The sequence below is a fragment of the Cricetulus griseus genome, chromosome 5, assembly GCF_003668045.3.
Source record: "Cricetulus griseus strain 17A/GY chromosome 5, alternate assembly CriGri-PICRH-1.0, whole genome shotgun sequence".
NCBI lineage: Eukaryota > Metazoa > Chordata > Mammalia > Rodentia > Cricetidae > Cricetulus > Cricetulus griseus.
In genome coordinates, this window is record NC_048598.1 from 77929569 (window position 1) to 78001657 (window position 72089).

Sequence of the window (72089 nt, forward strand, 5' to 3'; positions counted from 1 at the left end):
TCTTGACCCCATTTTTATATTTTAAATAACAAAGAATATCAAGTAGTGATATTATCAGAAAATAGATTATGATTCATGTGCTTCATCTGTAGTTCTGAGATGTAGTGTGAAAGATAAAACCTCATACATTTTTTTGACCTAGAAATCTCATGCTGAAGAAGTATCATAAGGAAATAAGACGAAAGAGGAGAAAACTATATTTAAAAAGATGTTCACTTCATAATAAAGATGGGAAACTAATAAAAAATCGCCAGTAGGAAAACATTAGTTTAAAAATGTGCATATGTTCATTGAATTGCAAATACACTAAACGGAAAAATGTGAAAATGGTTACAATGCAGCCACACACATAAGACATCTGAAGTGAGTAGTGGTGAAGATGATGCATGTACACTGATGCACACATGCATGCACACACGGACATGCATACATATATGCATACACATGTGGGCGCACACACACATATACATGCACACATTTGCACACACACATGTAAGCACAAACACATATGCACATACACATAATGTATGTATAATATAAAGTACATTCTGAATTTGCAAGACCTGAAAGCACATGGGAAACAAAGACAATGAAGTTATGAAGATTGTAAGAAAAAGCTCTCATTTTCATCTTTCCATCTGTATGGTGAGTTAGAATTTGAAAATCAAATTTCTTTTATATCATCACATTCTTTATATTTTGTTTGAAGTGAAACAGTGAGTCAGTTAATTGGAAATATTGGCAAAATACGATAGTTTTATTGACACAAAATGGGTTTTTATTTTATTTTTGAATAAAAAGTTACCTCTTTTATTTTCTGAATAAAAGTTACCTGTTATGAAATTATGCAAGAGGATCTCTACTAAGGTTAAGGTTATTTGCAGTCTTAGTGTCTCAATTTCTGTCTGTAATCATACAGATTTCAATGTAGCATGAAAAGATTTTACAAGGTCAATATTATGAGCAATGGGTATGAGAGTCTTGGGAGGATACTCTGCAGTCTAAGACGCCTTTTGGCAAGAAAGTCCTTCAAGGAAGTCCTAAGATGGACCTTCTAGGCTGGGAATTCTTTCTGCAAATAGTTGCCTTGGTGAGAGTCACAAACCAGTCATAACAGAGAGGTGGATGATGGGACACCTGGGATGTGTCGTTTTGGTGCTAGTGTTTTCTGAAGTCAGGGAAATGTAGAAGGGAAGGTTATGACTGATGCCAGACCAAGTTGACTGATTTCCACACTACTGATAACTACACTTAACTTTTAGGATGTGGATTTCTAAACTTACAAGATTTTTTTTTGAGAATTAGAGACAATATTTACAGGGCATTGGGTACACTGTGTCTAAAATCTTAACGTCATTGTGGGTGAGGGTATTCTAGTTGCTTGAGCTGAGTGGATTTAGGGGAACTTTACTATTTTAAAAGATTATTTCAGGTTTGTTTGGGAATAGTGATGACTGGGGTAAAGCGTGTTCAAGTTTTTCAAGTTGCAGCTTAAGAGGCAGCTTGCACAAACAATCAATCATCTTTAGACTTAAGCAATCTCACTTTGAATAGTGACTATTTTCCACAGCAAAAGGGAAACACTTCCTCTTGGTGCTTGGAGAACACGCCCTGCTTGCATCTATAGCCTGTTTCACTGTGAGATATTGAATCTCAATTTTCCAACATTCTTCATTCTTGTACCAAACACAAACTGGCAATGTCTTAAATTAACTTCCATGTTCAATAATAAATTTACAATACCTTTTAAAATGAAACACATGAATATATATGTATATGTGTATATATATGTAAGCTATCTTTATATATAAATCCATATGAGTACATAACAGATATGTTTACCATGCAAGCAACACCTAGATCAGGAAAGAGAGCATGACCAGCTTCTAGAAGTCTCCTGGAACTTTCCATTCTTCCCAAACCTGAGTACAGTGATGTCCTGTTGGCAGTTTGAAGTTTATCATAGTGGGTGCATTTATACCACAGAAATTAGCAAACACTATAATTGTTCTGTTTGGCGGAATCAGTCTGTTAGATCACTAACATTTCTACCTGAGACTGACCACTGTTCCCCAAACCCACCCTCAAAAGTAACAATTCTCCTCACTTTTAAGATACTAGATTGGGTTTTTCAGAACTTTGTATATTCCGTCAATATTTCTCAAAGGCAGACATTACTTCTCTTTCAGTTCATCCTTTACAGTGCCTAACTTAGCACAAGAATTTTGTAAATATTTATTGAATAATTAGGTTATCTTTAAGTATGAGAACTGCATCCATAACAGACCAACCAACCAACCAACCAACCAACCAACCAACCAACCAACCAACCAACCAACCAACCGGCCTTGAGAAGCTAGATATTGCCGGGTGTTGGTGGTGCACACCTTTAATCCCAGCACTCCGGAGGCAGAGGCAGGCGGAGCTCTGTGAGTTTGAGGCCATCCTGGTCTCCAGAGTGAGTGCCAGGATAGGATCCAAAGCTACACAGAGAAACCCTGTCTTGAAAAAACCAAAAAAAAAAAAAAAAAAAGAAAGAAAGAAAGAAAGAAAGAAAGAGAAGTTAGATATTGGATGACATCTTAAGTTATTACATGTTCACTTTTCCCATATTCTAGACTTTTGTGTAATGACAGAAAGAACCTTCATATTATAGGCGTTTACATCTTGTTAGTGTTGTGACATTAACTCTGCTGTTTCATTTTTTCTGGTCATTTTCTATTGTAAATTCTTCCTTGAAAGAAAGTGCTAAAGCCACCCAGATTGCACTAGGGGATGAAAGTCAGTCTATGGCATTCTGAACTGTTCATACTCAGGAAATGAAGCTGGGGTGAGAGCAGTCAGTTCAACAGTATCACAACAAGTAGTCCATGAAACCTCTAGATGTTCTCTGAAGAGGTGGCAGAGAGAGTTTGAGGGTATTCAGTGCAAGTGAGACAGCATGAGCATTAGAAACAAGTGCAAAATATTGCTAATAAAACAAAGATGTCGCAACAGAGAGCAGGCCGGGGCATGGTGAAATCCGTAGCCTGGCTTGGCCCACACATGGTGCTGTGCAAGTCACTTCATTTCGTCTGTTCTCAGTTTATTTTTATTCTGACAAGAAGGGAGTTGCTCTACATGAGCAGTCATGTTCTTTCTAAAGCAGGGACACTTTGGTTCCCTCAGAGCTGTGTGCATAATGCTGGAATTGAACACCCCTCCTGGTCGCCAGAGGAGGTGTAGTGAGTGCATCAGTGGAGCAGATTCACCTGGTGTCCCCTCTGAGCCTTCTTTCTGCCACTACTATCTTCTTTTTTGAGTAGTGAGCAGCCAGAGTGGCCACTGTCTCCTCTACCCACACTGAAGATTCTGCCTATAGCAAATGCAGCAAGTCCAGGCTGTAGGGCATTAAGCTGTTTTTTCCTTTAAAAAACCTCCTTATGCTTAAATTGAATCAATGAAATCCTCTCAACTCAGGCTATTGGCGTCCGTTCTTTACTTCCTTAGTATACTTGCTACCAAATTGCTAATGGAAGCTGAATTTAAAGTAACTATAATGAATGCAAAGGTATTTCCCAGGAAGTGCAGTTTTTTAAAGTTGTTTAGGATCTTTTTGAGTTGTGTTTCATATGCATAATGAGCTTCTAACAAGCTGGGAAGATGTTAGAGGCAGCATGCACCATTGCCTTCAGTGCAGGAACTGTTCTCAATGCTGACCCTGTGTTCAATGTCTTACATTTGTGTGTTGGAAATATACAAGGTCTATGAGCAAAGAGAAGAAGAAAACTCATTTCAGTTTATAGGGAGGGTGAGATCTAAATACTATTCCGCTGGTATTACTAGACTAGATTGATGGTGAGGCAAGGAGTTGTTATTAGGGAAGTCACTTTCCTGGTTTAGTTCTGTTTTACCTCTGGTGTGGGTGTTGAAAGAATTAAAGTCAATGTCCCCTATACTGTGGCAGCTTTTGAGCTGTTACCTCTTAGACAATATTGATGAGTGGCTAAAGCATGCCAAATTAGACTGTATATAGGAGGAGTCAAAAGGTAGAGGTCATTAGCTGAGGACGTGCTACATAGCAATTTGCTGGACATTTTCTGTCACAGACCACTGAAGGAAGAAGAATAAGCAGAAGCAGGTACATTCCAGCAGAGGGGAGGTTGAGTGGAATCTTCTTGGCTGCTGACTTGACGGTAGCCTTTGCTTTCTTTGATCTGAATGAGGTGACAGGAGTTGAGTGGACTTGTTTTGATTTCAAACCTCTGCTTTTGTGAATGTGACCTCATTTGGACACAGTCTTTACAGATGCATTCAAGATAAGATGAGCTCATGCTGGTTCAGGGTCCTGAGTCAGTGGAAGAAGAAATGTGGACACATGTATACGCACAAACGTGTACAAGATATAAATGTCAGGTGAAGATGGGGGCAGAGATTAGAATGATACCTCTGTAAGCAAGGAAATATCAGAGATGACCGACAACACCAAAAAACAGGAGAGGTGTGGGGCACATTTTTTCAATGTGCTTCATTGAAAAAATGAAGCTTCAGGAGGAACGGCTTTGGTAGATACCTTGATTTTGGATTTTTGGCTTTCAGGGCTATGGGATAGTAAATTCCTGTTTATTAAGCCAACTGACTAGTGGTACTATTTTCTGTTTGTGCCTGTAAGAAAAAAAAACCCTTCCATCTATATTAATACAGATACCAATTCCATTATTTATATCCAAGGTTGAGAAGTTTAGTTTTCTAGTTCTTCCCTCCCCCCACACATACCTCTTCCCTCACCCACTCCCCTCTCTTCCTCTCCCTTTCCCCCTTTCTCTCTATTTCCCCCCTTTTCCATTTCTTCTCCTGGATCTTCTCTTTCTCTGTCTTTCTACATCCTCTCTTTTCTCCCTTCCTTTCTTCTCCCCTTTCTTTAACTTACATGTGCAAGTATTTTGCCACTGAGCTACCCTCCAAGTCAATTTTACAGTTCTTCACAAACCATAAACACATCAAATAATTATGTATTGTTATATCTTGGGCATTAAAAATAAGAATTGGTTGTTTATCCATTTTTTTCTCCATTCACTTTTTTTTCTTTTTCTTTTAGGCAGTAACCAGTTTTACAATGGACTCTCTAATTGCAGCAAATAGCAAATTTAGCTTCGATTTCTTCCAAGAAATTAGCAAAGATGATATTCGTAAGAATATCTTTGTCTGCCCTCTGAGTATCTCAGCTGCTTTTGGTATGGTCCGCCTGGGAGCCAGAGGTGACAGTGCACGTCAGATTGATGAGGTATGTATCCAGAAGGATGCTGAACAGGGCCCTGTATGCTGTCTGGGTCTGCATAGGAAGTTAATCTGACTCTCAGGTGAGCTGGAGTTGCTCACTGCTCTCAGGATTTGGGCTTGGAAGCCTCTACAGTTTCATTTCCATTTCCGTTCATCTTTCATAAGGAACTTCTCTAGCCTCCCTGCCTGATAGCTTTTCCTATTCATCTTTGCCTCTTCACATCTGTCTTTGTGCCTGTCACTTTCTCTCTACAGTTATTGACACAAATACTGTTGGTAGCTTTTGATATGAGTATGTTTCCTCTCTTTCTTCCCCTATTAGTCAGATGTGTATTAGAACTTAGATATTTAGACAGTAGTTTAAGATCCTCCTTAACTTTCTAATTTCATTTGTCAGAAAATCCCATTGGCTTTCCTTTTGATAAACCTCCCTGAGTTCTGAACTCTATTATCTCTTATGGCTTGCTTCTGTGATAGCATCCTATGTTGCTGCCATTGGCAATATGCTCCTAACCCCAGGAAAAGAAAGTGAGTCTTATTTTGAGGCCTTTGGGTTCCTTTTTCCTGTGTCTCTTCCCTCGGCATTTTAGTTACCTTTCTGTTGCTGTGTAAAAAATATTGTGACCTCAGCAATGTAAAAAAGAAACCATTTGATTGGGCTTACAGTTTCAGAGGATTACAGTCCATGATGGCAGAGCAAAGGCATGGTGGCAGAGACAGCAGATAGTATACAGAGGGAACACACTGGGAATGGTGCAAGTCTTGAAACCTCAGAGCCCACATCTGTGACACACCTCCTCCAAAAAGGCCACACGTGTTCATCCTTTCAAAACTGTTCCACTAATGAGGGATCAGGTATTCTAACGTATGAGCCTATGGGGGCCGCTTTGCTTCATTCTACCATACTCATATATCTAATCCTTTGGCTTACTTTCTTCTTCATCATCGTTTACTGTTTACCACCTTTGAAAGGCTCACTCTGATCTTCCAATCTAATGCTCCATCTGCTCCCAATCCCATAAATGAGCCTAGTCACGTTTACCCACACAGAACTTCTCATCATAGGCCATACAGCAAACAATTAATATGTATATTATTTTTATATCTTCTGCATTGCTGTGTAATCTCCAAAAGACTTTGTCCTACAATAGCACCAGGCCCAGAGTAGGCACCCATTTGATGCCTGTAGAGCGATGAGTACTCATGACAAAAGTGCTCCCTGCCCCCTCAGTAAGCTGTGAACTTCTGAGGCTGGTCTAGTATTTCCTTGGCACAAAGATTAGGCATCAATACATGGAGGAGTTAGATTCACAGATTAAGGCAGAATTATTTGGGGCCATTATGCTCTTGCACTTACTTTTACTCGCTTTTTACCATCATCTCCTGTTCCATAAGCAACACATAGATGTACAATGGGGTTTGCATCCTCCAGGACCAGCTGGCATTCTTTCTCCATGCAGCTCTATAACCTGAATCTGAGCATTGTGCGGTGTGCCTCTCCTTCCCCACTTCTGATGAGATCCTGGGCAGTTGTCTCATGTCACATTCACTCCCCCGACTGATGTGAAACTTCAGACCAGTGCTGTCCAATACAGATACGGCTAAAGCCACATATGAACTTAAAGCATTTTTAGTAGTCACATAAATATTTCCAAAAGATAAGGCTGAGTTTAATAAGAAAGTATAGATAATTCATCATTTTCACAATAATGTATCAATGTATAATCAATATATATTTAATGAGATATTTTACATTATTGTTTATTGTGTCCTCAAGACCTCATGTGCATTTTATATTTGCATCCGATTAAGACTTGGCATGGGCCAGGCGTTGGTGGCACACGCCTTTAATCCCAGCACTCGGGATTAAAGCAGAGGCAGGCGGATCTCTGTGAGTTCCAGGCCAGCCTGATCTCCTGAGTGAGTGGCAGGATAGGCTCCAAAGCCACACAGAGAAACCCTGTCTCGAAAAACAAAAAAAAAAAAAAAAAAAAAAGACTTGGCATGGAAAAGTGTAGGTTAGTAGTGGCCTATAGCTCGTGAATTCCTTCTGTTCCTTGGTTTGCCTGTATTGATTCTAGTTCTTTCCTTTTCTTTTCTTTTTTTTTGTGTTTGGAAAAGTTGTCTTGTAGCCTGGGCTAGCCTCAACTTTCTATGAAGTTAAGGATAATCTGTAACTTCTAATCTTCCTGCCTCCCCTGGATTAAAGGAGTGTGCCACCCTAGTTAGGTCACATGATGCTGGGGATAGAACTCTGGGCTCTGTGCATGCTAGGCAGCACTCTGTCAACTGGGGTCATTACTATTCTTAAGTGTAGTCAGAGGACGAGGGCAGTTTCAGTGACACCCACTTCTGTGAATGATTGTTGACTATTTTGTTGACTTCCTGTCCTTCATATTGTCTGAAAGACCCTATGTTATTGTCACACAGGTATTACACTTCAATGAACTTTCCAAGAATGAAAGCAAAGAACCCAATGATTCCTGTTCAAAAAGCAAAAGTAAAGTGTTGTCTGACAGCTCTCTGGAAGGGCAGAAACAGACGCCAGCATCTCAGGAGCAGCAGGTGAGACTGCCTGAAGACTTCTCTTCGCTTTTGCTCATTCTTCTGCCTGTGCGGTACTTGATGACAGATGTTTATTCTGTAGGTTAGGTGCAGGCTTCACACAGGCTGAAGTCCCTTTCTAAGGACACCTTTTCTATGTCCTTGGTTGTCCCATTCCTCTCTGCCTCCTAAACCTGGTGACACTGGACAATGGCATCTCCCTGGCCAGCTCTACTTTCCTCCTGTAAAAATAGTTTTTCTTTAGTGGTCCTTAACTTTGATTGTTAGGAAACCATTTGTTTTTCCTCTGTTAGGATGAATCTACAGATGAGAATGAACTGCTCGGCTGCTACTTTGGGAAACTTCTCTCCAGATTAGACAGAGCCAAAACTTATTACATTCTGAGTATGGCCAACAGACTCTATGGAGAGCAGGAATTCCCAATCTGCCCGGTGAGTTACAGGGACTGAGGTGTCCACAGAGCATGCTCCGCAAATTAGTGAGTAGGTGGATGGCCTACCTTTCACATAGTCCGTGGGACTACGGACTGGTGCATGACTGCAACCTGCTTCCTGAGGTCCCACACTTCTATCTCCTAGGAGTCCACTTATAAATGGCACAGCGTGGATAGAAAGGGTCACCTGATTCACAGCCCGTTGGTACACACATACGCTTAGTAAGGTACTCAGGGGACTATCTTTCCTAAACAATGCGCATGGTAGAGGCAGTTTGTGGCTTTCCTGCCTGTTGGCTGCCTTTAAGGCACTACTCTAAGATCCCTTATTGTGCCTCAATCAGGTAGTTCCCATGGGAACTGGGCTTAGCAGAATGTGCATGGTGCCGAGAAAGGTGACCCCATTGGGAGCCCAAAGCCACAGTCCTTGTTTCTGTGGGCAAGCAGCTCTTACCTGAAGCAGGACAAGCTCCAATTAAGATTCCAGTGTCAGGAAAGTGAGCCACATTGCCAAGTGTGATGTGTATGAGTAGAGGCAGATGTGATAAAGCTCGTGTGAGCTGGGCTACTCGAGGGTACAAAGATCCTACTTTTCTTCACGATAAATTATCTTACCAGGTTGCTATCTTAAAAATTTTGGGAGCTAAATTTACACACGCAATTCATTTATTAAAGAGTATACAAATCAATGTTTTTGGCAATGTATTTATTTAATACATAATTTAATTATAGTTTGTATATTAAATTATATTTTAAATATAATTTAACACATGATGTATTTATTTAAGACATAATGCATAATAAATAATTTAAATAAAACTTATTTATTTAAATTTTATACTAAATACAAATTAATACAGTTACCAATCTAAATTATTTTTAAAGTTTGTAAGTGGAATTAATTATATTCACAACTATTAGGCTTTTCATGAAACTTTGTCATCTTCAAACAGAAAGTCTGTGAACATTAAGGTGGCCTTGGTGGTAGGTGACCAGGAGTTTCTTTTTAGGGGGCTTTTTGTCACCATCTCATCCTAAGGAAGCAGCACCTCCATGTGATTTTGTCATGCTCTTTCCCATGTATTTGAATTGAACAGGAGTACTCCGATGGCGTAACTCAATTCTACCACACTACAATTGAAAGCGTAGATTTCCGGGGAGACACTGAGAAGTCGAGACAAGAGATTAACTTCTGGGTTGAAAGTCAATGTCAAGGTAAGAGAGGCCTAGCAGTGAGGCTGGTATTCCTTTCTTCTCAAAGCAGAGCCCACTTTGCAGGCGGCTCATCTTCTAGGACTGGTGTTTGCATGTGTGGTGTGTGTTCACAGCTCATTGCAGGCTGGTGTTTGCATGTGTGGGGTGTGTTCACAGCTCATTGCAGGCTGGTGTTTCTATGTGTGGTGTGTGTTCACATCTCATTGCAGGCTGGTGTTTGCATGTGTGGGGTGTGTTCACAGCTCATTGCAGGCTGGTGTTTGCATGTGTGGGGTGTGTTCACAGTTCACAGTTGTTGGACAGCATCAGACAAGACTGGGCACACTCTGGCTGGTAGCTTCTTAGGCACTTCTATTATTTGTTTCTGTTTTTTTTCCTCCTATGATTTCTGAGTTTTAAAGACTTTTGAAATGACAACTATTTATTTATTGTGCGTGTTCATGTACACATGTGCTTGGTGTGTGGATGTCAGAGGACAACTTGCAGGAGCCGGGTCTTTTTTCCTATGTGCATCCTATGATTTAGCTCAGATTGTCAGGGTTATGAGCAAGTGATTTTACCTCTGAGCCATTTTGCCAGCATGTGTCACGTGTCAGCACTCCCAGTGCTTTTATTATAGGCTTTCTTTTGAAGGGTATGAAGGAATCACTGTCTCTGTCGGAATCACACCAATGTTTGCAGCACTCAATGCATCTTTGTCCACAGGACTGAGGCTCATCTTTTCTACAAAATACCCATTTAAAAATTGGAATTCATCTGTCATAGTTGTGTTATTGAGGACTTTCCTTTTACTTGCAATATCTGTCATGTGACAAAATAATATAAAACATTAAGATTCCTTTTGGGCTGAGAAATTATAATGTGGAAAGCTACAGTAGCACTCATATTGCATTATATACTTAGAATTAATATAGAAATATGTTAACTTAATAAGAATCTACCCATGTATATATGCTTTCAGTATCATTTTACCTGATACATTAAGAATGAAGGGAAACTAGGGAGTCTAAGATGTACATTTATTTTTTCATTTGGTGTATAATGTATGTATGTGTATATAGCATTGCAGTTTGGTAGTATCTGTCCACCCACCTTCCCAGCCCCACCCCTCCTCTTTCTTGTTGGTGTCCTTCTCCTGAAATAATCAGTCCTTCTGCTTCCATATCCTTCATCTACATGACTTTGGATTCACTATCCAAGAGAAAGCATGCAGTATTTTATATTCTTTCCCCATCACCCACTCATTCCCCATCCATTATCCCTTTAGAGGCCCCTCATCCCTCACATGCCCATCTTTCATGTCTTATATACTCAAACCTAATAGGAGAGGAGAACTGGGCTAATTGTCTTTCTGAGCCTGGCTCATTTTGCCTACCTTGATGACACCCACTTCCACCCTATTTGTTGCAAATAACATAATTTCATTCTTCTTTATGGCTAAATAAAACTGTTGTGTATGTGTGTGGTCTAATAAATATGTTAGACAAGAGTTGGGCCTCTTCATTTATCAGTTGTTTATGAACTCAGCCAATAGGGGAGGAACCTAAACTGGTGTAAGTCATTTCTCCCATGTTTTGTTCACTTGCAGCTCACTTGCTCTTTATCCCTCTCGGCTTTCACCATCGTAGAGACTCCAACTAACTCAAGCCTCCATTTCACAGGCGAATTGACATGTGGTCTTGCCAGTCATTAATAATGAAGACAGGTTTCGGCAGGTGGTGGGGAGCCCCTCTTCTACCCGTGCATGCATACTTTACAAAAATGAGCTCTTCGTCCCAGGCCTGCCTGAGCATTAGAAAAGGGCAGCTAGTGGTTATGAGTGTGGAACTGGAGACATTCTTGTTCAATGAACTTTGGAGAATGAGAGGGAAAGGCGATATATCTAAAGTGAGACTTTGACTCAGGATGCATGTACATTTGAGTGACTGACAGACAGGGAACAACAGAGGTTGGTTTATTAGTTGCTCTTGGTACTTGGTACAATACTTTCTATTTCTTTGTTCCATTTGGAGTCTTATACTCCTTGTTTCCTTTGAACATGGAGTTGAGGTCAGCTTACTAATGGTGTTTACGTAGGGGAAACCTTTAAATCCCACATTTATTTTCCCTTCCTTTTCTATGTGCCACAAAATTCTTGCTCTTTCAAGGTTCCTTTCAGCTATCAAGATATTAGTATTTGGTAAAGAAATCTCGACTGAACCTTAATATATTTTTCCTCTCTAGTGAGTTAGCTTTCCTGATGTATTTTAAGTGTTGTTGATGTTGACATAGTGTACTATAGAATCTATGTACAGCCTTCCTCAATGTAAAATGATCTGCCTTCATTGAGATCTCAGCATGCATTAAAGTGGCTGGTGATTTCAAGTAGAAAAGGATGTGTCTTGAAATGGACTAGTGCTTGATTACAGGAAGGATCACTTCCTGTCATTTTTAGGGATGCTTCCCCTTCTCACTATTCTTTTGTAATGGAAGGTGCCTGACTGAGAGCTCTTCTGAGAGATGGAAGGCCCCAGGATCAATGCTGGCTCAACTTGTTCCTTTTTGACAATTTGATGGCTCCTGTTATTGCTTTCAGCAAATTAATCCATTAAGAAGGGACAGCCATCAGCACTTCTGGAAGGCTTAATTTCTATGCGGTGCTTAGAAGGTACTAACTTCTACAAGTGAATGTGTTTGTTTACAAAACTGAATGAATTCTTCCTTTGAGCTGAAATGAGGGTGTAGGAACCTCTACAAAGTAGGCTTTATATTATGTACGTGTGTGTGTGTGTGTGTGTGTGTGTGTGTTTATATGCATATCTATCTATCTATATGTCTGTCTGTCTACCATCTACCCATCTTTTTATATGTGGGAGCATATACTGAACTTCAATAAATGCTAGAGAAAGTAATCTCATACTGTAGTTATTCTATCCAGGAAACTATAAATGTTAGGTGATTAGATATATAATATGAAACATAAGCCATAGATGTCTAGTGGCTATTTGCAACCAAAAGTGGCAAAGAGGGTCAGAGAAGATGCTCTTGTTCTCAGTGCTCTGAATCAGGTCTTCCTCCAGGGGAGTGAGCATTCAATAACTTCTATCCTTCTTCAAGCCCCCAAATAGCCCTCTAGGTTTCTTGGGGAAGCTCTTGAGTGAAGCAATCTCCAATGTCTCCATGAATACTTTTCATGCAACACATGCTCAGGTTATTCTCTGGCACTTTTTCTCTAGGTAAAATCAAGGAGCTGTTCAACAAGGAGGCTATTAATAATGCAACTGTGCTGGTGCTAGTGAATGCTGTTTACTTCAAGGCCAAGTGGGAGAAAAACTTTGACTGTGAAAACACAGTTGATGCACCTTTCTGTCTAAGTGAGGTACTTACTGTATTAGCTTGCCGTTTCTAGGTAGTCCACTCCTAATTTCTTCTAATGTTGATCAGTAGTGTCTAGACTCAAACCTAATGCTTAGATGGGTGGCTTATAATTATAATAAACCATTCTGTGTTTTATAAAAGGCAAAAGAAATCAATTAAAATTTCATATAGACTGGTTCATGTCTAAAAGCCCAGCACTTACAAGGCAGAGGCAGGGGGATCACTACAAGTTCAAATTTATCTTTGTCTACATAAGGACTACCAGGAATCTAGAGCTACATATTGAGACCTTGTTATAAAATAAAACAAAACAAAACAAAATATAACAAAGCATAGCAAATGTATACACTTAAGAAAAGAGACAGGTCTCTTCATTTTGAATCTGCTTCCTACCTCAGATAGTTAACACATGAGACTACTCTACCTACCTCTAAATTTTCTGCCCCTATCCCCAAACATCTCCCCCTAGATTTATCCTCTATCCCCCTGTCAGAGATTGTAAACACTGAGTATATGTTTCCTGGGGAAAGTGGTCTGAGTGTTGTTGGCAGTCCAGGAAAGAGCATATCAGCCAATGAGTTCCTGAAGATTATCAAGATGTACATAGAAGACTGTGCTTTCTGGGATTGCTTTGGCTGAATTAGGGTGTGGGAGACATTTGGATTGAAAGTCTAGCAGTAAGTAGTCTCAAGAGCTAAGGAACTGATGAAGGACACAGGTGAATAAAGTATTGGTAAAGCTGGGGCTGCTTTATTGATTGGTATTCAGAGTGTTTCAGGTTGGGTCTGAATTTCTGGGGTAGGTCCTTTTCTTCTTGAAGCACCCTAGTTCTCAGGGATGTTGATGCCATGGGTGTTTGAGCTCTCTATGACCTTTTGTCCTCTGCAGAATGAGAAGAAGACGGTAAAGATGATGAATCAGAAGGGGAAGTTTAGACTTGGCTTTATCGAGGAGCTGCAGGCACAGATCCTGGAAATGAAATACACCATGGGGAAGCTCAGCATGTTGGTCCTGCTTCCATCTTGCTCAGAAGACAATGTGAAGAGTCTTCAAGAGGTACACTTCATTGACACGCCCATACCAATCCCAGATCACTGAGGAGTAGCATTAGCATCCATCATCTAAGAAGGATGCTATCTCAGCTTGTAGAGACATTGGATACATATGGAATCTGAATGAGATTGGATATTCATTTTTGTTTCTTTCAAACCAATGAGTGAAAACCAGATATATCAGAACAAGAGTTCCTCTACCCCCAAATCCACAGATTTCTTTAATCACTTTCCAGACCAAAGAATCTGGATGTCAAGTTGTTTAACAATTTTCACAAATGAAACAGTTCCTCTTTCTAAAATAGCTTGACCTTTGGCCTCTGCCATATCTGGCTGTTTAGCTGCAAGTGTTTTGTAAACATGCTATTTGATAGGAGTAGAAATACTGATACTATAAGAAAGGAATCAATAAATGTTGGGAGGCCCAGATACCTCTTTTCTGGGGAGAGGGATAAGGAGAGGATAAGGAGATAGATAAACAGATTGACAATAGATGGATAAAGATATCAATACTGTGCTTACAGTAACTACCATTGTTCAAAATATATGGCACACCAACATTACTTTAATGTATCTGACTACATTTCATACATTACTTTGGTTAGGCCTTAGAAGAGCCTTAGCATATTATCTCTGCTGTATGGAAAAGGAAATTTTACGTCATAGTAGTAGGGCTCATCTAAGCTTGCCCAACTGATTTTTTCTGGTCATTGAGCATGCACCTGCCAAATGCCAAACTGCAGAGGGATGCTGATTGTCCTACAATTCCAAGGGAGGGAATTTAAACAATGTCTAGAGAGAAAAGATTGAAATGAACCAATCTGAGGCTTAGAGAAAGTCCTTGCTGTACATATAACTGACTATTAAGACAGATTAACTCAGGAACTTTGAAGTAACTGAGATCCCTTTGCTGGTTTATAATTTGACCTTAAATATCATTTTCTTCTTTTTATAGCTTGAAAACAAAATAAGCCATGAAAAAATCATGGCTTGGAGTAGCTCAGAAAATATGCCAGAAGAATCAGTAGCCATTTCCTTCCCCCAGTTTGTCATGGAAGACAGCTATGATCTCAACTCTATTCTACAAGGCATGGGCATTACGGACATCTTTGATGAAATGAAGGCTGACCTGACTGGAATTTCCAAGAGTCCCAATCTGCATTTGTCCAAAATTATCCACAAGAGCTTTGTGGAGGTAGATGAGATGGGTACAGAGGCAGCTGCAGCCAGTGGGGCTGTTGCTTCGGAGAAGTCCCTTCCATCTTGGGTGGAGTTTAATGCCAATCACCCTTTTCTCTTTTTCATCCGACACAACCCAACCCACACAATCCTTTTCTGTGGCAGGGTCTACTCTCCTTGAACACCCTCTGGCTCTCAGGTGCCTGAGGTGAATGCAATACAGTTTTCCCTTTTGCAAAACATGGGCACTTGTGTTTTTGCTGACTGCTGGAAGCTGAATGCCTTCTGTCACAGTTCCACACTCAGTCCCTCAAGCCTCCAAGAGTTTTGTTCCGATAACCTCTGTCACCAGAAGCCAATTGTCCCCTGCCTGTTAATGAAGTAGCCTTGCTGTCTCCATAATCTTTACTGTCTTAAACTTTCAAGCATATAAACTCACCTTCTATGATTTGGAGGTCAACACAATGCAGACTGGTATTGCTTTTATTTAAGTTACCTCCCTCCTTATGGAGAAATACTGTAAGTTTGTCATTAGCCCATTGTGAGAGTTTGAAAAGTCAGAATGTGATTAAATGCATTTGGGAAACTTGGTTCTGCTTCTAGAGTAGTTATAATAATGGGTACCGAGTGGGCAAGACTCTTGACCCCTTTTCATATGTGTGGTACTGCTTGCTGTACTGCCTCCTGTGATACTCATTCACTCTAGAGAAGATACAAGCTAGAGACTTAAGTGATGGCTCAAGCACATGTCCCTTCCAGTACTCATTTTGACCCTGACCCAAAAAAGTGGTATGTCTGTTTTAAATGTTTGGTCTCAGTTTTCTACAAGGGATTCTCTTGTAATCATGATCCTTAGGCATCATTACCATGCGTTCCCCCCAGTCTCTTTGCTTTCCCTCAGCTTGCTGCTCCTAAGCACTAGGATGCTGAAACTGGGGAAGAAAGACCTTTTCCTCTGTGTATTCTTTATGATATGAACTTATTTAACCTTCTAGAGGCCTAATGCTGGGCATACAGTGAGGATAGTCCTTGACTGAATACAGGAAAACTATTGATTTAATGTGAAATTCCAGGTTACTAAAAGATGAATGAATGCATGTTCTTGGGCCCCAAGCTTTCAGAGTTCATGACCTCTGTTTTACCAGGATGCCCTGGAATGGCCAATGGCTTCCAACAAGGGGAATTAGTCAGGCTCTGCTCTAACAAGTACTCTTCTTGGTGTGGTCCAGCTTCCCTGCCCTGCACAGTGATGTCCTCCTTCAAGCTGTCATTGCACAGGAGAAGGGTGCCTGCAGCAGGTTTTTCAGGAAGCTGATCATCTCAGCTTGATATGATGTTGCTCTCCTCCTCCCTTCCTCGTGACTTCTCTCTGCTGTGAGAAACAAACCCTACATTCTTCATACAGACTTCTCATCTTTTAAGCTTATTTGTGGAACAAAACAATTTGTTCTTTTAATTATTATTATTATTTTTTTGCTGACTCTCTGGGAGTTTCACATCATGCACACCAATTCTGTTCACCTTCCAGTCTCCCATGACCCTCTCACCCCTGCCACACCCCACCCCACATAAAGAAACAAATTAAAGTAAGCAAGAAAGTGAACAGAAGCAAAAGCAAAAAACAAAAAACAAACAAAAAAATCAAAAACCAAAACCAAAAAAAAAAAACCAAAACAAAACAAAAACCACAACAGAATATCTTTGTTTCTTCCTTCTTTCCTGCTTCTTCAACACTTTTTCATTTGTCCTGGTTACAATGGAGGTTTTGGTGTGCCATATAGTATACCTCTTTGTCCCATCAGTTTTACTGGCAAATGTTCATTGCAATGAATCACTGATCTGATTCAAGACCTCTGGCTTCTGGTATATCATCATCATTGCATCCCCACCAGAACTCCTCTGGGATATCCTGTGGCTACCACGTGTCTTGGAGATCTTGCTGGTATCATTCCACAGGGCTAGTTCCTTCACCAGTTCCAGCAGGTCCTATATGGGATAGATGTTAGGGTGGGTCAACTCAAGGCCTGGCTGTGGGCCTGGATAGTAGTCAAGCTGGTCAGACAATACAAGCTGCAATGCTAGCATTTTGAGGAAGGAGAGAGTTCACTCTTTTTAAGGATTTAGTTTTTATGTATATGGGTCTTTTGTCTGCATGTGTGTCTGTGTACCATGTGTGCATAATGCCCATGGAGATCAGAAGAGGGCATTGGATCATTTGGAACTGGAGTTAGAGATGGTTGTTTGTTAACATGTGGATGGCAGGAACCAAACCCGGGTCCTCTGGAAGAACAAATGCTCTTAACTGTTGAGCCAACTCTCCAGGCTCAGGAAAGATTTGGCAAGATTCATTCCCTAGAAGCAGAAAGAACATTCAGGTCAGTGGGCTGTTTAACTGCCGGGAAACCAAGTAGGTCATGACAATCGTGATCATCAGCTCTTCCATTTTCCAGTGCACATATCCCTCCACCCAGCAGTATTGACAGGAAGAACAAATGGATTGATGCAGCTTCAAAAACAGTTGCTTCCTTTCTGACCATTAGGGTGTTTGGTAAGACATCTCTGGATATAGAGGCCTTAACAGACCCTCTAATATGTTTCAGATGCTCCGTGATCTTATTTTGACCCTCCTCCTCCTTCTGATTCCTATTTTGTCTACTACATCATTTCCCCATCAAACCTATCCTCATATTTTCTTCTTGACCTGGCTAAATAAGAACTTGTCACTTTCATGTAATTGCTGTTTATTTCTTGCATGTGTAGTACTTTGAAAACCACTCTATCATTAGCTCAAGGCTATTTTAGCCTGGGCAGCAGAGTGGGAAGGTATGCAGTTGGCTCAGGGCTTTCATATATTTGTAGTTGAGTGCCAATCCCAAACACAACAGAGCTCATAAAGATAAACCGTGTTAAGATATAAAATGCTAGAGAAATACAAATGTGATGTAAGACTAAATTTTAAAGGTGGGCAAGAGGCAGCATTGGTGGTTCAGTGGTAGAATTCTATGTAGGGGTTCCAGATTGGTTTCTTTCCCAATGCACTTCCAAATTTTCTAAAAGAAGGAAAGCAGGAAAGACAGACAGACAGACAGACAGAAAGAAGGGCAAGAAAAATTAACACACTGGAAAATATAATTAGTGAAATAAGTCAAATAAGAATGTTACTATTAGGATTTATGGGAAATAGTGGGAATTGTAGATATAAAAAGAGAATGAGGGTTATGGAGACGGCACCATGGGGTAAAACACTTGTCGTGTAAGAGTGAAGATCTCTGGAGTACAACCATCTGGACACACAGCATGTATATCTAGACAGACAGATGGACATATGGCAGGTGCATCTAGAGTTCAGTGCTTCTACTGCATGATGGGACATGGAAGAGTATCTGGAAGCTTTCAGGGTAGCTAGTCTGGTGTATGCAGTGGACACAGCACAAGACCCAGTCTCAGAACAATCAGGGAGAAGAGGACCAACACTTGAAATTGTCCTTTGATACACACACACACACACACACACACACACACACACACACACACACATACACACACACACTCACACACACATGAAAGAGAGACAGAGACAGACACCAGGAAATAAACCCAAGAATTACCATGTTCCTGAAAAGCAGACATGCCAAGAAACTTTACAAAGTTTGAGAAGTATATTAGGATGTGAACAGTGACCAAAATATTCTGCATGTGGGATAAAAATACATGGGTCTAAACATATTTTTTACATATTCTTTGAGAATTTCACACATGTTTAAAATAAAATTTGATAATACCCAGCCCATTTTCCCACTTCAATTTCTGACTACATCAACGTCTAAAACATTTATTTTGTGTTGGATTTTGGAGAAAAGTAAAACCTAGTCTGTAGTTTTGAAGGGGAAATACACATTTAAAACTTTTCACAGCTAGGTTGATGCTTGTGTACAAGCCAATAGAAAATTATTCTCTTATATTTTTGTATATGTAAATGTGGGTATGTTTAGCCCCAACACCTGACACTGTGCTGTAACTATCAGGGAAATTAGAATGCACTAAAAGACTAAAAAAGCCAGCTATGAAATTGATCCAGTAAAAATATATCCTCAGTTTATTACAAGAAGAAAAGAAAGTACTTATTTAGAATTTTTACCATCCCATAGCTGTTAGCAGATATGACTCTTCCCACTAGCACTCATGTGATTTTAGATGTTTCATCCATGTTTATGACGAGTTTCAAGTTTCAGAATAAGAATGCAGCCTTATTATGCTGCTCAGGCCACTGTCCACTGTCTGTTATGCTGGTGAAATTCATAGTAATAATGAATTTGTATCAAAGGACAAACTCTGAATTAGAACTGCAATAGGCCCAGTACTTCTTGTGTTACTTGTGTAGCTGTGTTGGTGACCCCATTTCATCAGACTATCTGCCATCCATCCCTTCCCCTCATTCAGAGATCTAGGTCACTCTTATTCACATCCAGCATTTGGTAAACTGAGATACAGAGATTCAGTGATTTGACCAAGGTCATGCAGGAAGTAAATGGTTGAATCTAAATTTGAACCAGGCTGGCTGTTTGTTACACAGTTGATAACTGCTTCTCTATGCATCCTTCCAAGCAAAAATCAAGGATACAAGGAGTCATTAGCTTCCATCTCTTTATTTTACCTGTTTGACCTATTAGAGATGAGAACTTACTCATCTGGAAGTTTTTGGGTATAGGAGTAGAATTTGGGTTTACAGTGCCAGTATTCTTGAAGTTCAGAGATGGAGCATTCAGGAAAATGCAGAGTACCATTTCAGTGGCTTGTTGGTTTCAGGACTGCAATGTGTCCAATAGTGAATGGCACAGGCCTTTATCCCAAGCCGGGTCAGTGTGTCAGCTGGAGTTGTGGTGGTACAGTGGTACCTGGCAATCTCAAGAGAGATGAGTTGTTCCCTAGAAAATGTGTGAGCCACTAATACACTTTCATGGAAGCACATACAGTCTCTCCCACTCTCAAATTTCTAAGGTAGGCTGAGGCTAAGCCCCAAAGGATAATCGTTCAGTTTGATGAGGGATTACACATGCAAAGACTACCCTATCCCCTGGACCTACCCAATATTAGAGGAAAATAATAATACAAGGAAATCGACTTCAACAGTGTTTATAGACCAAACAAAAGACTTAAAAAGTAGAAAAATAGTAGTCATAATATCCACTAATTAAGGATTCATTATTACTATGAATTTCACCAGCATAACAGACAGTGGACAGTGGCCTGAGCAGCATAATCGACTGGACTGAAGAGTTGGACAAATGAGTACTGCATGGACTTCTATAAAACACATAGCAGGAAGCTAAATAAATAGAAATGGAAAGGAATTAGAAATGGTAACCAGGCATTGTGGCTCATGCCTGTAATCCCAGTGTTGAAGGCTGAGGCAGGAGGATCTCTATAAGTTTGAGGCGAGTCTGAGCTACACAGTGAAACCCTGTCTCAAAAAATGTTGAGTTGTGTGCATGGTGGTTAAATAAGTATAACTATCTGTTATGAAGCATTTTAGGAATAAGGGGAAAAGGAATTGAGGTTAAGCATGATAAATATATCTGCATGACCAGGGGTTGAGCTCAATGGTAAGAATGACTGCCTAGAATGGCTTAGTAGGAACTAACACTTCCATACTGTGGCAAAATCACACAGATAAAAGAAAATGAAAAAAAAAAACATTCTAAAAGCATTGCTAGTTAAGAGAAATAATTCATAAAAGAGAATGAAAATCAGAATTTTTTTTTTGGTCCTACAAGACACAAACAGTATTTTTGAAGTTCATGTTCAGGGATGGAAAGAGGGCAGAGAGGTTGAGAGAACTGGCTGCTCTTCCAGAGGACTCCCGTCCAATCCCAGCATCCACATGACAGCCCATAACTATTTGTCAAAACTCCAGGCCCAAGGAATCCAGTGACCTCTTCTGGCCTCTGAGGGAACTACATGTACCTGATGTACAGATAAACATTCAGGCAAAACAACACACACACACACACACACACACACACACACACACACACACACACACACACACACACACACACAAACACACACACCCCAAAACAAAACAAAAGCCAAACCTGCAAACTAACATGTTTGCCATATAAGTTGTCATTCAAGGTTGAAGGCACCAAGGAAGGCCTTTGAGTTAACTATTTGCTAACCCTGACTTTCAAAAGTATCTAGTGGTTCTGTTCTAAAAATACAAAAGCTATGAAAAAAAGAAGAGATATGAGTAGTATGATGAAAAGAGCAACTATGATTTTAAGTTAAGTTACAATTAACAATTACAAGAGTTGAGTTAACAATTACAATTCTATGATCCTGACACGAGAAGTGGCATATGCAGTACTAGGGGTGTGAAGGAAATGAGAGAGCACAGAGAAGGAAGAAAAACCTTTGGGTATAGTGTTCTATTTTGAGAGGCAATGGGAAAACAATTTAACTCTAGACTTAATGGAAAAATATGTGCAGGATTTGCAGTGAACTGTGGATAACCATCAGAAGAACGGAGATAATTTGTGAACTCATTAGAAAAAGAATAATGAAAACCACTTGAAAGAGAAGGACATACAGGGACATGTGCATATAGCCATACAGTGGCCAGTGTCCGTTAAAAGACAAGCTGCATTACAAGGATGCAACAACAAACTACGCACAGGAGACAATGAGTTATTGGGTTTGTCCAGGGAAATAGGACCAAGAGGGTATGACATAGACACACAGATAGTTATAGAGAAAATGCCCTGTGAGGAATTGCTCTTGGAGAAGTTCCACGAACTGTGTGTGCACACAGAAGAGCTAGATAAGCACCTTTGTCATAGGCTTACAGTTACATGTTACTCTGGTTGCCACTCTTTTGCTGAAGTTCCTGCAATCAGTTTTTTGAAGTTCATCTGATAAATTCTGGTCAAAAAGTACATTCTCTAGATAGCTGATAGTTCAGCAGTCCTCTGTGGGCTTCTTCTTTAAAGGGTACTTTTTGGGATGCAGGATGCTTGGTTTAGAGTTTCTTTACATATATTGTTCCACTGAGGGGCTAGCATGTAATTCAATCAGTAGAAGGCTTGCCTAGCATGCATGAGTCCTGGACTCAATCCCCAGCATCCCATAAAGTGGGCCTGGTATATATATCTGAAGCCCCAACCCACACAGAGACTCTGTATAATATTCATAATATTCATGTATTCCATTGAGTTCCATTATTTCTAGGCAATTTCATTGTCTAGATTCAAGATTTATTTTCAAATATTTTCTTGGATCACAGGTTTAAATAAATTTCTACCCCACAATTTTGTTTTTGTTTTTCAGAGATGCAATTGCAAATTTTAAGGCTTTTTTTTTTTTGCTTTCTCTATGTCCGTTCTGTGACCTTTTAGCTCCATATTTTGTTTTGTTCTCTAGGCTATCTTTATACCTCTTCTATATGTCCCTTATGGCACTGCAACTCTGTAGCCAACTTACTCAGTCTTATTTCTGGGGAGAATTAGTATTTCCATAATTTTGTTTCCTGGTTTAAGATGACTATAATTACACACTTTTTATTGTTACTTTTGTTATTTACATCTATTCTAAACCATGGTTTGGTGTATCTTTCATGTCCTCAATCCCTGTTGGATGTTACTTAGCAGTGCTGGGCTGCAGGCTTCCCTCCTGTGATCATGCCTGATGTGCTAGCCAGGATTCCCAGCTGCTGGCAAGTGCTGACTTTGTTGCTTTCCTTCTACCAATTTTCAGGACTTGTTTCAGACTTCATTATTTATTGTCAAATTTTCACGTGTCCATATTCTCAGGATATTTCAATATCTAGATTTAGAATTTATTTTATTTTTGTTTTTTAATAGATTTTAAAGGTACCTTTGACTGTGTGTGCTAAACTGTGTAAACTATTCAGACTAAACGTGATTGATATTATGAAAGTGATGTATGGGTGCTGTATTTTGTTTTTCTTGTTTCAAGACTGCCCTCTTCTGTTTGTGTAGGTAAGTGCAGTTTTAGAAAGGACACCCAGGATTAGAAAGTTTTAGAAAGTTTTAGAAAGGACACCCAGGCTTAGTTCCTCCTGGGAAGTTAAGTACTAGCATATGTTAAGTACCCAGCATGTGTGAGGTTCAGAGTCCAATCATACACACACACACACACACACACACACACACACACACACACACACACACACACTGTTGCAGACAGAGACTAGGAGACCACCCAGCATGACCAAGCAGTTTAACAGAGGAAAACCCTTAGCTAGGGCATTCCTAACCTGAGATTCTAGAACAGGGTTGGGTATTTTTCCATCAGACTCTGTGCAGCGCAGCAGGGATGGAAAAGACTAGGGGGTCAGTTTCAGGTTACACGAAAGAAGGCTAGGCTGAGGTTCTTAGTCCAGCCTTCACATTTCTATAAACATGTGTGTGTGTGTGTGTGTGTGTGTGTGTGTGTGTGTGTGTGTGTGTGTGTGTGTGCATGTGTGTTCTCAGTACGGCTGTTGTTATCGAAGTTATGTTCACTGAGATTTGAAGTTAAGCGGCTTCAGTTCTATCACAGGAATAAATACTGGCAAAGGGTCACTAAGATGACAATTTGATAATTTTGTAAATGGTTTTTAGAAAAATTCTTATGAATAAGTTGTGAATTTAACAAGAGAGGATTATTGAACGTGGCTAGTGAGCTATCCCTTGCAAAAGATTAGTCACCAGCAATGCTTTTACAAATTTACTCCTTTAATTAATTGATAACAGTACAGTCTTTTAGAAACTGTCTTTTGGTACAGCATTGTACATATCTTGTCGTTAGATGAAAGACCCTTGATCAGATCCACTGCTGTACTTTAGTAGTACTTATTATGGATCTAATATAGAGTAGATGCTCGAAATTTGTTGAGTAAATCATGAACAGCTCCCAGTCTGACTCATAAGATGGAAAAAGCAAAACTGTGAAGTTCTTGCCAAAGAATCTGATTAAGTTTTTTTTATGAGTGTCTCAGTCAATGTACTATTGCTGGGAAGAAATATGATGACCAAGACAACTCTTATAAAGGAAACCATTTAATTGGGGCTTGCTTACTGTTTTAGAGGTTCAGTCTGTTATTAGCATGGTAGGAAGCATGGCAGCATTCCGGCAGATGTGGTGCTGGACAAGGGCTGAGATTTCTATGTCTGCATCCACAGGCAGCAGGAGGAGAGGAATTCTGGTTTGGGAATGATCTTTTTGAAACCTCAATACTTCCTGCCCCAATACACACTTCATCCAAAGGCCACACCTCCTAATCCTTACGAACAGTGCCACTCCCTAGGAGCCTATGGGAGCCATTTTCATTTAAACCACCACAGTGAGAAATAGCATTAATATGGAATCATTAAAATGTGCATGTGTAGTTGGACACGGTGGTGCATGCTGGAACCTCAATCAGCACTCAGGACGCTGAGGTAAGCAAATTGCAAAGTGGAGGACAGCCTGAGCTACATCGAGAGAGTTTGTTTTAAAATACAAAACCAAAAGTAAAATGAAAGAAATTTCAAGTATAGATTAAACACTGTCACAAAGTGTAGGTTTGTAGCTGCTACCCAAATAAAAAGACAAAACATTCCTTCAAAATGCCTGCCTCCTGCCCTTTTCTAGTTATGTCTTTCTTCCGAGACTTGTAGCATTCTAGTTTAGTTTTGCTGCCTTTGAATTTCACATAAATACAGTCACTTACTAGGATTCTTTTGTACTTAGCTACTTTAAAAAAATATTGTTTGTCTAGGATGAGAGAGTATCCCTCTGTGTGGAATGGGCTCACAAAGTCCATTCTTTTGCTAAGGACAAATACTGACCTATTACCAGAGGCCCCATAGATTGTCTAGGCCTCCTCATTGGCACCCAAGTTCAGGGAGTCTGGATCCAAATGATATGACAGACACCGAAGATCCCCCATGGAAGGCCTCACCCTCCCTGGGGAGCAGAAAGGGAATGGATAGGGGGTTAGTGGGGGCACGGGAGGAAGTGAAGGGGGAGGAACTGGGATTGACATGTAAAACAAGCTTGCTTCTAATTTAAATAAAAAATAAATCTCAAAAAGTTAAAAAATTGTTTGTGAATTAACCAATTTTACTTTTTGCAGTTTTCCACAGTGTGGGTAGACCACAATTAATTTTTAAAATGCTGTTGATGCACATTTGGTTTCCTGGTATCTGGGTATTTTGAATAAGGCTGCTGCAACCCTTGTGCATGTGACTCAAGGTGCCTTGCATGTGTTTAACTAGATGCATACTTGTGGTGGAATGACCAGGTCATAGGGTACATGTGTTCAATTTCAATAGTATCTTCAGATTAATGAAACTGTTTAAATATTATACAGTGCAGTCTGCTAATCTTGAGTATTATTGCCAGTGCTTTCGTATGTCTGACTGTAGCTCAGCAATCTATGGCATCTGGAAATTTGCATGTGGTGTCTGGGAGTGTAGTCAAGATTTCTTTGTCCCCGTGTGGATATCTGATGGACTCAGTATAATTTTTTGGAACATCCATTGCCCTGAAGTAAGAGCTTAAATTAAATGTGAGCATGCAACTGTTCCAGCCTCACCCCTTCCCACACCAGACAGGCTTAGTTATTTAATAACAGGTCTCCTGTCTGATAGGAGAGTTCATCTCTCCTCCTTCCTACCCTTGACAGGTGGTTTGGTTACTCTTGGCCCTTTTCTAGTTCCTATAAATTTGGTATCAGTTTGCCAGTGTTTTGAGAAATAAAACCCGGAATTGTGATGAGATTGCAGGGATGAGTTTGGAGAAAATGGACATCTTTAAGATACAGAATTTTCCAAACAATAAGTTGAACTTATGTTTCCACTTACTTAGTCTGCTTAACTCCTTTAAAATTACTTGTAGTTTTTCTTTTAAAGGTTTATACAGTTTTTTGCATAAACTTACTTAGTATATGCTGATTTTAAGTTTTGTTTTACAAGTTAAATAAATTTGTAAAAATGAAAATTTTATGTGTTGTGAACCTGTTTTGATGAGTGTGTATTGCAATGCTGCATCTAGCTACTTAGCTACACATTACTTCTTTCTTTCTTTCCTTTTTTTTGAAAGGTTCTTTCAGTATAGGCAAGCTAGCCTGGACTCCTCTTCCTGCCTCAGTTTTCTGAGTGTTGGGATTACAGGTATGTGCTATCATATACAGAATTCAACAGAATTTTGATGTTCTTTAAAGTATATATTAACATTTCCTAATATATATTGTCAGTATATTGATTTTTATATTGATCTTGTTTTAAGTAATCTTTTTAAACTTGCTCTTTAATTATATGTTTGTCTCAATTCTTTTGTGGGTATAATTGTAATTTTTCTTTGGAATAATTAGCTAGTTAATTGATCAGTCAATTAACATCCCCTCTGAGGGTCTTTGATACAATTGTGAATGGATGCATTGATGGTGTACACAGCCATTTCATTCCTTTTTATTGTGTATATAAATAATATTTATTGCCTCCTAGGATCAAAATTATTTCTTTTAGATTCTGTCTATCAATCCTAAGGTATTCAAAGAAAAACATTACAGTAATCAATGTTTTCATCATGATAACACTTAGTATAATTACAATGATATGCACAAAATCTTACATTTTAGAAATTCTTCAAGTCATATTTCACTTTAATTTCCTTGTTTTAATCGCAAAGAGAAAACTTTTATTTATATATGTTTCATGTCTCCCAAGAGACATGAAAGATAATAAACTCCTTGTACAATGTGTAAAAATGAAAATATATTAATTTAAAAGAATTCAAATCTATATCCAAAGAGAAAATTTTTATAGGTCTTAGTGAATTAAGAATTATTCAAAGGAAAATATATGTAAGAATTGCTGAAGAATTTGGTTAATTTTGCAAAAGCAATGGAGTGTTTGGGCTAGGCATAAAAAACATGTTTGTCTTTGGTCATGTACCTTAGAAACAAACTCAAAGATACTTACATTTGTTCTTGCAATTTTCCAGAGGGAGGAGTTGCTTTTAAAAAAGAAAGTTTGGGGTAAGGGGAAGCATTAATTATTAGTATGTTTCCACTAGAAATTTGATTCTTTGATACCACAGGAAAATTCTGGAACCAAGCCTACATAACAGTTAGTCCTGCCTGATTTGGGGTAGGGGGTGTTGGGCTCTTTCATTCCCATGTAAAAATCATTATACAGTTTCATACATGGGTATGGTGAGTGTTAGTCATTTTTACCCCCATTTCCTGTCTTTGTCCTTTCTCCCCTTCCACTAAACCCTTCTTTTTCACAAGTCTCTCCCTGCTTTCATGTTTTCTTTTTGTGTGTGACCACTGAGTTCAACTAGAATCACTTGTGTGAGCATGGGTGGGGGATTGCTTACTAGAGTGTGAGAACTAGTTACTGTGGCACTGAAGAACATGACAGCTAAATAGCAATGGTCTCTCAGGGAGGTCTCAGACTCCTCTCCTATTCACAGTGACATGTTGATGGGGCCAATCTTGTGAAGGTCTCATGCAGATAACCACAGCTACAGTAAGTACATGAGTGCAGCAACCATAGCAGGCCCAGAAGATCCCATTTGCTGTGTATCTCCTCATCCTCTGACTCTTACCTTGTTTCTGTCTTATCTTCCCCAGTGTTCCCTGCCCTTAGAAAGGGGTGACATAGACACCTCATTTAGGGCCACGCATGCCACAATCATTTATTCTTGGCACTTGACTGGTTGGTTATGAAGTTCTTGCATTAACCAGCACAAACTGAAATAAGAAGTATCTTAGATGAAGGCTGAATATCACTAGCCTTGGATGGTGATCAGGAATTGGGTGGGATCTATCTTTTATACCTGTTTTCTAGGGAGCCACAGCTGAGTTTCAAGTAGCTCCTGGATAGGTAGATTCCATTCAGATGAGAATCATTGACCTTAGTACAGGGCAGATGAGGGGGCAGATGTACAGGCTGGAAAAGGAATCTCATTGAGACACCAGCAGCATCTAGAACAATAAGTAAGTGTAAGTAATAGACAAGTAGACGTTGTAACAGAGCTGTGAGCTATGGGAGAAGACAGGGAATCCAGTGTAATCTGCTTCAGGACTTGTCTAGTTTATCTTTTTACTCACTGACACCAACATTTTCTTTCCTGAGGATGTTTGACACCAGAAAGAAGAGACTGGTAAAGTAGAAGAAATGGAAAGAATCTCTCATGATTGGGGATTATGACAATACTGGGAATATGTAATGGGAATGTAACCAGATGGAGTCATATCAGTGTCCACTAGTTTATAATAGGAACAGTTCCTATCGATGGGATGGTCAATGTATGACTGTGTGAGTGGGCCACTAAAGGAAAACAAAGGAGGTCAGGGAAATCACGATGCATAGACACCATGGAGTGGTGGGAGTAGTTAGAAAGGACAGAGAAACCGGGTGCACAGGACCAGAGGGACATACTATTTGGGAAAGGGTAGTACAAGCAAGATAATGAAAGTGTCCCAAGGGTTGCATTGACTTTAAATAAGGGGAGAATGGCTTAGAAGTAGCAAGAGTGGGATGGAGCCATAATGGAACATGCTTCCTGATCCCAGGATATGAATGACTATTCCCAGAGAAGACTGTGAAATGTCTGATCTCATAGGGAGACAAATTTCCCTGCAAAAGCGGAGGGAATGTTTCTCAACAGAAGCAGAGACCATTCGGAAGCATCTACACAGTGGGGCAGTGAATATAGGGGCCACAGAGAAAGGATTACAGAATAAAAGTGGATAGGCATATTAAAGCATGAATTATTATTGTAGACTTAATGATTTTATGCCATAAAAATGTTGCTGTATCATTGACATTAGGGTTAACTATAACTAATTTAAAACCCCTAATATTTCTACTTGATTGATGTCAGGGTTAACTATAATTAAATGCTGATTTTTTTCTCAACCTCACTCAATTTTTGTGTTTCCAGTGACAATTATAAAGGAGAAACTAATTAGATACTGCTTTGAATTTGTTTTAAAGGCTATAATATTTTTTTAAGAAATGAAAAAAGGCCAATTGTGAATATTGAGATGGGTCTGTACATGAGCTCTGCCTCAAGGGGTATAACCGTCTACTCTAGCATTGAAAATGTGCTCGACTTGACCTGCTGGCCAGAAAACAGATGATGAATATGTGGAACAATTCCAGGTCTGTCAAGGAAGGCCTCTTTCTTCTGTAGATGCCACAATTCTCTCTCTCTCTCTCTTCTCTCTCTCTCTCTCTCTCTCTCTCTCTCTCTCTCTGTCCATTTTCAGGTTCACTGGAGCTACATCACCCTCCCAGGAGGGCTCAGCAATGATGACAAAACCCTCACACCCTTGATTAAGAGCAAAGCTGAGTCCAGTCTTCAGTGCTTCTCTTGTTCTTTTGATGAACTGGTAAAGCCAGTTGGGATGTTCCATGGTTGGCAAAACTGGACCATGGAGGTGCAGTTTCCTATCAAGTTTTCCCTACCTTGTAGATTGTAGATTGTTTTCCTGAACCCCATGGGGTTGTTGAATATTCATGAAGTATTAGTATTTAGCACCGTGTCTGGTACATGGTATAGTCAATAATTATTGAATTCATTCTGATGGGAGCCTTCTTAATTAATGGACTAATTATTTGGGAACAGCAATGTGTGTGTGTGTGTGTGTGTGTGTGTGTGGTATTTGTGTGCCTGTGTCTGCATATGCCTACAAGTTTGTAATTGCCTGCCCAGACTTTTCTCTTTTTTTTTCTAGCTCATGCCTAGTGCAATTAAGTTCTTTAATCTTATTTGCATTTGGTACCACAAAATAATAGAACCACAAACTAGAGCTTCATATAATGAATGGCCTGTCAGGACCCAACAGTGTTGATCTGTGATAAATGAAGCAGGCTTTAACTGGTGTCTTCATTAAGCTACATAAACAAGTGGTGCCCAGTGTATATCTTGTCTGTGTATCCACCCCTACCCTCCTGGGTGACTCAGAGTTAGTGCTGGCTCTCACCACACAGAGGCTTACTCTTTCTAGGTCAGGGCTGGGGCACAGATGCTCAAGTGCTTGAGGAGTGTGATGTATTTCTGGGGCATAAAACTGCTTCTCTACAGATTCTCTCCTCCCAGAAAACTCTGTTACTGTTAAATGATGAAAAGCCTCTCCTGGCTTGTTCGCTTGCCTCTCAGACCATAATCACCTTGACCTGGGCATTGCTGTTCAGTCCTCTAGTCCTGGTTGGAACATCTGCCTTCAATCCTGTTTTGTTCTCTGGTTGATTTGAATGTCTTTACCCTTGGTTTCCAAGTACAATGTCAAAAGGGTCTTGAAGAAGTTTACTTCCCGTATCTCTGAAGTACACACTATTGTTGAAGTGGATAGTGCAGTTTCTGGTAACTTTAAGTACATGACTTCATGGCCACAAGGAAAATAAAGCTGTCAGTTTTCTCATAAACCCTGTGTGCTATTTTTATTAGGGAAATTGTCGTTGAGAAACCAGAGGCTGTTTCACTGGAAAGACAAACTGTAATGACTAGGGAGAGGCAGAGAGTGCTATAAATTAAAGACCTCAGCTGCTTGCTTTACATAGCTTCCTAGTCACTTGCCCAGCCACTTCTGTCCCTTCAAGAGCCAGGTAAGTTCTTCCTCAGGTTCAGCTTAAGAGCCTGTGTTTTGAGAATGAGGATGCTTGGTGGTTTGAAATAAATATATTTTACTGTGCATAGACTCTTCTTGAGGTGATTTTTATTTCAGTGCCCAAATGGCCAATGCAAGTCATCTTCCCCATCTTGTGTGACAGTGAGTTAAATCCTTGTATTTCTGAGTAAGGACTTCCTGTAAAGAAACTGTGGCTGAACCTCTAACAGTCAGTGTAGGCTGTTGGGTGGGATTTCCTAGCAGGAATGAGATCTAGAGCATGAGGGTTGTCAGCAGCTTTCTTCACTTTCTTTTTATTTGGGTTTCTTTAAAAGACTCTATGAAATAAATGCTAAAGAAAACATAAAGCACATTTGTACTCTACTTGTTTTTTTGTTGAATATTAGCTACTCTTTGAAAATTATTTTTGTTACTTATAACAGTAAGATCTGCTCATTGAATAATCCTAAAACAATGCAAAAAAGAAAAGTGCAACAAAATAAAACTACACTACCTAATAATCCCTGATATGGCCCTTTTGGAGACAATTTTTGTGGGGTGAGGAATCAGGGATTGGGGGACTTAATATTTTCTGCTACTCTGGACTGCATTTGGATCTGTTAAGACATGGGAATTGTCAGATAAGAATACAACTGTTGTCAGTATAATGAATCTGGATTGGAGAATATTGCTTGACTGTGAGGCTAATGAGGACTCCTGTGCTTTAGAACTGTTTTATCACAAGCTGGGAAAGCTGGGTAAATTACGCCCCAGCAAGTCAAGGGTGGGTCTGTTCAGAGCAGCTTCTTGTAAGATGTGGAGGTGGGAAGCAGATTCTGGCTATGGATAAACAAGAGGAGAAAACCATTAAGGCACTACCCTACCTCCTGGGGAAATGAAAACTGAAAACTACTGGATGAAGCTAGAGCTCCAGCTGACTTATGTCTTCTGCCATGGAAACAGAGGCAAGGATCAGATAGATGTTCTGGATAAATTAAGAAAGGTGTGACCACAGCATAAGCAGCCCAGTCCAGATGCTGTGTTGATTGTTATTGCTGTTCTAGATTGCTTGGAAACCATCATGGAGTCACTAGGCACAGCAACTGCACAGTTTGGGTTTGATCTTTTCAAAGAGCTGGATAAAACAAACGATGGCAACATCTTCTTTTCTCCCGTGGGCATCTCAACAGCCATTGGCATGATCATCACGGGGACTGGAGGAGCCACTGCCTCTGAGTTACAGAAGGTGAGGAGTTTCCCTTGATTTTCAGTCAGACTTGGTTTGGGGGTATAACCGTCTACTCTAGCATTGAAAATGTGCTCGACTTGACCTGCTGGCCAGAAAACAGATGATGAATATGTGGAACAATTCCAGGTCTGTCAAGGAAGGCCTCTTTCTTCTGTAGATGCCACAATACCATTTTCTCTTTGATGCTTGGAATTCCTTTAAGTGGGAGTGTGATGAGTGTCCTCATCAAAAGCCATTATTCTCATAAAGATAGGATATGAACGCCCAAAGTCACTGTAATCACCTATGTAATTTCTGTTTGGTCTACCTGACAAATGGAAGAGGAAGACCTAAGTGAGCCCAGGACTAGGCTCCTTGCAAGAGATCAGTGGGCAACCCAGACATTTCCCTGGTTTGTCAAGGAGATGCTGCTGCCTGTCCAGCCTTGAAAAGACTTTTGTGCTAGCCCTCCATTGGCTATGTGAAATTTCTCTCTATTTTGACAATAATGACAATGTTTTATCTCTACCAGGTACTTTACTCTGAGAAGGGTACAGGAAGCTCCAGAACAAAGTCGGAAGAAAAGGAGGTGGGCAAATGTTTTATACCCTTTAGTGGGATTACATTTTAAGTGTAGAACCAACATAGAAAAGTACTAGGAAAAGCATAGAAGGTGTAATACACCTCATTTACTTTCAAACAGTAGTCACTGGAGCCAAATAATATTTCTGGGCATATTAGTTCATTTTCTGTTCTTATAAGAAAGCACTAGAGTCTGGAAGCTTTGTAAATAAGAACTAGCTTAGTAAGCTCATGGTTTTGGAGGTTGAAAGTTCTAATTGAGTGTCTTTATGTGTTTGGTTTCCATGGAGATTTCTCTGGAATGCATTATAATGTGGAAGATTAGGGGATGAACACCAGTGTCACACAAAAGTGGATGGACACTGGTGACAAACAGAAGAGAGATGAACATTGGTGACACACAGGGCAATGGACACCAGTGACACACAGATAAGGGAATAAATACCAGTGATACACAGATAGGGAGATGAACACCAGTGACACACAGATAGGGAGATGAATACCAGTGACACACAGATAGGGAGATGAATACCAGTGACACACAGATAGAGAGATGGACACCAGTCACACACAGATAGTGGCTGAACACTAGTGACACACAGAAGGGGCTAAGCTTGTAGGCTGGTCTTGCTTTGTAAAATATACTCTCACAAGAACTAACTTACAATTCAAAATACAACATGCATTTTCTATTTACAAACAAGGAGAAATCAGTCTGTACCCATAAAGTCCTTTTCCATTTCCCCACTTAATTTCTGTAACTCTGAATAATTACTGCCAGCATTTTACAATAAAAAAGAACTAATTTACTTTGGGAGACTACCATTAATCCCTTCCGAGGGAAGTGCCTTTGGTGACTTAACCACCTTTCCTTTGAGGTCCCTTAAGTGTTTCTCTACCTCTTAACATTACTATACTGGGGTTAGACTTTCAGAACATAAACTCCAGGGAGAAAAACCGTGTCTAATCACAGCATTTGGACTGTACACAAACAGTAAATTCTCAATAATAAGAGGAGATCATAACTTTAACAGACAACAGCCACTATGAATGCTGACACACTGAGAAGTTCTTATAACAGCTTTGGAGTTACAGAGAATTGGGTCGAGTTCTGGCGTGGGCATGTCAGGACTATAGGACTCTGGAAAGTCATTTTCTTTCTTTAGTCCTCTGACATTTCTGATAGAATCATCTAGATGATACATTTAACTCACTTAGTGCAGGTGGGAGCTATAAATAATATTACTGCTAAACTGAATTAATATTTTGCCCCTCCTGCTAACATTTCCTTAAATATTATCAGCATAGGAACATTGGTCATCTTCCAGATCTAGTGTTCTGGTATTTCTTGTTTGATCTTACCAAATACAGGTGGGATGGGTCAGGGTCAGCATCTGGAGGTGGTCAGAGCTCTCAGAAGGCACAATTGCTTTGACAGTAATCACAACCCAGTACCTCTCATAAAGTCATACTTTGAACCTCCCAACATTGTGAGATGTTTACTTCATAATCCTGCAGTGCTAGGTTGTCTGGGTGGCCTGGTTTCAGTTGTGAACTTGGTTTTCCTTCTCTGGGATTTTTAACTGAGTTAAGTCAAGTGGCTTCTCCCATGTGCACTCAACTGAGATATGCAGTAGTTTCTAGAGTACTTCTCTTTCTTGGCACGGTAGTCCCTGCAGAAGATTCCTGCACATTACACAAGGCATCTCATCTGGGACAGATTCTCTTAACCCTGGGTGAAGAGGTTTGTGATTGGATGGAATTTGGCAGTATAACCTGTTCCACCATGAGCCAGTTCTGTCTCTTCCCCAGTTGGGTTTGGGAGTTGAGGATATACAGAGTAGAGGTACTGACTATGACAAGGATACTGGACCTGGAGCACATTCAAGAGGCCAGCTAATCCAATTTCCTTATTGATAGAGGAATAAACAGATGAGTAAAATCAGTGGCAAGCTGACATGTACTACTTGATGATCACATGAATTTAGAGTGTTCTGAACCTTTCTGGTATAAAGTGATATGAAAATCTCAAGACTATGTAGGGATGTAGAATGAATTATGCAATGAGTACCTGTCCTAGTGTAAGGAAAATGACACACAAGTTCCCTGGTTTGCCCTGGTGGTGGGTAGTGCTCAGTCAAGTGAGTACTTGAAATGAATCTGGCTTGACTTAAGGTATAATAAAAGTATAAAATATTTACTATATTTCAGGAGCTTAGTTTGAAATATTCATGTGGAAATCATTAATTTTACGTGTTGTATGTTAAAGCAGTGTTGTATCTGTTTTATAGGAACATATGCTTTATTTTTCTTATATTTATATACTGAAATGACATCCTAGATATCTTGGATTAGAAAAAATATTAGTTAAATTAATTTAAATTCTTTATTTTTATTTCTTTGAAAACAGATTTATTGAACTATAATCCATGTATTCTGAAATTTACCTATTTCAGTTGTATAATTCAGTGGTTCTGTAAGGTTACAGAATTGTGTGACCATCAGGATCACTTTTAGAACATTTTCATCACCCTAAAAAGGATCTATCTCCATAGCCATCAGTACTCATCCCATCTCCCTTTTCCCTGACTCCGCTCATCATTTCTTCTTCATCCTCAGACCCTAGAAAGTACTTACTGACTGCTGTCTATATTAGACTCGTTTAAAAAAAATCCCTTCTGTCTGAGTCTAAACACATATCTTTTGATCAGCATTTCTTTCTTGAATTCTTTCCTCCTATTTTCTCCACCTCTGGTGAACAGCATTTTATTGTGTACTTCTGTGAGAACAACAATTTTTGGTTCTCCACATGAGTGGGACAATGTAGAATGTAATGCCCCCCCTCTTTTTTAATGCTTGGCTTATTTCATGCAACATAGAATCCTCCTAGTTATTTCATACCGTCTCAAAGGACAAGATGTTCTAATGGCTGAGCTGTGTTCAATTGTGTGTGTGTGTCTGAGAGTCTGTGACATTTTCTTTAGCTACTTACTTTTTACAGTGTAATTTCTAGGGAGTTTGTATTAACATGAGGTTTACATCAGTGGGCAAATGATAATAAAAATTGGTTGTTACCAAGTCATTCACTCAAGGGACTGTATCAACACTGGTCACTATTAATAGTGATTATAGATTCATTTCATAATTTCATACAATTGTCCAAAGAGATTAAGACAAATTCCCAGGGCCTTACAGTCCTTGGGCATCTGTGAATACATGTTCTATGTCTTTATTTTCTGTTTCTACTGGTAAGAATATGACTTTTCTATGTCATTGGAAGGGGTTTCATTAACAGAATTTCCAGTGGTAAAGTTTTTTTTTGGTGCAGTAATATACTTAGTCACAATACTTTAAAATTAAACACATTTGGTTCACTATATTTTGTTAGTTTTAAAAATGTTATAAATGATGTCAGAAATGTTTTCCTTGAACATTTTTGCTGTTTTAGTACCAAAATAATACTAGATTCTTAACGAACTTATTGCATATCTTAAATGTGCATTTTTCAGTTCTTCAAAAGTTTCATACATGTATACAGTGTGTTTGATCACATTCATCCTCCCCTTTCCAAGTCCTCTTAGTTCTCCCCGCAATTCATGTTCTTAAAAAAAAATTAAATAAGCCATAGAGCCCAGTTTGTGCTGCCCATATACTCATGAGTGTTGTGCCATCCACTAGATCATCGTGACTTTAGAGAATCCATCAGCTTTCAGTAGCTTCTGAGCTAAGGGTTGAGGCTCTTAAGCCCCTCCCATCTCTATGCTGGAACACTGACTGGCTCAACCTTGTATGGATTTTGTGCAGGCAACCACAGCTATTGTGAGTTCATGATCGGTCATGGTCCTCACAACCTTTGGATCCCTTATATGTAAAAAGCTGTTTAGTTCCTCTCTAGATTCCCTTTTTGAGACTTTTGACAGTTTGGTTATGACGTGTGTCTTTAGAGGTCTTTGTAGCTTTATCTTGGAGATCTTTGAGTTTCTGAATGTCCATACTTGTTGAGAGCTAGACCGACCAAAGACTTTCTCAGAGGCCCAATGAAAAGAAACATTCTCCCCTCCCTTCCTCCTTTCTCTTCCCTCCATGTCTCTATCTTTTTCTCCTTTCCCCTTTCTTTTCTTCCTTCCTTCTTTCTGTTCTTTTGTTGAGATAGGGTCTCACTATATATTCCTAGTTGGCCTGGAACTTTCTATATAACCCTGCTGGCTTTGATCTCACAGAGATCTGCTTGCTTCTCCCTTCTGAGTGCTGAGATTAAAGACATGTACCACTATTCCCAGCCTAGGATATACATCTCAATAAAATTGTTGAAATACACAAAATCTACTAAACAAACAAGCAAAAACACTTTTCTGGGGATTGTCTGTGAGAAGCTTGTATATATAATACAGTTGGATATTTGTGAGTTGCTAATTTGTAATTCATCCTGCTGATTTTTAGTGCCACTGCAGGGCTCAGCACATAGGTACCTTGTTTGTTTCATAGCTTAATTTTAGAGGAGAGGTAGATGAGTACTTTCCATGGTTCCCCAGAAGTCAGAATGCTGGGCATGTTTCATTCTTCTCTTTCTCTCTTCTCCTTGGGGCAGAGTTAGGAGTAGCCTCACCTCTACAGTCTCCATGCTGTGTTGTTGGAAGGTGTTATGGGGAGTGATTTCCAAGGACTTTTCTGTTTGTTTCAGTGTACTCCACTTCACCCTCACTTGAACTGGTTTGGAAATTTCCTGAGGCAACTTTGTTAGCATGAAGTCTCTTTGTGGGAGGCTTGGGCCACTTATTCTGCCATATTCTGCTGGTGTCATTACTTTGTGGTTTCCTTAGTTATGACTTACACATGGTGGATGTTGTCAGACTGTTCAACTCTGCTATGTTTGATGACTGTGCAGCATTCTAGGTTTATGTTTCTGGTAGCCACTGGAAGATTCTCTTCTCATATTCTAATATTACTATTGGCAAGCTGGTTTAGTTGACATCTTTGGTAGTGATCTACCACTTTTTTCATTTAAAAAATTTACCACTATTTGTGTAATCATGCATTTCTTTTATTTACTGTAATTTTGATTCACTGTAATTTTGGAATAAAAAATTCATACATTTCATGGTACAGTTTCAGGAGTTACTTATCTTTCATTCAATATGTGGGTCCCAGGGATTGAACTCAAGTCATCAGGTTTATTGGTGACAACCACCTTCACTTGAACCATCTTGCAGTCCTTTCATGAGTTTTTGACATAAAATAAGACATAAAATGGTTCTGAATTATAATTTCTAATATTCTGTTGATGATCTTAACAAGGATTTTTGTTTTCTTCATCTAATTAACTATTTTCCCCTCAAAACCTAGCATTCATGGTTAATTAAAATTTTTTTATTAAAAGGATTCATACTTTTCATTATTGGTGAAAATTCTCAACCACTTAATTTTTTAAAAATATAACTTCCCCATTTTCTGCTTCATTGCCTTTTAAAAAATGCCAGAACTATTCTATTACCCAGATTTCTTAATGCCATTTTTTTGTCTTCTGAGGAATATGGAGACAATTGTTCAGGGCTATCTTCAGATCACCAATTCAGCACTGACAAGCTGTCTGATGATGCAGTGGACTTTGACTTAAATGTGGATCAAATATAAGAGCTGAAAACTATAGGCAATCACTTGTTTCTTAAACACATCTTCTTTTTTCTCCCTTTTATTGAAATAGATTATTTTCTCATACAATATATCTTGCTTACTGTTACCCTCCTGTTCTCCTCCCAGCTCCTCTACACCTACCCTGCCATCCAGGTCCTCCTCTTTTTGTCTCTTATTAGAAAAGAATGGGCTAAGTTAAGATAATGACAAAACATAACAAAATAAAATATGGTAAAATAAAATGGAATCCTCACACAGAAGTTGGACAAACCAAACTAACAGAAGGAAAAGAGTCCAAAGAGAAGGCACAAGGATCAGAGACCAACTTATTCACACACCCAGGAATCTCATAAAAATACTAAACTGGAATCCATAATATACATGCAGAGAACCTGGTACCTGTGTCAGCTCTGAACGTGCTGTTTCGGACTCTGTGAGTTCATATGAGCCTTGATCCATTGATTCAGTGCCTTGTTCTCTTGATGTCCTCCATCCTCTGTCTCTTACACTCTTCCCATCTCTTCTTCCTAGGGTTGTCTGAGCTTGAGAGGCATTTGTTGGAGACATCCCATTTAGAATTGAGTGTTCAAAAGACTCTCTCTCTCTGCATAATGCCCAGAAAAGGGTCTCTGTATCAGTTCCCATCTGCTATAGGAGAAAGCTTCTCTGAGGATGAATGAATAAGGCACTGGCCTATGAGTATAGGAGAATGCCATTAGGAGTCATTTTATTGCTCCTCATTTTAGACCAGTGGTATTTGGTTTTACCCTAGGTCTCTGAGCTATCTAGTCTTTGGTCTTGGTTGCCCAATTGTCAGCAACGTGTTCCATTTTGTGGAGTGGGCCTTAAGTCAAATAAGACATTGCTTGGATACTTCCACAAGTTGTGTTCCGCCATTGCCCTAGCATATCTTATAGGTAGGACAGATTGTAAGTCAAATGTTTCGTGTCTGGATTGGTGTTTATGTTTCTCTTTTGGTAGCCTGCAGAGTATCTTTCTGTATTAAGGACACTAGAACACAAGGGTGTAGTTTCCATGTAGGCACCAGCTCAATTTTTCCATGTTCAGTGGTTTGTATGGGTATTGTCCTTGACAATTGAGCCAAGTGTCAGTTTGCAGAGAGCACTCTATTGCCTTGGCAACAGTCTGTGTTGTTTGGGGATTTCCATAGGACACCCCCAGCCAACTGCTAAATTGAATGCAACCCAGTCCTGCTACTGAAAGCTTTGTTTGGTGACAAGAGATGAATAGTTGGGACTATGTCTTCTCCATTATTAGCAGACCTCATTAGGATTGCTTCCATATATTTTAGGAAGTTTCCACTGTACTGTTTCCATATCATCCCTCAAATGGCCTTCAATTCCATATGTCTCTCCCTGCATTCCCTCCCTCAATCTTATCCCCGCCCCCTTTACCTGATCCTTCTGCTCCTGTCCACACCCACCCCCAGTCCACTTGTGAAATATATTCTATTTTCCCTTCCCAGGGAGATCATCCTCCCTAGTCCCTTCTTCTATACCTAACCTCCCTCAATCTATGGATTGTAGGACTGTAGGTGGGCTATCATTTATTTAATGACTAGTATTCACATATAAGTGAATACATGCTATATTTACCCTTTCTGGGTCTAGGTTACCTCACTTGGTGTGAATTTTTCTAGTTCCATACATTTACATGCAAATTTCATGATGTCAGTTTTTAAAACAGCTGAGTAATACTCCATTGTGTAAATGTTCCACATTTTCTTTTTTTTTAATTTGATATTTTTTCCAACTTTTTAAATTTGAATTAGAAACAGGATTGTTTTACATGACAATCCCAGTTCCCTTCTCCCACCCGTCCTCCCCTACCCCCCAAACTAAAACCTTATCTGTCACATATCTTTTCTGCTCCCCCTGGATGGTGAGGCCTTCCATAGGGTGTCATCAGTGTCTATTGTATCCTTTGGGATAGGGCCTAGGCCCACGCCCCCCCCCACCCCGTGTATCTTGGCTCAGGGAGTATACCTCTATATGGAATGGGCTCCCAAAGTCCACACCTATGCTAGGGATAAGTAATGAACTACTACTGCAGGTCCCGTAGATTTCCCAGGTTTCCTCACTGAAACCCATGTTCCTGGGGTCTGGATCAGTCCCATTCTGGTATCCCAGATATCAGTCTGGGGACCAAGAGCTCCCTGATGTTCAGGTCAGCTGTTTTTGTGGGTTTTACCAGCCTGGTCTGGACCTCTGTGCTCTTCACTGGTCCTTCTCTGCATCTGGATTCCAGTTCAGTTCTGTGATTAGTTATGAGTGTCTGCTTCTACTTCCACCAGCTGCTGGATGAAGGCTATAGGATGGCAAATAAGTCAGTCATCAATCTCATAACCAGGGGCCACATTTTCTTTATTCATTTTTCAGTTGAGGGAAATCTAGGTTGTTTCCAGTTTCTGGCTATCATGAATAAAGCCACTATGAGCATAGTTGAGCAAGTGTCCTTGTGATAAGATAAAGCATCCTTTTGGGTATATGCCTAAGAGTGGTATAGCTGGGTCTTGAGGTAGATTGATTCCTAATTTTCTATGTAACTGCCATAGTGATTTCCATAGTGGTCGTATAAGTTTGCACTCCTATGAGCAATGTGTGTTTCCCTTCTCTGTTTAGATGTGAACTCCATTTTTAATTGTATTATTTGGTTTGTGAATATCTAGTTTTTAATGTTCTTTATATATTTTGTATATTAGCTCTCTATTGGATGTGGAGTTGGTGAAATTGTTTTCCCATTCTGTAGACTGCAATTTTGTCCTATTGATGGTTTTCTTTGCCTTAAAGAAGCTTTTCAGTTTCATGAGGTCCCATTTATTGTTTATCTTAGTGCCTGTGCTATTGGTGTTCTGTTCAGGAAGTTGTCTCCTGTGTTAATGCATTTAAGGCTATTCCCCACTTTCTCTTCTATTTTGTTTAGTGTATCTGGTTTTAATCCTGAGTTTTTTGATCCAATTGGTCTTAAGTTTTTATGCAGGGTGCAGCCATTCAGTTTTTACTAGCACCATTTGTTGAAAATGCTGTATTTTACACATGTTTTCAAGAACCATCATCCTCTAGAAACATTTTCCTGTATAGTGGATCTGATGTGAACATCTAAATGTTTGTGTCTGTGTTGTGGCTGTTTGGTATTTCCCCATGAGTTTGATTTGGGACTTGTTTCCTTACAATGTATAATTGGTTGAATACGTTGGAGACACAATGAAGCCTGTGATGCAGTCAGTTTTGTGATAAAGATATCATTTTCAGCTCTTGAATAGGATCTTGGGATTTTTCCAACTCCAGGCAACTATCAAGATAGTATAAATTAAATTAAAACCCCCAAACCTGTTTGGAAACAGGGTTTTCTTCCTTTCCCTTATTTGTAGGTCAGCTTAGTCACAAATGACTCACTAGGAAATTAGTGTATATTGAACTCTTAATTCCCATGGGGTGTGATGTGCCTGACATGCCCCTAACAACCCAAGCAGCCAGAAACTGATTGCTAGCCACTTAGTCTTATAACAGCAGAGGCAGATAATGTCAGCCCCATAGATAATGCCGGAGCAGTGTGGATATGCATTTTCAATTCAAGTGTTTTCAAATAGTTATTAATTATTTGCACAAGTTAGCTGTCTATTTTTTCTGGTACTGCGGTAGGCAGTTAAGCATGAGAAATGAAAATAAGAGACCCAATAGAGAATTAAATAGACCTTTAGGCATCATATTGTACAAGAAATGGGCTCTCAGTTCTCATGTAGCATCAAGAGTAGACCACTCACTTCAGAATTAAGCTGCCTCTCTTTGCATCCTCTGTGAATTAAAACAACTGGAGTCCACTCAACAGGTCATGAGACAATGTTCTGCTCTGTTCTAATGTGTTCTGGCTCACCCAGATTTGTCATGCAATGCCTACAGCACACAGTCAGAAAGCTGGTACATCCTATAGAAGATATTCAGAAGATTTTGGTAATTTTTCAAAAACAATGACAAATTTTATTTTAGATCAGTTTGCAGCTCTGGTAAATAACTGTTTCCTAGATGAAGAGTCACTTTTATTATTCACCATTCAAAACAGAAATATCCAAGTGTTAGTGGTGAGAAATTATCTGAGGGAATCATTTACATTTCTCAAGTGTTTAGAGTCTGAGGGTGGATAAAAACAAATGTATGAATCACTTAGTGAGACTCAAAGCCATAGCCAAAGCAGAAAAGAAAGACCTGTGGTGTTGGGGCTGCTGGAGGCCTCTCTATGAAGCTCTGATTGGGTATGCCTGGCTTCTGAGTTTATAGAAAGTCAGATGACATCCAGAGACCAATGAACATTTCTACTTTACTCTCAATTTGCTCATCAGAGGAAGGGCGTTAGCCACATTCCTTTGGAAGAGAATCTAGGCTTGTTTTTTCCAAGATAACCCACTGAGTTTTTGTCTTGATTTTGAAGATTGAGAAGACAGAAGTCCATGATCAATTCCAAAAGCTTTTGACTGAAATAAGCAAATTCCCTAATGGTTATGAACTGAAAATAAGCAACAGACTGTTTGGCGAGAAAACATACCTCTTCCTTCAAGTAAGTTCTGTTGTCTGCCACATCTATGAGTGGTAACAACAAATGGCCAATATTCATTCTAGGACTGAGTCCTGGAGCCATGCTGCCAAGTTGGCTGCTTGCCATGGTTCTGTTTTACTAGCCTTTCTGGTCTGCTTCAGATATGCAGTTCCTTTTTGAGTCCAGGGAGTCTATATCTGACTTTTACTTTAATCACATTGCACCTGCATGACAGCCCATGGAGGGAATGAGGACCTAAAAATTCAAATTTTGACATTAGTTTTCCTAATGAACAAACACATTTATTAAGAGGTATTTGTACTTGATAAATAAATTCTTCAATCTCTTTCTATTTCTTCCCTGTCTCTCCTAAAGAAATACATAGATTATGTTGAAAAATATTACCATGCATCTCTGGAGCCTGTTGATTTTGTAAATGCTGCAGATGAAAGTCGAAAGAAGATTAATTCCTGGGTTGAAAGCCAAACACATGGTAGAGTATGGATGGGGTTTTCAACAAAAGGCACTTATTGATTACCAGCTGTGACCAAAGCCTTGGACTTGAGGCTGCATAGATGCCAGGTGGATGAGCTTTGGGAGGAGCTAGAGATGTGTACAGGCAGGGATATGCTTACAGGTTGCATGGAATACTGCAGGGGATGAATGGTTTTAGCATGTATGGAGAAATGTGACAGTGGGGATTGCTTGCACAAGCTGTGAATCACATTACCTTTCAGTTCCTGGACTGGAATCATGCTTGTCTTTAGCATATTCTCTGCATAATAGCCTTTCTCTCTGAGTCTGGAGCTCCGAGAGCAAATGGCATAGTTTCCTCTCTCTGTTAGGTGAGGCACAGGCAGCTCTGTCTGCTACCTACAGCTGGGGCCACTCAGGCCTCCCTTCCATTTGAACATCTTGTAGGGGTGATTAACTCTTCAGACACCTCCACAGAAATGATTTGAGGACTATCTCCCATCTTTCCCTTAACATTCTCTCTTACGAATCAAACACATTAGAAATATTAAGATGGAAATACTCTTTGTGGATAAACAGATCATATATCTACAGTTTTCTATTACCACTTTTAATGAGATTTGTCATGACAATGAATTTTATCTAAAGAAAGAATTGTATTTTATCTAAAGAAAGAAATAAAACAACCAGAAAACAAGGGTATATGGAAAGGCTGACTAACAGAATTTTTCAGTATTTAGTGTAGTGTGAACTGAACAAGAATCCAAAATGCAAGTTTCTGGGACTGAGGAGATGCACAGACAGCATGAATACCAGAGTTCAGACCCTAGAGCCTATGTAAAAGCTGAGCATAGTGGTGTGTGTGTGTGTGTGTGTGTGTGTGTGTGTGTGTGTGTGTGTGTGTGTGTGTGTGTGTGGTGTAACTAGCATTGGGGACTTCAGTGTGGAAAGAGGTTGGCATTTGCTGGCTAGCTAGCCTCCTTGAGTTGGTAAATTCCTGGATTGGGAAGCATCTTTGTCAAGGTGATATATGATAGAGAAAGGCAATTTGATGTTAGAATTTGGGGCGCACAGGTGAGTACATACACTTCAAATTCTGTTTCTTATAAATAATTTCTGAATCACAGGTGAGGATTCTTATCTGTTGACTGGGAAAGAATAAAGGTTGAAACAGTGCTGAAGACATGTCAGGTAGTAATTACAGGTCTATACATATTAAATCACTTATTCATTTCAACAACTCCATGAGGCATATTATGCTTCTATTTTATAAATGTGGAAACTGAGGCACAGAGAATAAATAAGTTGCCCAATATTCCTTAGTTGATAATAAGTACAACTGCTTGAAGACAGAGATTATATGAGAATTTCCCCTACTTTGCCCGCAAATCCTTGATTCTCAAGGCCCCTCAGGTGTTGACTTGCTGCAGTGTTAATGGTTATCCACGTCCACCTGCATCTATACCTGACAAATACATAGTTTGTGATTTGCAAGTTGAACCAATATTTTCTGTTTCTGTGTTTTCAGAAAAAGTCAAGGACCAGTTTCCAGAAGGCTCTTTTAGCAGCTCCACCAAGCTGGTGCTCATTAATACAGTTTATTTTAAAGGTCTGTGGGACAGGGGGTTTAAGAAAGAACATACCAAGGAGGAGGACTTCTGGCTGAATAAGGTATTGTCCTTTATATATGTGGTCTGCTTGCATCTGGCATGTACAGTCTAAGGTCACTTGGCCAAATTCAGTAATTCAGATCTTTGGCACTACTGGAAGCTGTGTTATTTTCACAGGCTACTTGGGTGCTGTCTGATTTTGGTCTTAATGTTTTCACCTATGCTTATTTATTGCAGAGCACAAGTAAACCTGTGCAGATGATGACCCAGTGCAGCTCCTTTAGCTTCACCCTCTTAGAGGACCTGCAGGCCAAAATTGTGGGGATTCCATATAAAAACAACGACCTCAGCATGTTTGTGCTTCTGCCCAATGACATAGATGGTCTGGAGAAGGTAAATCTTGGCATTTTCTGGCCTAATGCCACTTTTTAACACTCTGTATTACATCTCTTGTACCTGGGGAGCCTGGGAACAGAGCTTCTGAACAGAATTTGATGCTCGGCTATGTCACGTGGGAAGTATTTCTCACTCTGTGAAGTGGCTACCAGCTGATCTCTATTGAGGAATAGACTTCGTTGAGAATAACTAGAATGCAATTGTGTTGAGATGAGCTAAATGAATATTTTAAGTAGTATAGGTGGTGCTTCAAAAGAATCTCTACCATTCTGAGGAATCATTAATATCTATGAACTCTTTGTCTGGAAAAACCATATTGCATATATACAGAACTTGTGCATGCAATTCAGCAAAGCCCTTGGTTTTGCATATATTCTTTGAACCTTATTCCTGGCTTAGGTCCATCCATTTTCTTTTCAAAACAATGATGAGGCTAGTATTTTGTATTCTGGACACCAGGAATATATAGTTTCAAATACTTATTCTTTAAATTGTTTCCCAACCACAAATCCTCCCAACTTCCCTGTTCTTCAGCATTCTCATCTATGAAATTTGGCCTCCCTGGGACTGTATATGTAATATTTTCTGATGACTAAGGCAGTGCAGCCTAGAATAGGTGGAGCACATAGAAAGCATTCTGTAAATTTAATATGTGCTATGGAGTTTTTCTTGCAGCTTTATAACTTGGAAATATTTTAGAACAAAGTGAAACATGTATTGGAGCTTTACACACACACACACACACACACACACACACACACACACACACACACACACACTCTGATACAAAGGCCTCTTTCTGGGCATCACTGAAATGAAGTGAATCATGTTACGATAAATTTTTCTGCCAAAAGTCGCCTGAGCCCCACCGCCATGTGTGAGCTTTACGACAGCCACCCGCCTGAGTTAGGGCCCAAATTAATACACAGAAACTTGTATTAGGTTCAAAGCTGCTTGGCCAATGACTAGGATTCCTCATCTGTTAGCTCAGTCTTAATTATCATAAATCTATATATTTTATAAGACTTATCTTATTGGAAGCCTTATTGGCATTCCTCCTTGCCGGTGGATCACATTGTGCTGCTGGAGCAGGAGCGGAGGGGAAAGAGGGCCACTTGCTGTTTCCTCGCTTATATATGAGTCTCCTTGCTATGTCACTTCCTGCCCGGATCACCACTTCTCTACTACATTTCCCAGAATCCTCTTCGACTCCTAGTCCCGTCTAACTTGCTGTCTCATTGGCCAAACAGTATTTTATTTAACAATCAATAAGATAAATATACACAGTACATTCCCCATCATAATCAGAAGAAGAAAACTGGCTTTGTTAGTCAGATCAGCAGTTCCAACACTAAATCCAGTAGGGTGCCTAGTTTGAAATTGATAGTAATTTTTAATTTTCTTTTTAAAATTTTTTATTAATTTATTTTTTATATTCCAATCCCCGTTCTCCCTCCATTCTCTCCTCCCATGCTCCCCACTGCCCACCTACCTCCCATCTGCTCCTCAGTGAGGGTAAGACCTCCCCCAGGAAGTCTACTAAGTCTGTCCCATCATCTTGTCGAGGCAGGACCAAGGCACATTTCCACTACCCACACCCATGTGTCTAGGTTGGGGAAGGAATCTCTCCATATAGAATGGGCTCCACAAAGTCAGTTTGTGTGTTAAGTTATATCTTGGACCCACTGCCAGTGGCCTCATAGATTGTACCAGTTGCACTATTGTCATCTATATTAAGGGAGCCTAGTTTGGTCTTATGCAGGTTCCCATTTGTCAGACCTGAGTCAGTATTCTCTCACTAGCTTGGGTCAGAAGATTCTGTGGGTTTTCCCATCATGGTCTTGACTCTTTTGTTCATATTGTCGATCCTCCCTCATTGTGCCCATTGGTTAGTTGTGGATTTCTGCATCTGCTTCTATCTGTTTCTGGAAGAGGGTTCTAACTTCTCTGGGGTTGTGGATTGTAGGCTGGGTATCTTTTGCTTTATGTCTGGTATTCACTTATGAGTGAGTACATACTATATTTGTCTTTCTGATTTTGGGTTACCTCTCTCAGGATGGTTTTTCTAGTTCTGCCCATTTGCCCGAGAATTTTAGGATATCTTTCTTACAGTTGAGTTGTATTCCATTATGTAAACATACCACATTTTCCTTATCTATTCCTCAGTTGAGGGACAACTAAGTTGTTTCCAAGATCTGGCTATTACAAATAATGTTGCTATGAACATAGTTGAGCAAATGTCCTTGTGGTATGAATGTTCCTCCTTTGGGTATATGCCCAAAAGTGGTATTGCAGGGTCTTGAGGTAGTTGATCCCTAATTTTCTGAGCAATAGCCATCCTGATTTCCATAGCAGGTGTACAAGTTTGCATTCCCACCAGCAATGGAGGAATGGGAACACATCCCCTCCAGCATAAGCTGTCATTAGTGTTTTTGATCTTAGCCACTCTGATTAGTGTAAGATGGAATCTCAGAGTGGTTTTGATTTGCATTTCCTTGATGGCTAAGGATGTTGATTATTTCCTTAAGTGTCTTTCAGCCATTCGAGAATCTTCTCTCGAGAATCCTCTGTTTAGATCTGTACCCCATTTTTTTAATTGTATTATTTGGTAGTTTGATGTCTAGTTTCTTGAGTTCTTTGTGTATTTTGGAGATCAGCCCTCTGCCATATGTGGGGTTGATGAAGATCTTTTCCCATTCTGTAGGCTTCCCTTTTGTCTTGTTGATTATGTTCTTTGCTTTACAGAAACTTTTCAGTTTCAGGAGGTCCCATTTATTAATTGTTGCTCTCAGTGTCTGTGCTACTTGTGTTTTATTTAGAAAGTGGTCTCCTTTGCTTATGCGTTCAATCGTATTCCCCACATTCTCTTCTATGAGGTTCAGTGTGGATGGATTTATGTTGAGGTCTTTGATCCATTTGGATTTGAGTTTTGTGCATAGTGGATCTATTTGCACTCTTCTACATGTTGACAGCCAGTTATACCAGCACCATTTGTTGAATATGTTTACTTTTTTCCATTTTATATTTTTAGCGTCTTTTTTAAAAATCAGGTGTTCATAGGTGTGTGGGTTAATACATGGGTCTTCGATTCAATTCCTTTGGTCCACCCCTCTGTTTTTATGCCAATACCAAGCTGTTTTCACTACTCTAGCTCTATAGTAGAGCTTGAAGTTAGGGGTGATGATGTTCCCAGATGATTTTTTTTTATTGTACAGAATTGTTTTGGCTATCCTGGGTTTTTTGTTTTTCCATATGAAGTTGAGTATTGTTCTTTCAAGGTCTGTGAAGAGTTGTGCTGGGATTTTGATGGGGATTGCATTGAATCTGTAGATTACTTTTGGTAGGATTGCCATTTTTACTATGTTGATCCTACATATCTGAGAGATTGGGGGATCTTTCCATTTTCTGATATTTTCTTTAATTTCTTTCTTTAAAAACTTGAAGTTCTTGTCATACAGGACTTTCACTTGTTTGGTTAGAGCTATCACAAGATATTTTATGTTGTTTTTGGCTATTGTAAAGGATGTTTTTCTGATTTCCTTCTCAGCCCTTTTGTCAACTGTATATAGGAGGGCTAGTGACTTCTTTTTGAGTTAATGTTGTATCCTGCTACATTACTGAAAGTGTTTATCAGTTTAGATAAACTGGTAGAATTTTTGGTGTCACTTATGTAAACTACCACATCATCACAAATAGCGAGAGTTTGACTTTTTCCTTTCCAATTTGCATCTCCTTTTTATTGTCTTATTGCTGTAGCTAGAACTTCAAGTACTGTGTTATCAAGATATGGAGAGATTGGACAGCCTTGTCTTGTTCCTGATTTCAGTGGGATTGCTTGGAGTTTCTCTTCATTTAGTTTGATGTTGGCTTTTGGGTTGCTGTATATTGCCTTTATTATGTTTAGGTATGTTCTGTGTTTCCCTATTCTTTGCAAGACCTTTATCATCAAGGGGTGCTGAATTTTGTCGAAGGCTTTTTTAGCATCTTGTGAGGTGGTCATATGGTTTCTAGTTTGTTTATATGGTGGATTACATTGATAGAGTTTCATATGCTGAACCATCCCTGCATCTCTGGGATGAATCCTACTTGGTCATGATGTATGATCTTTTGATGTGCTCTTGAATTTGTTTGCCAGTATTTTATTGTGTATTTTTGCATCTATGTTCATGAGAGAAATTGGTCTTTAATTCTCTTTCTTAGTTGTGTCTTTGTGTGGTTTGGGTTGTAGTATAACTGTAGCCTCATAAAAAAGAATTTGTCAATGTTCCTTCTGTTTCTATTGTGTGCAATAATTTGAGGAGTATTGGTATTAGATCTTCTTTGAACATCTGGTAGAATTCTGCACTGAATCCATTTGGGCCTGATCTTTTTTTGGTTGGGAGACCATTAATAACTGTGTCTATTTCCTTAAGTGTTATAGGGGCAACATTTAAGTTGTTTATATGTTATTGATTTAATTTTGGCATGTGATACTTATCTAGGAAATTGTCCATCTCCTTAAAGTTTTCCAATTTTGTGGAGTACAGGCTTTTGACATATGACCTGATGATTCTCTGGATTTCCTCAGTGTCTATTATATCCCTGTTTTTGTTTTTGATTTTGTTAATTTGTATATTCTCTCTCTGTCTTCTGGTTAGTTTGGATAAAGGTTTGTCTGTTTTGTTGAATTTCTCAAAGAACCAACTCTTTGTCTTATGGATTCTTTGCATTGGTTTCTTTGTTTCTATTTTATTGATTTCAGCCCTAGCACTTTCCATTGTTGTGTTAATTCACTAATGTGAGACTTTGCCAACTTCTTGTTTTTGTGCCGTTTTTTGAAACAGGGCATTTCTCTGGTTTTGGAGTCTCTCCTAGAACTGGATCTGTAGACCAGACTGGCTTTGAACTCACAGAGATCCTTCTGCTTCTGCCTCCCAGGCATGTGCCACCAATGCCCGGCTTCCAGCTTCTTTATGTAGGCATTTAGTGCTATGAACTTTCCTCTCAACACTGCTTTCATTGTTTCCAACAAGTTTGGGTATGTTGTACAGCCATTTTCATTAATTTTATGAGGTCTTTTCTTTCTTTCTTTCTTTCTTTCTTTCTTCCTTCCTTCCTTCCTTCCTTCCTTCCTTCCTTCCTTCCTTCCTTCCTCTCTCTCTCTCTTTCTTTCTTCCTTGACACACTAGTGATTCAGTTGATCATTGTTCAATTTCCATGTGTTTGTGGGCTTTCTGAAATTAATGTTGCTATTCAATTGTAACTTTCAGCTATGGTAATCTGATAGGGTACAGGGGTTTATTCCAAATTTTATGTATCTGTTGAGGTTTGCTTTGTTACCAACTATGTGGCCTACTTTGAAAAGGTTCCATGAGGTGCTGAAAAGAGAGTATATTCTTTTGTGTTTGGGTGGAATGTACTATAGATTTCTGTTAGGTCCATTTGTGTCATAACATCTGTTAGTTCCCTTATTTCCTTGTTAAGCTTCTGTCTGGGAGATCTGTCCAGTGGTGAGAGTGGAGTGTTGAAGTCTCCCACTATTAGTGTGGGGGACTTGATTTGTGATTTAAGCTTTAGTAATGTTTCTTTTACAAATGTGGGAGCCCGTGTGTTTAGGGCATAGATGTTCAGCACTGAGATTTCCTCTTGATGGATTTTTCCAATGATGAAAATGAAATGCCCTTCTTTTTCTTTGAAGTCTAATTTGTTAGATATTAGGATAACTACCAGCTTGTTTCCTAGGTCCTTTTGATTTAAAATTTTTTCCCAACCCTTTACTCTGAGGTAATGTCTGTCTGTGAGTTTGAGGAGTGTTTCTTGTATGCAGTAGAAGGATGGATTCTGTTTGCGTATCCAACCTGTTAGCCTGTGTCTTTTTATAGATGAACTGAGATCATTTATATTAATGGATAATAATGACCAATGATCGCCAGTTCCTGTTATTTTTGTTTTTGTTGGTGGTGATGGCATTGTGTGTTCAATTCCCTTCTTTGGAATTTGCTGCTGTAAGCTCATCTATTTCCTGTGTTCTTAGGACATAGGTGATTTCCTTGCATTGACGTTTTCCTTCTAGTACTTTCTGTAGGGATGGGTTTGTGGATAGGTATTGTTTAAATTTGGTTTTATTATGGAATATCTTGTTTTCTCCATCTATCGTTATTGAAAACTTTTCTGGGTAAAGTAGTCTGTGCTGGCATCCATGATCCCTTAGTAACATAACATCTGACAGGACCTTCTGGCTATCATTGTTTCCATTGAGAAGTCAGGTGTGATTATGATAGGTTTGCCCTTATGTTACCTAGCCTTTTTCCTTTACAGCTCTTAATAGTCTTTTTTTATTCTGAATGTTTATTTTTTGATTATTATGTTGTGAGGGGACTTTTTTTTGGTCCAGTCTATTTGGTGTTCTGTAAGCCTCTTGTAATTTCATAAGCATGCCCTTTTTTAGGCTGTTTTTTTTTTTAATTTGAATTAGGAACAGGATTGTTTTACATGACAATCCCATTTCCCTTCTCCCGCCCGTCCTCCCCTACCCCCACCCCACTAAAACCTTATCTGTCACATATCTTCTCTGCTCCCTCTGGATGGTAAGGCTTTCCATAGGTTGTCATCAGAGTCTTATGTTTCCTTTGGGGTAGGGCCTAGGCCCACCCCCGTGTGTCTTGGCTCAGGGAGTATTCCTCTATATGGACTGGGCTCCCAAAGTCCACACCTATGCTAGGGATAAATACTGGGCTTCTACAGGAAGTCCTATAGATTTCCCAGGTTTTCTCAAAGAAACCCATGTTCCTTGGGTCTGGATCAGTCCCATGCTGGTATTCCAGCTATCTGCATCTGGGTTCCAGTTCAGATCGGTGATTAGTTATGGGTGTCTGTTTCTACTTCCACCAGCTGCTGGATGAGGGCATATAAGTCTGTCATCAATCTCATAATCAGGGGAGGGCATTTGAGGTAGCCTCTCCTCCGTTGCTGAGATAGTTAGCTGGTGTCATCTTTGTAGATCTCCAGACATTTCCCTAGTGCCTGATTTCTCTGTAAACCAAAAATGTCTCCCTCTATTATGATATCTCCATTCTTGTTATCGTGTGTTCTTCCCCTGACTCATATTTTCTGCTCTCTCATGTCCTCGGCATCCCTCTTCCTTTCTCCTTTTCATTCTCCTAGCTCCCTCCCCCCTCTTCCCATGTTCCCAATTTGCTCAGCAGATCTTGAGGCTCTCCCCTTCTCCAGGGGACCATGTATGTCTCTCTTAGGGACCTCCATGTTTATTAGCTTCATTGGCAGTGTGGATTGTAGGCTGATAATCCTTACTCTATGTCTAAAATCCGCATATGAGTGAGTACATAACATGTTTGTCTTTTTGCGATTGGGTTACCTTGCACAGAATGGTTTCTTCTAGATCCATCCATTTTCCTTCAAATTTCAAGATTCCATTGTTTTTTTCCACTGAGTAGTACTCCATTGTGTAAATCTGCCACATTTTCTCTATCCATTCTTCCCTTGAGGGGCATCTAGGCTGCTTCCAATTTCTGGCTATTACAAATAGTGCTGCTATGAACATGATTGAACATATGTCCTTGTTATATGAATGTGCTTCTTTTGGGTATATGCCTAGGAGTGGAATTGCTGGATCTTGTGGTAGACTCATTCCCATTTTCTTGAGGAGTCACCATACTGATTACCAAAGTGGCTGTACAAGTTGGCACTCCCACCAGCAGTGGAGGAGTGTTCCCCTTTCTCCACATCCTCTCCAACATGAATTGTCATTAGTGTTTTTGATTTTGGCCATTCTGACAGGAGTAAGATGGTATCTTAGAGTTGTTTTGATTTGCCTTTCCCTTATGGCTAAGGATGTTGAACACTTTCTTATGTGTCTTTCAGCCATTTTAGATTCCTCTATTGAGAATAGTCTGTTTAGTTCTTTACCCCACTTTTTAATTGGGTTGTTTGGAACTAGCTTCTTGAGTTCTTTGTATATTTTGGAAATCAGCCCTCTGTCAGATGTGGGGTTGGTGAATATTTTTTCCCAGTCTGTGGGCTGCCGTTTGGTCTTGCTGACTGTGTCCTTTGCCTTACAGAAACTTCTCAGTTTCAGGAGGTCCCATTTATCAATTGTTGACCTCAGTGTCTGTGCTACTGGTGTAATGTTCAGGAAGCAGTCTCCTGTACTGATTGATTCAAGGGTATTTCCCACTTTGTCTTCTATTAGGTTCAGTGTAACTGGATTTATGTTGAGATCTTTGATCCATTTTGTCTTAAGTTTTGTGCAAGGCGATAGACTTGGGTCTAACTGCAGTCTTCTACATGTCTGCACACAGTTATGCCAGCACCATGTGTTGAAGATGTTCTCTTTGTTCCATCATATAAAGTTGGATTGTTTGTCAAAAATCAGGTGTTCATAGGTGTGTGGGGTAATATCAGGGTTTTCAATTCTATTCCATTGGTCTACTAATCTATTTTTGTGCCAATACCAAGCTGTTTTCAGGACTATAGCTCTGTAATAGAGCTTGAAGTCAGGGATGGTGATGCCTCCAGAAGTTCCTTTATTGTATAGGGATGTTTTGGCTATCCTGGGTCTTTTGTTTCTCCATATAAGGTTGAGAATTTTTCTTTCAAGGTCTGTGAAGAATTGTGTTGGGATTTTGATGGGGATTTCATTGAATCTATAGATTGCTTTTGGCAAGATTGCCATTTTTACTATGTTGATCCTACCTATCCAAGAGCATGGGAGATCTTTCCATTTTCTGTTATCTTCTTTAATTTCTTTCTTTAGAAACTCAAAATTCTTATAGTACAGGTCTTTCACATTTTTGGTTAGTGTTACCCCAAGGTATTTTATGTTATTTGTAGCAATTGTAAAGGGTGATGTTTCTCTGATTTCTTTCTCCACCAATGTATCATCTGTATATAGTAGGGCTATGGATTTTTTTTTTAGTTAATCTTGTATCCTGCCACTTTGATGAAGGTGTTTATCAGCTATAGGTGTTCCCTGGTTGAGTTTTTCAGGTCACTAATGTAGACTATCGTATCGTCTGCAAATAGTGAGAGTTTGACTTCTTCCTTTCCGATTTGTATTCCCTTGATCTCATCTTGTTGTCTTATTGCTCTAGCTAGGACTTCAAGGACAATATTGAAGAAGTATGGAAAGAGTGGACAGCCTTGTCTTGTCCCTGATTTTAGAGGAATTGCATTGAGTTTCTCTCCATTTAATTTGATGTTGGCTGTTGGCTTGCTGTATATTGCTTTTATTATGCTGAGGTATGTTCCTGTTATCCCTGATTTCTCCAGGACCTTTATCATGAAGAGATGTTGGATTTTGTCAAAGGCTTTTTCGGCATCTAGTGAGATGATCATGTGACTTTTTTTCCTGTCTGTTTATATGGTGGATTACATTGATGGATTTTCGTATGTTGAACCATCCTTGCATCCTTGGGATGAAGCCTACTTGGTCATGGTGGATGATTTCTCTGATGTGATCTTGTATTCGATTTGCTAGGATTTTATTGAGAATTTTTGCATCAATGTTCATGAGTGATATTGCTCTATAGTTCTCTTTCTTATTTGTGTCTGTGTCGCTTGGGTATCAAGGTTATTGTAGCCTCTTAAAAAGAGTTTGGAAATGTCCCTTCTGCCTCTATTTTGTGGAACAATTTGAGGCATATTGGTATTAGCACTTCTTTGAATTTCTGGTAGAATTCTGCAGTGAATCCATCTGGCCCCGGGTTTTTTTGGTTGGGAGACTTTTGGTGACTGCTTCTATTTCCTTAGAGGTTATAGGTCTGTTTAAGTTGCTTATCTGTTCTTGATTCAATTTTGGTAAGTGATAACTGTCCAGAAAATTATCCATTTCCTTTAAATTTTCTGATTTTGTGGCGTACAGGTTTTCAAAGTACGACCTGGAGATTCTCTGGATTTTTTCAGTGTCCGTTGTTATGTCCCCCTTTTCATTTCTGATTTTGCTAATTTTCATGATCTCTCTCTGCCTTTTGGTTAATTTGGATAATGGTTTGTCTATCTTGTTGATTTTCTCAAAGAACCAACTCTTTGTTACATTGATTCTTTGAATTGTTTTCTTTGTTTCAACTTTATTGATTTCTGCCCTCAGTTTGATTATTTCCTGGAGTATGCTCCTCCGTGGTGAATTTGCTTCCATTTTTTCTGTTTGGTGTTACTGTCCAGGGGTGTGAGTGGGGTGTTGAAGTCTCCCACTATAATTGTGTGAGGCCTTATTTGTGATTTGAGTTTTAATAATGTTTCTTTTACGAATGTTGGTGCCTTTGTATTTGGGGCATAGATGTTTAGAATTGAGACTTCTTCCTGATGGATTTTTCCTGTGATGAATATGAAATGACCTTCTTCATCTCTTTTGATTGATTTTAGTTTGAAGTCTATCTTGTTAGACACAAGGATAGCTACCCCAGCTCGTTTCTTGGGTCCATTTGATTGGAGTAACTTATCCAACCCCTTACTCTGAGGTAATGTCTGTCTTTGAATTCGAGGTGTGTTTCTTGTATGCAGCAGAAGGATGGATTCTGAATTTATATACAATCTGTTAGCCTGTGTCTTTTTATAGGCAAGTTAAGTTAAGTTAATATTGAGGGAAATTAAGGTCCATTGAGTGTTTATTCTTGTTTGCTTTTGGTTTGTTGTTGGTACTGGTATTGTATGTTGATTTACCCTGCCTTTTATATTGAGTTTTTGTAGAGTGGGATTATCTATTGCCTATGTTTATGTGAGTGTAGTTAATTTCCTTAGGTTGGAGTTTTCCTTCCAGTACTTTCTGTAGGGCTGGATTAGTGGTTACATATTGTTTAAATCTGGTTTTGTCGTGGAATATCTTGTTTTCTCCATTTATAGTGATTGAAAGCTTTGCTGGCTATAATAGTCTGGGCTGGCATCCATGTACTCTGAGAGTTGGTAGAATATCTATCCATGTCCTTCTAGCTTTCAGAGTTTCCATGGAGAAGTCTGGTGTAATTCTGATAGGTTTGCCTTTATATGTTACTTGGCCTTTTTCCCTTGCTGCTCTTAATATTTTTTTCTTTATTCTGTACGTTTGGTGTTTTAATTATTGTGTGACGTGAGGACTTTCTTTTGTGGTCCACTTTATTTGGCATTCTGTAGGCTTCTTGTACTTTCATTGGCATGTCTTTCTTTAGGTTGGGAAAGTTTTCTTCTATGATTTTGTTGAATATGTTTTCTGCACCTTTGAGTTGGGTTTCTTCTCCTTCTTCTATACCTATTATCCTTAGGTTTGGTCTTTTCACGGTGTCCCAAATTTCCTGAATATTTTTGTTATGGATTTGTTAGACTTCAGATTTTCTTTGCTTGATGAGTTTATTTCCTCTAGTTTGTCTTCAGTGTCTGAGATTCTGTCTTCCATCTCTTGTATTCTATTGGTTATGCTTGCATCTGTGGTTTCTGATTGTTTACTAAGCTTTTCCACTTCCAGCATTCCCTCAGTTTGTGTTTTCTTTATTGTCTCTTATTCAGTTTTCAGATACTGAACTGTTCCTTTCAGCTGTTTAATTGTATTTTCTTGGCTTTTTTGACTTTCCTTGATTTCTTGCATCTTTTGGTTTGTCTTTTCTTCCATTTCTCTGAAGGATTTTTTGATTTCCTCTTTTAGGTTCTCTATCATCTCCATGAAGTTGTTTTCAAGGTTGCTCTCTTCTGTTTCTTCTGTGTTGGGATGTTCATGTCTTGCTGGTGTAAAGTCCCTAGACTCTGGTGGTGTCATATTGGTTTTCCTGTTGTTGGATGTGTTCTTATATTGTCGTCTTCTCATCTCTTGTCCCAGTGGGTACAGTTGGTGTCACTTCCTTTCCTGGTGTGTATGGGTGTTCTCTTCAGGTGTGTGCAATTGACTTTGATACTGATGGGTTTCAAGTTGGGTGCAGGCAGGTCTGAGGCACTTGCTCTCCAGGTGGGTGAGCAGGACTGACCCAGAGATGTCAGCAGACTCTGGGTTGTTTGGTCCTCAGGGGTCGAGTCGTCTTATGGAAGATCCCTGGGCAGGGTTTGACAGGGCGGGCAGGCAGAAGTTGGGCCCAAGTTAGAAGCCAAATCAGCTCACCTCTGGACTCTCCGCACTCTGTGGGGGCCAAATGGCCCAGCGAACTCAGCAAAGACAGGATCCCAGGGTCCTCAGGGACCGATTCCTTTTTTAGGCTGTTAAAGTTTTCCTCTATTATTTTGTTGAATATGTTTTCTGTGCCTTTGAGTTGGACTGCTTCTCCTTCTTCTATTCCTATTATTCTTAGGTTTGGTCTTTTCATGGTGTTCCAGATTTCCTACATGTTTTGTGTTAAGGATTTGTTGAATTTAAAATTTTCTCTGACCATGAATCTATCATATTTTCAATACCTGAGAGTCTTCCATCTCTTGTATTCTGTTGCTTATGCTTGCATTTGTGGTTCCTGATCATTTACTCAACTTTTCCATTTCTAGAATTCCCTCATTTTGTGTTTTCTTTATTGCCTCTATTTTAATTTTCAAGTCTTAGACTTTTTTGATTGTTTTTTCTTGGTTTTCTTTAAGGGATTTGTCAATATCTTCCATTTTTGTTTGTCTTTTCCTCCATTTCTTTAAGGGAATTTTTCATTTTCTCTTTAAGGGCCTCAAACATCCTCATAAAGTTACTTTTTAGTTCATTTTCTTCTACTTCATCTGTGTTGGGATGTTAAGGTCTTACTGTTGTAGCACCACTAGTTTCTAGTAGTGCCTTATTGATCTTTACATTGTTGAGTGTGTTCTTACTTTGTTGTCTACACATTTCTTCCTCTAATTGATATAGGTGGAGCTTGTGCTTCAGGAGTTCTCTCTTTCTCCAATTGGTATAGTTAGGGGCGTGGCTCCATTGATCACTCCTTCAGACACAAGCAAAGCAGAGCTTCTGGTGAATGTTCCTCCTGGTGGAAGTGGTCCAATGCTCAGGTGGTCACTCATTGAGGTGAAGGTGGGGCTATTGCTCCAGTGGATGCTCCTCCCATTGGAGGTGTAGGTGGGGCTGAGGGTTCAGTGTTTGATGTAGTAGCAGGGTATCTCCAACCAAGAAACATCAGTAGATGCTGCTGGGACACAGTTGTTCTTTCCCAGAGGAACTTTTTGCAATGGTTTCTTGAAGCTACTGCTGGAAAACAATGCTGTGTTTCACCCAGTGATCACTCCTTGTTTCTGGGCATGAAGCTGGGACCTCCCTCTGACACTGCTCCCAGATCTGGGGATTGTGACTCCCTTGATACTGCTTGGTGCCTGAAGCTTGCACCTCCCTCTGAGGCTGCTGCTCCAGGCCTGAAGTTCAGGCCTACCTCTGAAGCTGCTCCCAGTTCTGAGGCTTGTGGCTCCCTTGATGCTGCTCTGGGCCTGAAGCTCTGGCCTTGCTCTGACACTGCTCCCAGGTCTCAATTGTTAATTTTCTATCTTCAGAATTTATCAGCTTATATTAGAATGCTTCATGCGTGTCTGTAAGGGGGAATGGATAATATTGACTGTTGTCTAACACATAGCAACTTGACAGAATTATTACCTAACTTTATCAGTTTATTAGAGACATGTGGTATGAAGTTAAATACAATAAAATAGATATTCACTGTGAGTACATATATTCATACATTTATAGAAACTAGAAGAGACCAGAAATTGAAATGCAGAATTTGAAATATCTTGTTTTTAGTTTGAAAAACTCACTTCATGCTATATATAGATACTATAATACAGGAAAATATAGTAGAGAATGTAAGACTACAGTCTTTTATGTAGACAACAGACTGAAATAGAAATTCTGAGTTTGTAATGAACAGTAATAATTTCTGGCTGGCTGGAGCCAATGTGTGGCTTTTAAAATGTTCTTGAATTTATCTTTCCAACTGTAGATAATCGACAGACTATCTCCTGAGAAGCTGGTAGAGTGGACCAGCCCTGGACACCTGGAGCAAAGGGAAGTGGACCTGCACTTGCCTCGCATGCAGGTGGAGGAGAGCTATGAGCTGGAGGCCACACTGGAAGCTATGGGCTTGCGCAGTGCCTTCAGAGAGCATGCAGACTACTCAGGAATGTCTGCTCACTCCGGGCTGCAAGCCCAGAAATTTCTGCACAGATCCTTCGTGGTAGTGACCGAGGAAGGCGTCGAGGCTACTGCGGGCACTGGCATGGGCTTCATGGTCTCGTCAGCTGCAGGCTGTGAACTTATGCACTGTAACCACCCGTTCTTGTTCTTCATCAGGCACAGAGAGTCCGACAGCATCCTCTTTTTTGGCAGGTTTTCTTCTCCCTGAGATGATGAAGCTGGGACATGGCTCCATCAAGCAGCGCTTGGGGTTGACAGACCAACCATGTGATTCATACATGTGCTTCTGAGTCCACTGCACTCTGACCTCAGGTGCTATGGCAGCAACAGCATATTTTCATAATTTGTTTGAAAGTGACCCCAGTAGTGTGTGTGCCACACAGGAGGCCAGTCAGCTCCAGCTCAGTTCTCCCCTGATTTCCTTGGAAAGTTTTTTTGTGCACTGAGGGGGGAAATGCTTTTTAAAAAATAAGTATGGGCACTGTGGGGGAACTTTAGGGATCATCCAGTTCTAGTGTTTTGGCATATTATAAACACAAGTAAAATAAAATAATAAATTACTCGGCTAATATGTTTCTTTTTTTCCTTTCCCGATAGATACTGAGGACCTGTCCTCAGCAGAGAGAATTTAGAAACCTGTCAATGGACTATAAGTCAAATGCCAGAACAAATTAGCAGTATGCCAGACAGAAAGATTTCCTTGTTTTCATCCTCTATTCTGACAATACATCCCCCACATTCGTTTCAGAATCAGTTTGGTATTAGAAACAATTGTGAAGGTAAATGTATCTGATCAATACTGCGACCCCACCACTCTTTCAGGTTTTGGAAAGTAACTATTTGAGCTATCCTTTAGAAGAGTGGCCCTTTTCTTTCTTTGCCCTCTTGAATTTTTCTGTTGGGTTCTTGAGTGAGGGATGGCTACTGCCAGATGACTTTTCTTTTTAAAAGTTTTTTTTCTTTTATTTTTGAGATTATATATAGTATTTATCCCTCTCCCTCTCTCCAAACCCTTAAGTATACTCCTTACTCTCAAATCCACAGCCTCCTTTTACATTAATTGTTACATACATATATGCACATGTATATACATCCCTAAATATATCTACTCAGCCCATATAATGTCACTCCTATTTATGTTTTCATGGTGTTAGGTAATCAGATAGTGGGCTTCCCTGGAGAAGATTATTTCTTCCCCTCTCAGCATTCCCTATTTCACTGGAATTCTTTTAGGGCTTCCCCAGGCCACTTTGACATTTTATTGATAACCAGATGACATTTTCCTACAGTTGCCTTTGAGAAGCTCTATGTATTTTGCTAACACCACATTTCAGACATGCTTCAGGCTTCAGTTTTATCAGTTTAGTGAGATCACATTGGTGACTTATTTAGCCTCTTTTTTTTGAGGTATCATTACACAAGTTATCTACTTATTGATTTTTTTGGTCAGTTTTTAGGGTTGCTCATCCATCATCATAAGCCAGTTTTAGATCATTTTCTCCACCTAAAATGCTTCTACACAGCTGCCCTCACCTCCAACCACAGGCAACTGCTCTATTATCTGGCTTTGTAGCTTCTTGATTTCTATGTCTCACATAAACAAACTCACAACAGATTGTATTTCATGCCTGGCTTCTTTCATCTAATAGAATGTTTTTGTAGTTCATACTTCTGTAGTATGTGTTGATTCTTAATTTCCCTCTATTGGTGAATAATATTCTGCTTCATGGAAAAGATTCCTTTTATTTATCCATTGACAGCCAATAATTTGCTTATTTCCACTTTTTGGCCATTCTAAATATTACTGTTATGAACATTCATATGAAGGTGTTTGTAAGTATATATCTCTTTTTTTACTTCTCTTGAGTAGATTCTTGGAATAGAATTGCTGGGTTACACAATAACATGTTTGACTTTTGGATAACCCATCAAACTGTTTCCCTGTGTCAGTATCATTTTACATTCCTACCAGAAGTATACCTTATATATAAGGTCCCAGTGTCTTCACATGTTTGCTGGCATCAGTATTGTGTCTTGATATTTGGGGTCTTTCCTTTGGGTGTGAAATGTTCCATAGTAATTTTTTCTTGCATTACTCTAATGATTAATTAAAGTGAACATTTATCCCCATTACATTTGGCTATTTATATGATTTTTTTGTTGAAATTTATAACCAAATCAACTAGTTATTTTAAAGGGGTAGCTTACCTTGTCTTATTATGCAATTGATAAACTTCTTATACTCTGGATATAAGTTATTTATAAAATATTTAATGGATAAATATCACCAAACCCTATGGTTTCTTTTAGTTTTCTCATTAATGTCCTTTAAGATATATACTAGCTTTAAAAGATGTAATTTAATATAAACACATAAATTAATTTTAAATCATTTTAATATCATAGAAAGAAACACCAAACACATTAGTAGTCACTTTCTATTCCTTTGTCCATTAACTAAAGGAAGCCATTATTCTATATCTAGTCTCTGGATTTGTCTGTTCTGGATACATAATGTAAGTGACATTGTGTGTAATGGATGGTCTTTTGCTATTTGGTTCTTTGTTACCACAACAATTTAAGACTCATGCAAGTCATTGTGCATATCAGTGTTTAGCTCTTTATTATGTTTAATACTTTATACAGATGTATCAGATTTTGTTTAGCCATTCATTAGTTGATAAACATTTATCATTGAATTGTTAGCTATTATGAATAATACTGATAGGGACATTTTATGTGTACTTCCCCCCCCATGAACATAAATTTCCATTTGTCTTGTTTTATGCTGGGCCATATGCCATCTTTATGTTCACCATTTTGAGGATATGCTTAATTGCTCTACTTTACAATCCTGCAACCAAGAATCATAGATTTAATCTAGGCATGGTGGTGCACACCTTTAATCTCAAAACTGGGAAAGCTGAGGCAGGCGGACCTCTGAGAGCTGAGGCCAGCCTGATCTACAAGCAAGTTTCAGGCCAGTGGGACAATAAGTAAAGAATAAAAACACAAAAAGATTTATTTTCTCTACATCTTTGTCAGTATACATATATAAACGTTCTCTCCATAGCTTCCTTCCTCCCTCCCTTCCTCCCTCCCTCGCTCCCTCCTTCACGCCCTTTCTCCCTCCATTCTTTTTTTCATTCTTTTAGTTTTTATTGTTCTTTGTTTATGTTTTTCTTTTTTTTCTCTCTCTTTTTTTTTAGAAAGAAAATTATTTTACATGTCAATCCCAGGTCCCTCTTCTTCCCTTCCTCCCCTGCCCCCCCAAACTAACACCCTACCTATCCCATACCCTTTCTGCTCTCCAGGGAAGGTGAGGCCTTCCATAGGGGGGGGTCTTCAAAGTCTGTCTTATTCCTTGGAATAGGGCCTAGGCCAAGCTGCTTGTGTCTAGCCTCAGGGAGTATCCCTCAAAAAAAATGTGGGATGGGCTCATAAATTCCATTCCTATGGTACTCTTTCTTTTCTTCCTTCCTTCCTTCCTTCCTTCTTTCTTTCTTTCTTTCTTTTTTCTTTCTTTCATTTTTGAGACAGGGTCCTTCTACATAACACTTGCTGTCCAGTACTGAGTATGCACTGGGATTAAAGACTTGCTACCATGCCTGCCCTGTAGTTTCAAGTGTGATCAGAGACCAGTTGGTCAGTGTTATTGCTTGAGATAACACTTTTGGTATCACATCTAAGACCTCTTTCCCTAACCAAACAATGAAACACTTCCTTTTGTTTTGTTCTAGACATTTTGTTGTTTTAATTCTTCCATCTAAGTCCACAGTCCATTTGCAGTTTGTGTGTGTGTGTGTGTGTGTGTGTGTGAGAGAGAGAGAGAGAGAGAGAGAGAGTTTAAAGTCTCAGCCTGTTTTATTATTTATTGCATGTAGATGTGAAATTGTTAATTTTTATAAAGGTAATTATATTGTCATGGAATTTTCTTGGCATCTTTAAAAAAATCAACTGACCAAAAATATAATTTTTCTTCTGAGCTTTTATTCTGTCCTTTGATTTATATTTGTCAGTCGTGAGTGTTCTAATCACCAAATGTGAAATAACTCTTCATTTATTTAGCAATTTTATTTCTTTGATAAATATGTATATGTGATGACTATGTTTATTCACCATACATGCCTTCTGATACTGTCAGAGGTGACATTTTCTTAATTTTATCCCTGATTGTTTATTGTTAACTTGTAGAATTATGTCATTTTCACACACTATTTTTGGTCTTCCATGTTGATATATTCATGCATTGTTCTAATTAGTTTCTTGTGGGTTTCACAAGATTGTAACTTACTTTTCTAAATGTTCCTTATTATACCCTTTTTCTATCCCTAATTTGTGTGGATTTCAATGATGTTTTGTGAATACTTTTTCCCTCTATTTATATGTACATTGGATGTGAAATAAAGCACACATTCCTGGAAAAATACACTTCATTATGGTGTGTAATTTTATTGGATTCACTTAACTACTACCTGTTGGTGGGGATTTGCATGTATGCTTGTAAGGGATAAATGTTCTACTTACACAAGGTCCTGAGTAATTGGGAAAGGCATCTACTCAGGCTAAGCATGAGAATATGTAACCAGGTCTGCTGCTGCTACCATTCATATGGCCACCTCTTCCCAGCCTATTAAAAAGGCAGGGAGGAAAGAGAAAGGGTGATTCACCAACGTTATTAGTAATCAGCCTTTGTGAAGTATAGTGACTCAAAATGCAATAAGAACAGGCTAATAAGTAAACAGATGTAATAGTGTTGCCAACTACAGTTGCCACCCAGGACTTCTATCAGTGCTCTGCCATCAGCTACACATAAAGGGCCTCTTCACTCTGCATACACATTTATATTTGAGCTCCCTTTCTTTGGGCTTCCAAGTATCTTCAATGGATATGAGCATCTCTGTAAGTTGTAAAAAGTGATATTGGGAAAACCCAAGTAACATAGTTGGGCAGCCTACTATCTGACGAAAGCAGAGGGCTTCTTGTTAAAATAATTGTGGATACCAGCTGGTGCTCAGCTGGCAAGGCTGAAAATCATAGCAAGGCTCTCAACTGGTCTAGTTGATTGTTGTGGCCATTCTGTACAGAAATCTACTTCAGAGATGGGAATGGGTACTGGTAATTTATGTGAAGATTATGGGAGAGACGTTTTCTTTCCTTGTGGCTTATAGGTGGAACACAGTAATGTTGACTAAAGCTAGATGTATTTTTCTTGTCTTTCAAGAAGCTTTTCTTAATATAGTTGATATTACTGGGTATCAAAAGAACCACAGGGACATACAACCTCTCTAGATAAATCTTGACAATGTGGGAATGTTCTGGGAGGTATCTGAAATTCTAGCTGCTTTGAACAATTAATTGAAAGCAGATTCACTTGTAGAAATTAGTGGCATGGGTAGCAGAGCTAACAATTTAGAAAATGAGTCTTAGCTTCTATTTGTTTACTGGGCACAAACCATCTACATCTGCAGAGGGAATGAAAGCAGGAGATCATTTTAGAATTAAACTTCAAACATTTGCAAATTAAAGGGTGTTTTCAAATGAAAATTTTTGCTTGTTTTCACTTGAGACAATTTACATATTGGACACGTCACATCTTCAAAATAGTTTTGTTTTATTTGGACTGTGCTCAGATGATGGAGATCAGAGGTAGTGAGGATATAGTATGAATTTGGAAACATCTTCTGAAGGAAACACACTACCTAGATGTTACTTTATCCGAGTTTCCCAGAAGCTCCCCTCCCTGATCCCTTGTGTATACAGCTAGAATTGTTCCTTTTTTATTGGTGCATCATTCTTTGCTTGAACATTTTTACCCCCTGGAACTCAGGCCAGTTAGTTTTATGTTTATCTATTGACAAACTATTGTGCTCTTGAGGCTAATACACATGTCTTATTTTTCATTTCCTAGGATCATCACATCATTCTTCTGACACCTTTCGCTAAAACCCACAAAAAATAGTTTTGTTTAGAAAGGATTCAGTGCAGTTGACCCAATTTTATGGATAACAATATACTCGTGAAGGAACACAAACTCATAAAAATGAGCTCTGAGCTTCATGGAGTGAAGACCCAAGGCGACTGAGAAATACTCTTTCTGCAAGTTTATTTAAAACAATATGTCTTGGCTTGGGTGGTGACAAGTCACACCCAACCTAGAGAAGTATTTGGGTCAAATGTAAATGACTGGCCATATTACATTCTTTACAAGTTATATCCTTCTGAGACATGGGCAGAGTAGCTGAAGGAATGGGGTGCTGTGGAATGGGAGGATTATGACTGTGAGACAGAATGAAGAAATGCTCTTAAAGGAAGATTCCAGAACTTCATTACCCAAGTATGATTTTTAATTTTACCACTTACCATGTGCCATATCATCTAGTATGTCTCAATTTTCACATCCAGAAAATGAAAATTACTCAAAAAATAGCATACAGGATAGTTTTGGAGATTTAATATCATTATTTACTCTTAAGTATTGTAATTTAAATGTGAAACATCTTCCAATGGGTCATGTGTTTGACTAGTGGTGCTGTTTTGAGAGGTTGTGAAGTCTTTAGGAAGTGGGGCCTTACTGAAGGAAGTAAGTTGCTGGTGATGGGCCTTGAGGCTTAATAGATGGATCCTACTTCCTGTCTATAGTCTAACCCCTCACTGTGGTCTCAATGTGGCATTCCTGGTACTATTCCTTCCCTGCTGCAATGGACAGTGCCATCAAACTGTAAGGCAAGACAAACCCTTTTTCCTATTAATTTATTTTTAATAGGTATTTTGTCTGAGTAACAATAAAGGTCACTAATACAAAAGGGCTTAAGAAAATGCCCCCAAATTAATAAATGCTCAATAAATATTGCTACCATTCTGTTTCATGTTCCTGCTTGAATCCTGACCATCTCCTTTGCTCTGCTATTGTTTATAAAAGTTGAGTTAGTAATTCTATTTGTTTGACTCCCAGAAAACAGAAAGAAAACATAATCAAGGTATTGAAGTAGAATTTAGAACATACATATTTTATTTAGATTATCTTTGAGTTGAATATACAGTATAGCAGGTTGCCAAACACCCCCACCTACTGTTGCTTAATTATTATGCCACATTTATTGATGCACAAGCAAACATCATTACTAGATTCGAATGGCAGGCAAAATTTTAGGACAGACTCTAGACTTCAAGGCTCCTGTGATAACCCACCCATTCTTCCAGTTATTCAGTCTTAGCAGCAGTTTTGCAAAGAAATTAACACCCTGGATTAATTGCTTTTAATATAAAGACACTATTAGAGTGGGAGACAATCTTTAATTACACAGGCTTTTTAAATGTGGTTTAGACATCAGAGTCAGGAGATTTGACATGAGTGAAATTCTCTTACTAGCTTTGAAGAGAACACCATGCCCCACTGTAGAGGTGTTTGTACCCCCCATATTTTTTGCTATCTTAATCACTATTGGACAGAATTGAAATCAATCTAGCTGTCCACCAACAGATTAATGGATAATTAAAATTTGAGTCTATATATACAAAATCATATATATGGTTTTACTTTCTTGATGGTGTTTTTGGAAAATAGTTTTAAATTTTGTGAAGTCTAACTTATCAATATTTTTTGTTTTGCAAAAGCCAGGCCTTATGTAACATTTTTTTGCTCATTTCAACTTCACTATGACTTGTGTTTTATTTCTAGAGGTTCTATAGTTTCACTTTTACATTCCAGCCCTAGGGTTCATTTAGTGGATTTTTGTGAAGGAAGGATTAAGGCTGCATTCCACATAGACATTGGTTGCCTTGGTCATCATGATTGAAGAGAGCTTACTTGAATAGACACTTGCCTTGACACTGTGTGACATGTAAAATGTGGTGTTATCTTTGGCACGTCTAATTCTTTTATTGGTCTCTGTTATTACATTTCTACTGAATGATAAGCGTTGTTCTAAAGCTCAGTTAGTCCTCGGTCAGCAGCCATTCAGGCCTTTGTTTATAAGTGTTAGCATGGCATGTATCTCTTCATGTTTTATTCATGATTTACACTTTCCATCACATTTATAATAAAAAAATTAATGTCATATACTCAGATGTAGTGATGTCTCTTGGAAGTTGGAAGATCCTAGCAATGCAAAGCTGGTGGGATGTGATTGTTGAAGTCTCACATGCTCTACGAGGATGGGGAGAGATTGTTATACACTAAGACCTTATGGGGAGGACAGAGACAGGCACAAGGATGTTTGAGAAGATCAATAGGGTCAACTGGTTTTGACTTCTACTAAGGTTAAATGTTGGAACAAAGTTTAAAATTTTCTGCTGAGGTTAAGGCTTGCTCTCTTTGAATTTCCCTTGGCTGCCAAAAGAGGGAGCTCCAGTGCTTTCTTAACATCATGGAAGAGAAGAGGTAGGGTTTTTTTGTTTGTTTGTTTTTGTTTTTGTTTGTTTGTTTGTTTGTTTGTTTTCAGCCCTCAGTGTGATGGATGCATCAAAAGGTGGAATTTCCTGTGGGTTTCTGCATCTGTTCCCATAAGTTGCTGAGTGATGCCAACTGGGCTAGGCACCAAACTATGAGTATAGTTTATCATTAGTAATTATGTCATTGAGGTCTCCCTCCCCACCACAACCACAAGTCATCATGGATCTATCCTGGATCTTTGGGCTATCCAGCCTCTGGTTTCTGGCCTCCAGGTAGTATCAGGCCTGGGTTCCCTCTGGTGGCATGGGTCTCAAGTTGCACCAGTTATTAGCAGGCCACATCCACAAGTTCTGGACCGCCATTACCCCAACACAGCTCACAGGAAGGACAGATGTCTTAGATAGGGTCACTGTGGTAGATTCCAGGGACTTACCACTCTATAGGTTTCCACATCACTGCCCCCCCCACAACCCCACAACTCCAGTGTCTCTCAGTACTCTTTCCCTCCACCCCACACCTTCTACTCTCATGGCTGATTCTTCCTGTTCCCACTCACATCTGCATCCAGTCTAATCACAAAATCCATATTTTCCCTTCCCTGGGAGATCCATGCATCATTCCTTGAGTCCTCCTTGTTACTTATCCCTTTTGGGTCTATGGATCATAGCATGATTAATTATCCTTTACTTAATAGCTAATGTTCACTTACAAGTGAGTACATACCATGTTTATGTTTCTAAGTCTGGGTTCCCTTACAGAAGCTTTTCAGTTTTATGAGGTCCCATTTATTAATTGTTGATCTTAGTCCACTCTATCAGTTTTCTGTTCAGAAAGTTGTCTCCTGTGCCAATGCGTTCAAGGCTATTCCCAACTTTCCTATCAGGCTCAGTGAATCTGGTTTTATGTTGAGGTTTTTGATCTACTTGGATTTGAGTTTTGTTCAGGGTTATGAATATGGATTTATTTGCATTCTTGTGCATGCAGACATCCAGTTAGATCAGCACTATTTGTTTAAGATGCTTCTCCCCCCATTGTATATTTCTAGCTTCTTTATAAAAAAATCAGGTGTCCATAGGTGTGTATACTTAGTCTGGCTCTTAGATTCCATTCAATTGATCAACTTGTCTGTTTTTATGCCAATACCATTTGCTGTTTTTTTTTCACTTTTTCATTTATTTATTGGCCATTGTTTTTGTACATTCCAATTCCAGTTCCCCTCCCTCCTCTCCTCCCTCTCTCCTTTCCTTTCCCCCATCCTATCTCCCATCTGCTCCTCAGAGAGGGTAAAGCCTCCCCTAGGATGTCAACTAAGTCTGTCCCATCACCTTGTTGAAGCAGGACCAAGTCCCATCCCCGTGTGTAGGTTGATCAAGGTATCTCTTTCCACAGAGAATAGGCTCCACAAAGTTAGTTTGTGCATTGTAGTTAAATCTTGGTCCCACTGCCAGTGCCTTCATATACTGCCCAAGCCATACCATTGTCACCTGTATTCAGGGGTCCTAGTTCAGTCCTATGATGGCTGCCTGGTTGACAGGACAGAGTCGGTTATCTATTACTAGCTCTTGCCAGATGATTTTGTGGGTTTCCCCATCATGGCCTTGACTCCTTTGTTCATATTATCACTTCTCCCTCACTTCAAGAGAACTACAGGAGGTTGGCCCAATGGCTATTTATAGATCTCACCATCTGCTTCCCTCTGTTTCTGGATGAGGGACCTAGCTTCTCTGGGGTTGCTGGTTGTAGATTGGTTATACTTTGCTTTATGTCTGGTATTAACTTATGAGTGAGTACATACTATATTTGTCTTTCTGGATCTGAGTTACCTCACTCAAGCTTTTTTTTCTACTTCTGTCCACTTGCTTGCAAATTTAAAGATGTCATTGTTCCTTACTGCTGAGTAGTACTCAACTGTGTGAATGTACCACATCGTCTTTATCCATACTTGAGTTGAGGGGCATCTAGATTGTTTCCAATTTCTGGCTATTATAAATAATGTTGATATCAGCACAGTTGAGCAAATGTCCTTGTAGGGGGAGTGTGTTCCTTTGGGTATATGCCCCAAAGTGGTATTGCAGGGCCTTGAGGTAGATTGATTTCTAGTTTTCTGAGAAAGCACCATACTGATTTCCACAGTAGATGTACAAGTTTGCACTCCCACCAGCAATGGAGGAGTGTTCTCCTTTCTCCACATCCTCTCCAGTATAAGCTGTCATCAGTGTTTTTGATCTTAGCCATTCTGAGTTGCATAAGAAGGTATATCAGAGTTGTTTTGATTTACACTTTGCTGATGACTAAGGATGTTGAGCATTTCCTTCAGGGTCTTTTGGCCTTTTGAGCATCTTCTGTTGAGAATTCTCTGTTTAGGTCTGTATCATAATTTTAACTGGATTTTTTTACTATTTTCATGTCTAGTTTCTAGAGTTCTTGTGCTCTATCACATGTGGGGGTGATGAAGATCTTTTCCAATTTTGTTGTCTGCCCTTTCGTCTTATTGACTGTTTCTTTTGCTTTACAGAAACTTTTCAGTTTCAGGAGGTCCCATTTATTAATTGTTGTTCTCAATGCCTGTGCTACTGGTGTTATATTTAGGAAGTGGTTTCCTGTATCAATGCATTCAAAGGTACTTTTCACTTTCTCTTTTATGAGGTTCAGTATGGATAGATTTACTTGAGGTCTTTGATCCATTTTTACTGAGTTTTGTGCATGTTGATAGATATGGATCTGTTTGGATTCTTCTCCATGTTGACAGCCAGTTTTACCAGCACCATTTTTTGAAGATGCTGAATTTTTTTCCATTTTAGCTTCTTTGTCAAAAATCAGATGTCCATAAGTGTGTGGGTTAATATCAGGTCTTTGATTCAATTCAATTGGTCTACCTGTCTGTTTTTATGCTAATATCAAGCTGCTTTCATTACTATAGCTCTATAATAGAGCTTGAAGTCAGGGATGGTGATGCCTTTATTGTACAGGGTTGTTTGTGATATCCTGCAATTTTTGTTTTTCCATATGAAATTTAGTATTGTTCTTTTGAGATCTGTGAAATATTGTAGTGGAATTTTGATGAGTAATGCGCTGAATCTGTAGATTGCTTTTGGTAGGATTGCCATTTTTTTCTTTTCAAATTTTATTTTTTCTACAACTTTTTCTCTCTTTTTTATTCTTTAATTACTACTCATATTTACATATCCATCCCCCCATTCCCTCACCCTTCCATCCTCCCATGTTCCCCACCAACCTCCCTATCCCCAAACTCCTCCCCAGTGATAGTGAGGCCCTCCACCAGGGACCTTCAAAGTCTGTCATATCATTTGGGTGAGGGCCTAGGCCCTCCTTGCTGTATCTGGGCTGCAATAGTATCCCTCCATAGGGAATGGGCTCCCAAAGTCCATTTGTGCTCTAGGGTTAAAGACTGGCTCCACAGTCAGAGGTCCCATTGACTGCCATTTTTACTATGTTTATTCAACATATCCCTGAGCACGGGAGATCTTTCCATTTTCTAATATACTCTTCAATGTCATTCTTCAAAGACTTAAAAGTTCTTGTCATATAGGTCTTTCACTTGTTTGGTTACAGTTATCCCAAGATATTTTATGTTGTTTGTGACTATTGTGAAAGGTGATGTTTCTCTGATTTCTTTCTCAGCTTGTTTGTCATCTGTATATAGGAGGGCTATTGATTTTTTTGAATTAACATTGTATTCTACTACTTTATTGGAGGTGTTTATCCACTGTAGGAATTAGCTGGTAAAATTTTTGGGATCACTTATGTATACTATCATGTCATCCACAAACAGCAAAAGTTTGACTTCTAACTTTCTAATTTCTATCCCTTTGATCTCCTTTAGTTGTCTTATTGCTGTAGCTAGGACTTCAAGTACTATATTGAATAGATATGGAGAGAGTGGACAGCCTTGTCTTGTTACTGATTTTAGTGGAATTGTTTTGAGTTTCTCTCCATTTATTTTGATGCTAGCTGTTGGCTTGCTGTATATTGCCTTTATTATGTTTAAGAATGTTCCTTGTACCCCTGATCTCTCCAAGACCTTTATCATGAAAGTCCTGGATTGATATTCTACCTACACTAAGAGATCGTGGATGCCAGCCGAGACTACTATACCCAGCAAAGCTTTCAATCATTATAGATGGAGAAAACAAGATATTCCTTGATAAAACCAGATTCAAACAATACATATCCACCAATCCAGCCCTACAGAAAGTACTGGAAGGTAAACTGCAACCCAGGGAAGTTAACTATAACCAGAAAAACATAGGCAATAGATAATCCCAATTTTTCCAACAGTCAAAAGAAAAAAGGGATAGAATCCCACACATAATCTTGCCACCATCACCAAATCAAAAGCAAATAAGAATGAACAATAATCAATGGTCATTAATATCCATCAACATTAATGGTCTTAACTCTCCTATAAAAAGACACAGATTAGCAGAATGGATAAGAAGACAGAATCCTTCCTTCTGCTGCTTACAAGAAACTCACCTCAACCTCAA

The 72089-nt window shown here is 39.2% G+C and overlaps 2 protein-coding genes across 5 annotated transcripts; both read left to right on the forward strand.

Moving 5' to 3' along the window:
- Positions 1-5095: 5095 nt before the first annotated feature.
- Positions 5096-15241, forward strand: Serpinb12 (serpin family B member 12). 2 transcript variants are annotated; one of them, XM_035444923.1, is made up of 7 exons: positions 5096-5263; positions 7690-7824; positions 8118-8255; positions 9355-9472; positions 12688-12830; positions 13718-13885; positions 14837-15241. In XM_035444923.1, exons 1-7 carry the CDS (start codon positions 5096-5098, stop codon positions 15239-15241), a joined length of 1275 nt encoding a protein of 424 aa, XP_035300814.1. The 2 variants fall into 2 exon arrangements, with proteins under 2 accessions (XP_035300814.1, XP_035300815.1); XM_035444924.1 differs by having other exon boundaries at positions 7690-7764.
- A 16507-nt stretch (positions 15242-31748) lies between these two features.
- Positions 31749-59394, forward strand: Serpinb13 (serpin family B member 13). 3 transcript variants are annotated; one of them, XM_035444845.1, is made up of 8 exons: positions 31749-31913; positions 32428-32484; positions 33878-33880; positions 42555-42680; positions 43035-43152; positions 44662-44804; positions 44981-45136; positions 58993-59394. In XM_035444845.1, the coding sequence occupies exons 1-8, from the start codon at positions 31749-31751 to the stop codon at positions 59392-59394; spliced, it is 1170 nt and encodes a 389-aa protein (XP_035300736.1). The 3 variants fall into 3 exon arrangements, with proteins under 3 accessions (XP_035300736.1, XP_027273669.1, XP_035300737.1); XM_027417868.2 differs by lacking the exon at positions 33878-33880 and having other exon boundaries at positions 32428-32494; positions 42535-42680; XM_035444846.1 differs by lacking the exon at positions 33878-33880.
- The last annotated feature ends 12695 nt before the right edge of the window (positions 59395-72089 follow it).

What these genes read in the sequence shown, in the direction of transcription:
- Serpinb12 (XM_035444923.1), top strand. Translation starts at nt 5,096, where the DNA reads ATGGACTCTCTAATTGCAGCAAATAGCAAATTTAGCTTCGATTTCTTC. An exon ending in GTGCACGTCAGATTGATGAG is followed by an intron (nt 5,264 to 7,689) that starts GTATGTATCCAG and finishes ATTGTCACACAG; the next exon opens with GTATTACACTTCAATGAACT. An exon ending in CAGCATCTCAGGAGCAGCAG is followed by an intron (nt 7,825 to 8,117) that starts GTGAGACTGCCT and finishes TTCCTCTGTTAG; the next exon opens with GATGAATCTACAGATGAGAA.
- Serpinb13 (XM_027417868.2), top strand. Translation starts at nt 31,749, where the DNA reads ATGGAGTCACTAGGCACAGCAACTGCACAGTTTGGGTTTGATCTTTTC. An exon ending in GGTTGAAAGCCAAACACATG is followed by an intron (nt 43,153 to 44,661) that starts GTAGAGTATGGA and finishes CTGTGTTTTCAG; the next exon opens with AAAAAGTCAAGGACCAGTTT. An exon ending in ACATAGATGGTCTGGAGAAG is followed by an intron (nt 45,137 to 58,992) that starts GTAAATCTTGGC and finishes TTCCAACTGTAG; the next exon opens with ATAATCGACAGACTATCTCC.